The sequence below is a fragment of the Drosophila grimshawi genome, unplaced genomic scaffold (genome assembly GCF_018153295.1).
Source record: "Drosophila grimshawi isolate 15287-2541.00 unplaced genomic scaffold, ASM1815329v1 contig_1367, whole genome shotgun sequence".
Taxonomy (NCBI): domain Eukaryota; kingdom Metazoa; phylum Arthropoda; class Insecta; order Diptera; family Drosophilidae; genus Drosophila; species Drosophila grimshawi.
In genome coordinates, this window is record NW_025062889.1 from 12,189,913 (window position 1) to 12,258,220 (window position 68,308).

A 68,308-nucleotide genomic window follows, 5' to 3' on the forward strand; every position below is an offset into this window, starting at 1 on the left:
AATTTTGGACCTCTTTAGGTAATTTATGGCTATTACTTCTGCCTGAAAGACACTACAGTGTCGCGGTAGGCTGAAGGATAGCTGGATGTTACGCTGTGCAGAGGAAACACTTTCGAGCTTTGAGCCATCTGTGTAGAAAGCCACGCTTACTGGTGGACCGGGCGTTGCGTGAGTCCATTCCTCCCTCAGGGGGAAGTATGTTCTAAAGGGTGTATTGAGTTGTACTACTGGCACACTGTACTCCGTTTTTATCAGAATCGCTGCGTTTTTCAATAGAATAGAGGCATGGCCCGTGTTCTGAGTGACCCATACTGTGAATTCTGATTCCAGACGTGGAATATCTAAGATGGTGTCAGTGTCTAATTTATCGCGGTACCTTGTTAAGCTATTTCTGAGTGGTTTGCTTTTTTAAACAAGGCCACCATACTATAACCCCATATAAGAGAAGGGATCTAATGATTGACAGGTACAACCATCGGACAATATTAGTAGACACACCCCACTTAAGTCCAATGGATTTCCTACAAGTATATAATTTGTGTTGAAGAAGAGAACTAGTTTTGTTTTTGTGGGGCTTACACTTAGCCCGAAACTATTTACACAGGATGATACAATTTTTAGTTTATTTGTTATTAGGTCACATAGAGTTTGGGGGTACTTTCTCTTGAAGATAACCGCAACATCATCGGCATACGCAACAATCTGTCAACCGCATCCATCCATGTCCCGCAGCAGACTATTGAGGGCTATTTTCCATAAGATGGGTGACAGGACGCCCACTTGGAGTGTTCCTCTGCTGACGTACCTGGAAAGAGTTGACGATCCATGCGAAGACTTCACAATCCTGCAAGTGAGCAATTCAGGTCCAGCAGATCTCCAGTTATTGCATCTGGGATAACATTGTTGAAGGCATCCTCGATGTCTACGAAAGGTATTGAGGTAGACTTCTTGGAATATATATATTAAGTCATAGTGATCTGTAACTCCAGTTATCAAATTTTATAGCTTATGCTTTGACCGAGGGAAAGGAAATAGTTGAAGAAATTAATATATATAATATTATGGATCGATCGCTAGTTTGGGACCTCGTTACTCTGGGATCTCGCTAATATTGGAATTTTGTGATATCAACAACAAGTTATAAATTTACAATTTTATATTATAAGGAAATTAATGTGAAACTAAGAACTAATAAGGGATATAATTCTTTCGATTAAAAATATATTGTATCTTCTGTTATATATAATGATATTTTTATTGAATCAATCTATAGAACTAGGAAAGCATTGCAAATGGTATAATAAACTTCAATAGTGCTTAAGCGATTTCTTCAAACCATTTCTTCATCCCTTAATCAGATTCATCGTCGTTTGCATCATCTATAATAGTAGTTAGAGCAGAAGATGAGGCATTGGTGGGACCCAATGGTTCAAGACCCGAGATACACCTGTTGAAATCTTCATAGATGACAGCTTGTTTCTCCCTTAAAGCGCGCTCTGAAGCGTTGGTGCATATGTATCGATTGTGATCAATCAAACGTAATTCCTCTTGCACCGCAGTCAACAGCTCTCCAGAGTTAGCTGAAATCGAGTACATGGTCTTGGTAGTGTTGCCAGCCTGAAAATACAAGTAGTTCACGTAAAGTATTCGTAAATACGTAAGTTGCATGTGTGTCACGAAGAAGATGAGTAGAATAAAGAGGGTACTCAACTTACCGTATTCGCGTAGCATTCAAAGTAGTCAACGGATCCAGTATTGTTACTGCACGTAGAAAGAGCAGCGCAGGCGGCGGTCGCAGTGTTATCGATCTCAGTGCGGTTATCCTTCATGTTCTCTTCGAAGAGCTCATGGTTTTCATCGGCGGTGCTCAGGCACTGGGAAAATTCAGCCTTGTAGCCCTCGGCAACTTGATTCACCAGGAGTATGTAGGTGTTAAAGCAGTCGATCAAATGGTCTGAATTACTCTGGTTTATTGCTCGGGAGTTCTGCAAGAGCCCAATCTCCAGCTGGGGCAACGCTTGGCTAAGGCCAATGGCCAATAGCAGGATACTCAATTTTGTATACATATTGCAGATCTTTAACACTTTTAGATTTGAGTCGTTCGTTCGCTGTGAGTGTCGGATTCGTTATTGTGGAAATATGGAACCGACTCGATATTTAAGTGATCCTATCCTTAAAAAAAAGTGCAGTATTTGTTGTAAACTGGTCATATTATGACAGCAATCACTGTTGTATCAATGTTGACCGACGTTATCATTAGCTGACGCTCATAAAGTGTGGTGTAAACAATGTAAATTTAAATAATAGCCCCACACACAGCTTCTTAGCAATCTTTATAGAACTCATTTGATGCCAACACAAATGACTTGCACAATCTTGAACATTGGCGCAAGTTTTGTTATTTCACAAAATTTCCTTGAAAATGTAATGCAATTAAAAATTTTGACAAAACTGCGAGCAAATAGCAAATTGAATAATTTAGAAATATATCTAAAAAAAAAAGTATACAGAGACTATTATTTGACGGCAAATCGATCGACATTGCTAGAAATTAAATGAGATATGATAATTTGTCCCTAAGTAGTTCAGGAGCACTTCGGTAATGATATTGAATTGAGTAAATACCACAATGCAATTTAAATAAAATAAACTTTTTCGTAATTTATTGGTGGAATTAATTAAGAATTAGCTTGGTACACACTTTGATTTAAGCGCATATTAAAAATAACTATGTTCCGATATACTCCGCCACCAGCCAGGTTGAGTATCGACACGGGTCGCATTACACCTTAGTCCAGCCCTACTTCGAACCATGATATGCTCTTTGCAAAGAACATTTCTGTATGAAGACCATGTCCCAAATTCAGGGAACAGATCTTAGCTAGCATCAGTACCTTGCGAACCAAAGTGATGATATTACCAGTCGGCTCCCACGTGGAGGGTTTTGTTGAGAAATTTTTGTCAAACACACAGAAGCCTATATCTACCATGTAGATATATATAGGCTTATAGATAGATATGGGCTTTTGGGTCTACCGCAATTTTAAATGCATACTAAAAATCTGCTTCAAAGATCGGTATTTCTTGGCTACAGCCAAAGTATTTCGCAGTCGGTTACGCCCGACTGAAACGTTCTCTCTTGTTGTTATAATCGTTGATATCAAGGGGTTTAGTTTTGATTTTGTACAGTTCCAAGTACCTTATCAATGCGATTGTAGATTGATATTGTATCAAGTTTTAACAAATTGCAAGTCCATTGTTATCAAATATTATTTTTTAAATACGTTATTGGAGGCAAAACAAAAGGCAAAAGTAAATAATCTAAGTAAGTCAATTTCTTACCTAGCAAATTATTGGGATTTCCAGGTGTTCGAAGTAAATACATATATTAGATTGTAAGAAAAAGAAAAGATACTTTATCCCACTGTTATTAGTTATTTAAAACACAGTTAAATTATTTATTCGTGTTAAATTATGTCAATTTTATTGAATACCACATAATAAAAGATAGTTGAAGTATAATTACTGAAAGAATTTTAGTTGGTTTAGAAAAGTCAAGTTGTTTCAAATACTATGTTTAATTAAATTGTTACGTAGTGTTATATATGTATATTGGCACTTTGCTTATTTTGAGAGTCTAAGAGCTCCTGAACCATTTCTTCATGTTCTTGACAATTCGCTTGAGATCCTCCTCGGGCATGTTGTCTTCTGTTGCAGCAGTTGTCTCAGCGGTGGTTGGCGCAGCAGTTGTCTCAGCGGTGGTTGGCGCAGCAGTCGTCTCAGCGACGGTTGGAGCAGGAGTCGTCTCAGCGGTGGTTGGCGCAGCACTCGTCTCAGCGGCGGTTGGAGCGGGAGTCGTATCAGCAGTGGTAGGCGCAGTCGTTGGGGCATCGGTGGGACTTGGTGTGGTTAATGGTTCAAGACCCTTGTTACACCTGTCGAAATCTTCAAAGATGGCAGCTTGTTTCTCCACATAGACACGCTCTGATGCGTTGGTGCATTTGTATTGATTGTTATCAATTAAACGGAATTCCTCTTGCACCGCAGCCAACAGCTCTCCAGAGTTAGCTGAAATCGTGTACATGGTCTTGGCAGTGTCGCCAGCCTGAAAATACAAGTAGTTCACGTAAAGTATTCGTAATTACGTAAGTTGCATGTGTGTCACGAAGAAGATGAGTAGAATAAAGAGGGTACTCAACTTACCGTATTCGCGTAGCATTCAAAGTAGTCAACGGATCCAGTATTGTCACTGCACTTAGACAAAGCAGCGCAGGCGGTGGTCGCAGTGCTATCGATATCAGTGCGGTCACCCTTCGTGCTCTCATCGACGCCCTCACGGGATGCATCGGCGGTGTTCAGGCACTGGGTAAATTCAGCCTTGTAGTCCTCGGCAATTTGATTCATTAGGGGTATGTAGGTGTTAAAGCAGTCGATCGACCGGCCTGGATTACTCTGGCTTATTTCTCGGGAGTTCATTATGAACTTCATGAGCCCAATCTCTGGCATCACAAGCTGGGGCACCGCTTGGCTAAGGCCAATGGCCAAAAGCAGGACACACAATTTTGTATACATATTGTAGACTTTTAACACTTTTTGATTTGAGTTGTTCGTTCGCTGTGAGCGTCGGATTCGTTATTGTGGAAATATGGAACCGACACGATATTTATAAGTGAAAATAATGTGGTTGTAAATTTAGGCTTGGCCTTATCAATTGAAAATATCAGTCTTGTCGCTTATCGGACACTTTGCTTGGAAGCAATTTAATATTCGCCGACTAATCCCCACACCACGTCACAGAAATTTTTAAATCTCAAATGAATGATGATTATCAAAAATGTAATAGCTGGTACAAGTCTTATGATTTCCTAAATCTTAATCTAATTAAAAATAGTGTACTTTGTTAAATCGCACAACCTTTTTGAGTCTAAGTATTTCTGTAAATTGTTGACATTGATTGACGTTGAGTTGTACTATTTTTAACTTTTATCTGAAATCAATCAAGTGTTTATTTTCTGGGGAATTTGTTGCATACAAAGAATTGCTCATTTAAGTTTGTTGTTTTTCCTTAGTTCCTTATCAACACGTGAATGTCTTCAGTCTTTGCCATTGGTAAGCTCGCTTATCAGCGCTGATATTCGATAAGCGCTTTTGTGGATGATCACAATTGAAATACAAATATTCAGTAAAATGTTTCTAACTCTTGTGCAAACTCTTTATGCAATATTTAGACTTACACACTGTTTGCGCGATCAGCTTTTTGATAGCTTTATTTTCAATCAATAACACGATGTTATTTCAACGATATAAACTTTATTCAATATATTTAGACTAGAGGACAGAGCTTAGTCTTTTCAACAACAGATTGTTGATTAAAGGGTTGAATACACTCAGCTACGGTAGCAAAAAACGAATAATAAGCTGCAGACGCCGGCGGCTTAGCGAGTGCCCTTTTTCGAGAGAAAGAGAGAGAGAAGGAGAGAGCTAAGGGCCGGCTGCTGCAGCTAAACTACACTTTAGAGAGTGTGCATATGTAACAACAACTATTTATGCTAAGCCGCACAGGGGACAAATTAAATACATATAGATCATTAATGTGATTGTAGCTTCGTTGCTGCTGCCGCCAACGCACACAATAATAATTTTGTAATGGTGAGGGTCAATGATCAATCTCAAAATATTAAATCTTATCTATATGTGTGTCATCTTCAGTCGCTTATCATGCCGCGTGCAGGGGCCGTGCCCCAATTAAAAAACTAATACAATAAAGAAGTCAATGGTTATCAGATTGTAAATCACTTAAGCACTCGTTTCTACCAAATGACAAATTTAAAATAAAAAACACCGTTGCTTAGCAGTTCAGTATATGTGCTATTTTAATTGCGCCACATACATTTTTTTGGCTAAAGTAATTTAAAAAAGGCTTACGTTCACTAACGTCAACGAAAGCAACTCAAATTTGTTAAAGTTATTCAAGCAAACTTAACATTAGCACATAAACCCTAAGTAGACAAGTTAAAAACAAAACAGACAGAAAAAAGGCTTTCTATTTTTCGATCTGAGTTTGGACCTTAAGTCTGCTTTGAAGAACTAAAATTGAACTAGGGACGGTGTTGAATAAGTGTCTTCAATAAATTTCAGTTAAATTATTAATAAAGAGGATATTAAAATATTGTAGTCTCCTATCCTTTCTATATATATGTCTATATATATTCTTATTCAGCATCACTAGGCGATTCGATATAGCTTGCCGCTCTGAGCAAATCTTACAGTTGAGAAAAAATATTATCTACATGGGACTACTTTATACAATAGCTTCCAGAGAAACAAACAGTCGTTTTTTTTTAAATTTATAATTAAATTTATATGTCAGCAGGTATGCAAACTTATGTAATCTTCTGCGTTCCAAAGATGCCGTTCTTTCTTACTTTATTTTTTACCACAAGTGCTGCAAAATCAGTCTGCTTAACTCCAGCGGCTGATATGCGAAACAAAGAAGCGAGGGACGTGGCAGCTACTAATTTGCATATCTTAATTGCATTCTTTGTGTGAAGCTGAACCACCCAAACAGAACTCGAATTGCATTCACTTTTTACATACACACATATACACTGAAGAGTAAACCTTTGCAACGACTTAAATCAGCCGTTAGCTGCATCCTGCGGCAAGGACACGCACCTACACTCTCGACAGTCATTAGCTAGATTTTAGGGGTACAAGTGCGTGAGAGTGTGCAAAGGGCTGTGTGTGTGCATATATATGTGTGTGCAAATGAATGTGTGTGCGCCCACATTTCTAATTTGTTTTAATTGCAGTGACAACAATGCCGCAGGCAAGAAAAGCGACCATAATAACAATCAACACCAAAAGCAAAAACAAACGCAATTAAATTTTAATGACAAAAGATAGCAACGGTTTACTTAAATGTGTAGGTTATCGGACCTAAAGTAACCAAATAAATTTGGCAGGCCCAAAACGGAATTGGCAATTACAAAAAAATTGCAACTAACACAAACAAATTTTAACATTTGCAATCCTTTTAAAGATCTGTATGTATCTGTTACCATCAAAATAAAATATATTTACCTATGATTTCGGATATACATTTTTTTAAACATATTTTTGCTGATTATTCATAACAATCGGATAATAATAAACAAAAAAAGAAGACGCAGCTGCTTAGCTCATCAGACTACAGGGTAATTTTCAGTAAAGTTCCCGCATCGCGCCGACCTGATCACCCTGCAGCCGTTAATTATGTTACACTTACAAAAGTTCAATTGGTTTAGTTAAGTTTAATACAAAAGTTGTCAGTGAGCCTAATCTAGGTCAAACACTTTTGCACTAACGGCGACTAGATTACAAAACTTTTCCTCCCAATAATAACCAATGTCAGTCAGTTTATAATATATTTAATGATGACCTTGACCAGTACAATAAATTTAATCCAGGAAGCTAGTGATTCGATGAATTTAATAACTTCTTGAGGTCAGAGCTCAGGCTTCGTGCTGAAGAGGTTGTGAGCGTAACCGTAAGTCCAACGTCGTCGTAGGCACAGCTAGTGAAATATTGTCTGGAACTGCAGGACTTGTGATTAGATCATATGTGGTTGTATATGAAGCAGGTGTGGTTGCAACTGAAACTTCATAGCCACGTCAGTGCCTTCGCTGGCAGTTACAGTTGTTTTGGTCGATGTTGTCGAATCAGACAACAGTGGACATCAGACAATCAGTGGACATAGGCCTTGTCTTCAGTTCATAGTGGTCGTGCAATGCTCCTCTGTGAATGCTCCTCATTTCAATGCTATGCGAGAGCTGGCCATAATAACACCGGGTACTGCTGGAAATGTTATACATCACTGTCACATCATCGTTGCCCTATTATGAAAAAATAATAGATATATAATTATACTTGTTTTTCCCAATATGCAAATTATTAGGGTACAGAACAGCAAATGTAGGTCAAGTTGCTAACATTTATTTCGATTAGTTAAATTCAAATTCCAATTTATCTACAAATTGTATTTTTATTGAACTAAGCAACTCAATTCATTTGTCGGGCATTATCAATTGCGTGAATAATTGATCGACACCGGTGAACCGTCTATGCATTCAGTGGGTGACTAAGCAATCTGAACGAATTTTTATTTATAAAAAAAATTCTCAGAAATATCACTTCGTTTTTATGGAGAACAAATAAAATAACAATAGATTGCGAGACTATCGCCGGTTCTTGAACAATTTCGTAGAAATGATAATAAATATTCGATTCCACTGGCTAATTGGAAAATTTAATTGAGGGAATCAAAACAAGGTAGAATAAGTTAAGATAGATGGAGAGGCACTTGATATAATGCGTAGCTCATAAACAGCAGGCAAAATGCGCATACGAATTTCAATTGTGTCTCGTTCCTCATTTTCCTCCCCACAAATTGGAAAGATAAGCGTAATTCATTCCCATTTTTGCACAATGCCAGCAATTTTTCAGCAACGATTCTTCTCTTCACATCCCTTTTGGCCAGCAGCTGCCTGTACTTACAATGCATTTTCAATTTTCGAATTTTCAGCGCTCCGCGCTATTTGATGCATGTCGAGCTCCATCTCGTTTGCAGCAGCCGGTCTACCGGGCAAATGATTAATTTTATTTACTTAAAAGCAAACATCGCTGCATACTAAGATACAGCCGATGCTGAAGCTGGAACTGCATAACGATTGCGCCTGCAACCACAGTGGGCGCCCATGGCTGCCACTTGGAAGAGCTGTCAGCGGAAATGGAGTTGTGGCAAATGCATCACCGCTCTTTCGACATTGAGTTACGTTGAGTTAACTCTTGATGAATTCTCAGACATCAGGGCACTAAGCAACTGACAACTGAGTGCCAGAGCTTCGGGCGGTTTCACTCTCTTTAAGTAGTCCTCAAATTGTTATTTGGCACCCAAAATGGATAATCAAGCACTTTTGTCCTTTAGCTACACAATATTAACCTAAACTTTTAGTTAGCAAAGTGACTCACTAATTCACAGTTATGATGAAGTCTGATTAGAATTCAATTCACTTATGGCATTATTTTGTCAAGCCAATTTTAAAACAGCATATTTTGAATTAGTACTGTGAGGAACATGCGATTTGCGTTATCATGTACCGATAATAAGACTAGCACTTTAGCGATAAGTTCTACCATTTTATTTTCAAGGAACACTCAATGAAAATACGGTTTAATAACACTTTAAAACTGGACATCTAATGAAATTTACAACCTCAAGATTAGATTCCGTAGTAATTATTGTTTTTCTTTTCTGATCTCTTGCTTGCTCGCTCCAGTAACTAAAGAAACATTTGTAACAAAATTAAACTGCAGAGTTTAGGAATCCCCTTCTGACGATAACATTTAAGACTATTTTTTTAATTTATAACGTGTAGACTTTTTCAACTTCGTCATCACTTCCTCTTATCACGGTGTGATTTTATTTTCAACTGATTAAACTAATTTTCGTTTAAGCTCCATTCAAAATTATTTGTTTGAATAAACTGGTGTGATATGAAGTGATATTTATTATTAGAAAAAGTAAAGTACCTTTGAGAACTCGAACTCTGTGATTTGGAATTCACATTTTAAGGTATAATTAGTTTAGTAATTGTGAGTGTATTTTACGACTTTCCTGTTTTGATTTTTGATAAAAGCGATAGCTAAGTAGTAGTAAACAGCTAAGTAGCATGTTTTGCGCTGATTTGTTATTTACGATAATTATATAATTAATCTTATTATTTATAAATTCGCCTTGGTAAATTTTTAGCATGTACATAAACTGTTCAGATAAAATGCATTGCAATATTTCCTGATTTTAAATAATGAAAAAGGAAATTATCTTTTATAAATTAAGATACTTTATTAACAAAATTAGTTTGATTAATAATTTATGCCCAATATGTGTATAGAATTTAATCAATTTGCTTAACACCTCACATCTAGAATTTTCCACCTTTATAGCGGGTTTTGATTGTTATTACAAGATTCCTTAGTTCCTGATACCCAATTAATAGGTCTATAACTATCAGGTCATTATTAAAAAAGGCTATTATATGTCATAAAATTAGGTAAGAGCCGTCAGCTGACAAACGTGGTATAATTTCTAATGAACCAAGGGCAAGCCAATATAATTTGCGATAATTATTTTTACTACTCGCATTTCGTATACGCATTGATGTCACTCCTATTTTTATATAGTATTCTATGTGTAGTCAACTGCTATGCGGGCGGAAGCACAACAACGCAAATTGTTGTGTTGCAATAACAAAAGATTTTACGATTGCAATAACAAGAAGTGCCCGCAATTAAACAGGCCATCATGGTAACTGGATGGATATGGATAGAAGTAAATTGATGTGGATGAATGTGGCTAGCTTGTGGGCTGCTTGTCGCTGCTGTTTGGCTTGGCTGTTGTCCGACCATCAATAGGAGCCAACGACATAAATACATATAGAAATGAAGTTACAAGCAGACACATGGAAACTGAAATAGAATTAGAAATCGCAATTTTAGTTGGGTGGTGGTCATAAAACTTACCAGCGCTGTGGCACGCTTCGAGTTTATGAGTGCGCGTGAAATTCAATTAAAACGCGTGATCAATATTGGTGTGTCTGCTATGCAAGCCATAAAGCAGCTTATTGTGTATTATTGAAGGGCATCAGCAACCCAGCCACATCCAGCAACACATGCAGCAGCAGCAACAGCAACTGACACAGCAGCAACCGCAGCAGTCACTGATGATCGTTCAACTCCTGCTGGCGGTTTCACACAGTTTTCTATACCATGCAAAAAAAATATCTGAAATGGGAAGCTTTTTGCTCTATGTTACTCCTATTATTTGGTCGCCGTCGATCTAGAATTTAAAAGTTTAGATCTGGCCAAATTCATCCATTCGAATATCTTGTTTGATTTTAGTTTAAATTAAATTTGACCTTATGAGTAAACTCAATTAATCAATAGAGACTGTAACAGCAATAATGAGCTAAGTTCGATGTCTTCTTTTGTGTTAACCATGGAAATTCAACACCAAATTTAGTTAAGAGAAAATACAGATTTATGTTATTTAAGCCAGGTAAACCAATCTACACGGTATCTTCCACGTACACCAATTATTCAATTGCTTTGTATGTAAATGTCAAGCGCAACAGTCAACAGCCAATAGTTTTTTATGTGTTCTATGTCTTGTGGGCGTTGTTCACTAAAGTATGTGCGTCAATTTTCGCTGATTACCCGTCCCAGTCATGCTGTCTATAAAGATTATATGCTTGTTGAAATTAGATAACACATAAAAAAGATATGTATATATATATATATATAGCAGACATAGCCAGCAAGCGGAGCATTCAGTCAATTCGGCTGGCTTTGCGAAATTAATTAAGATAATGGCATGAAAAATATAATGAACTTGTCAACGCCCGACAAAGCGGAAAGTGTCCCTAAATGCAGCTTATTGTAAAAGCACTTCAAGTTTTATTCGCCAACCTGATATACTACCAACTTACCAAATAGAAACTGACTGCAGGCATCTGGTATAAAGTGCAGCTGCGGATGGAACGAATACAGACAGGTGCATTATAATGAAAACTTTCGCTTTGTTGCACATTAAGCACACAACATGACCAGCTGCCAAGTGGCTTACTGCCTGCTCCTTACTACAACTTAGCAACTAGCAGTCTGGACGTGAGTGTAAGAAATAGAATACTTTCTAATTACATTTTTAAGCTTTGGTGAAAAATTAGATGTGTTCCTGCCTCTGTTGCGTGTAATTGCTATTGTTATTAATCGTTCTTGTTTATATAAAAAAAATGCAATCTATATATGTATCAAAAATTTAAATTATCTTTAAAATTTCTGAAGACAACTTAAATCTTCTTTTAAGAAACTTCTAAATACAATAACATATTTTTAGGGGCTATACTCTGAATTAAAATATTTTCCATTTATAAAACATGTTATATTTATATTCATTCATATCAAAAGAAATAATTTTTAAATAATTTTAAACTTATTTGTTCAAAACAATAAAGCCAAAATACAAAAAAAAATAGAAACTGTCGAGAAAACGAGTCTCTAAGATGTCAACTGCATTTACTCAGGAGTAAACAAATAAGAAAAAAAATGGTAATGATGCGCGATGTGAAATGTCAAATGTTGCGGCTGCCATAGAGTAAGCCTGGTCATCAGCAAAAGCCGCAAAACAAAAGGAAATCAATTAAAAATATTGGTGGTAGGAAATATGTTATTGGCCCAAAAATATACAACTATAAAGGCAACAAAACAGAGCACAGAATACCGATATTTATGCATATGCTTTTAATTGGTTGTTGGTATGTCCGAGACTCACATTTAAATTAAAAAAAAGGTTAAGAATTTATAACTAGCTTATAGTCGGCTTCATCGACGTAAACTGTATATGCAATAAAAGTCAGCAAAATCAAATATTTATGTGCAACTCCAGCAGCAGCCAGTTAAATTCCCAGCTAGAAACTCGAAATACAAAATGAACTGAAACTCATACACAAATAACACACACTTCCAACAGCTCCAGCTGCGATAACTGTCAACTATTTAATATTCTTACCTAACTTATCACATCGGGAGGGCCCGGAATACCGCTCAAGAGGTGTAAACTATTTGCACTGTTGACAGATGGCTCAAGTGTGCGAGAATTCCTTTGAAATGAGCAATTCTCAAGTGAGTTGTCAATCAAATTAAATGCTGAAAGGTATGTCATATATTTTCATTTAGCAGCAATGGAAACTTACAGTTGCTAACTTTTCAGCGTTTCTCATAATTGCTTCTACTTGATGTATATGTTTGTTTTATGTGAGTGTATTGTGCTCTGACAATATATTTATCAAAACTGATTGTAGTCCGCAAGCCTTACCATATTAAAAACTTACCTAATTGAGTTACAGAATTTGAAAATGAGATAATGATACGAAATATTAAATAACACCGTTTCGATTCACGCCTGGTACTTAAAGATGAAAACATTTCTGTAGTCGATATTTGAATTGAATGGAATGTTAAGTACAATAAATAAACTTTAAATAAAGACTGCGTAAGTTCAGCTTTTGACTGTGAAGAAAAGAAACATAGATTTTTTCTAATGGATTTTGAAAACTTATTTGCAGACTGCAATACGCACTTTAAACAAAAGCTATGAATTCCCATGCATTCGATAAGCAAATTCGATTGGATTTGATTTGAATAATATATACAACAATTTTGTGAAACAAATCAAAATGCAACATAATTTGAATTCCTAATTATTATACGTATAACTATTTGTGTGGTATAATGCTTGAATTAAAGGTGGCAGTACAAAGGGTGCGGTGTATTGAAGTATTAGCACGGAAGTGATTAAATTTGCGTCGACGCTACGCGTCGTAGTTATGATAAACTCGCCACAGTGTTCCAAGCTATGCCTCATAAATCAAGCCAAAATTCAAATGTTATCAGCATGCGGAATATTTCCAAACTACGTAATAGGGGCAACGCAATGTATATTTATGAGTGTGCATGTGTGTTTTCCAGTGTGATAGATAAGCAAACGGGCTGCTGTCCAGTAAGCTGCTGCCACTGCAGCGGCAGCAGTCCCTCCTATATACTACAGTTTCCTTAATAAGGTTCGTCTGTGTCTGTGTGCTTATTCTGAAGTTAAATGAGTTGATTTGTTTTCTACTGCGCCTGCTCGCTGGATCAGCGCGTAGTCGATTTGCCATGGAAACTATGCAGATTCCTTGTATATTGGCTGACGTTTATATAGCCAGCGAGATAAGAGCAGCTGCTACTCGTGTATTGCATTAAATAATTGCGTGTTGGCAGCAACAAATTCGCATTTGGCTAAGGGCTTTTCCCACTAACAATGTGACGGGTTACCAGTGACAACTGCGCTATGCTATACCCACACACACACACAAACACACATACACAGCCGCAAACAGGTGGCATGGCTAACAATAGACGGCAGCACTTTTTTATATAAATATAAAAGTCGCTGCCTACTTTGAGGCGCTGCGCTGCGTCAACGAGCGCAGCATTATAAATGGCCATACTCGCACTTGTTGGCCACTCATTCGCGCCACTCCAAGCATACCGCAAAAAACTCGAGCGCGATTCCAACTCCATATTCAAATAAAGATCACACGACGCAAACGTGTGAGTGGAAATATAATTGTAAAAAGCATTAACTTAAACATTTGCAAAAAAAATAGTTACGGTTTTTTTTTGAACACGTTGCGTATACTCTAAAGCAAAGCTTTAGCAGAAGTTTCTTCATTTCGGACAAGGCAAATCGGTAACACACATACGTCATGGTATCCAAGACATTGGTAAGTACAGCCGTAGTGGCCAAAACACGTACAAAAGCTTCTTGCATAAAATTATGGAAATCAGAAATCAAATAAAAAACTGCATGAAGAAAATACGTTTTATTAAGTGAGAAAGAAAATAAGTAATTTTGATTTTTTGGCCAAATGAGCTAGAGAAACCTAGCTTAATTTTATTTAAATGTATACTGAATATAGACATAAAAAAAAGTGATAATTAAAGCTAAACTATACACAAGAAATCAATGAGCATTTATTAAATGGGTTAAAACAAAACTCTATTGAAGAAATAATTATTTAGCTAAATAAGTTAGGTTTAGTACAAAAAAAAATCATTTCAATAAGGGATGCATATTTTCGGCGCAATGGTACATGAAATGGCAGGTGCTGGCAGAATGCAAACAGAAATTGAATTAATGCCATGCATCAAGCGAATTGCTGACTAACAAAGCCGTCGGACATCTATCCACATGGACACACACACACACAAAAACCAGCAGCAGCTGCTGTGCACGCACAAACACATACATGGATATGGTTAGAAAATTGCAAATTAACAAAAAGGCGTTTAGCTTGAGTTGGCTAAAAATTAGCTGAAAATCCAACAAGAAGTGTGTGTCTGTGTATATGAGAGCATGCATGCATATACGCATTTATTGTTGGAATGGATACGAATTAGTGTTTCTACTCGACATTTTGTCCAACAAAAAGCAGGCCAGACTCAAACAAACAGCCAGCACATTTGGCCCAAATCAGAGTTGAGCTGAGAGCTGGAAGCCGACAACTGACAACAAAGTGTGTAGCGGCAAATGTCATTCATCTGGTAGAGAAGCAAGAAAAGCCAGCTGCTAACAACAATATGCAAAACTAGAAATCAAAAATGCTTTAATGAAAAAAGAGATTGCGAAAAAAGGAAAATAGATAGCAGCAAAGGGCTGTGCAGAACTGCACAATTTCACACCAGCTTTCCAGTAGTGAGTGCAATAAACGATGAATAAAAAAAATAATTAGACAGCAATTGGCACATGCACCACACAGTTGTTGCTTAGTTGCATGAATTCCACTGAATATTTCAGAGTTGTGCAAAAAAAAAAACAAACGGAAAAGTCTACTACACAAAATAAATAATATAAAAAATTGGTACTGTTATGCAATATGCATGTGTTTATGCGCATATTTTATGGCGTACTTTTTGGCACACACGCACACTCGCTCACACAAATAGTGCACCATTTCACCTGATCCACCGCAATTTGCGTTTGCTGCCAAAAAATGTTCAAACTAAACGCCACATTTTCCATTTCTCCATTTGGAGTGCTGGCAACATGAATTCCATTGCAGCTGCCAGAACAAACACACCAAATAAAAAAGCGGTCATGCTGAAAAGAACAGTGAACTGTGTGTCTGCCGCAGCAATTAAAATTGAATGCAACTCAAGACCGCAACATGTCAAAGGGAACAAATTAAAGTTCAATTAAAACACAACGTAAAAATCAACATTTACTCTTTTTATTGTTGACAGATAACGAAAAGTATGAATATTTTAGTTAATCTTTTCAGTGAAGTTTTGTTTCTAAATCATGGCTCATTTATTCAATCAGTTATCAAATTCAATGCAAAATATTACGATGAATTTCATGTTGAACTCTTTGGATATGGATGCCTTGATAGAAATGACGTAATATATATGCGTTATCTATTTACCGTCACCAAAAGAGCAAACAGACAGCATCCACCCAATGCACAGAGGGAGACGTTGGCAAATCAAATAAATTTTGCAATTAAAAGTTGCACTCCTTCGAAAACATTTGTCAACGTAAATAAACGTAAATTAAGTTTATTTTGCATCTCGTTGCGCAAATTTTCTTTACCTTGTTTCCCAATTTCCCCCAGTTGCCAGTTTTTGTTGGTGTTACTTTTCTGTTTTCTTCTGTTCTGTTTCTTTTTTTTTTTGGTTTATTTCTTTGGTGTTGTTAGTCCGCTGGTCGCATTTTCTGTTTTGTTTGCTAAATAGAAAGCGGAAGCTACGGAAACAAGTGTAGGGGTGTGTGTGTGTGTGTGTGTGTATGTGCTTTCGCGTATTGAGTCAGGTGTTGAGGTGTGCAAGGGATGGGGTTAGGCTGCCAAGTAAGGGGAGAAAGTCAGGGACGTTGCTTCCGCAAAAGGTGTAGCTCGCATTTCATGTTGTTTTAATTACTTTGTGATTTATTTAATATACCTACAATGGCACACACATACACATAAATATGCACAAATTGTGCTTGTTTTTGTTGCATGTTTTAGTCCATTGAATGGCTTAGTACATTGTGCACTGAAATTATTATTGTCATCTGGGCGAGTCCACCCCAAAAAACTAATGGCATAATAGACAAAAATGGCCACGCATGGAATGCATCCAAATATTTTGAAACTAAATCGTTGTCTAGCTGTAAAATTATATTTACATTATTTAAGTGCAATGTCAGAGACCCAAAAACGTGGCCTCATTCTAGCAACAACCAACAACAACAACAAATGCCAGCACGTTGTATGTGCGCAAATGAATTAGGCAGCTATTTTGCATCCAAAATGCTGTTGTGCAGGTAATTTTATAACAAGTCCAACCAACACTACCAACAACTCCCCGCCCACCACCTGCATCCACAGAAAATTGCCTAACCGAAACGCTGACCAAAATGTGCGCAACATTTTCGAATGTTTATTATTTCAAGCGTGCTTGTTAATTGGTATTATTGTTGCAGTAAGGCCCGCACGTGATAGGCGAAGTGCATCTCTTTAGGCTTTCATTTTAATTTCGGTTTGGCTGGCAGTCGTGGCCTTAACTCCAAACAAAACACTGTGTGTGGCTTCTGCAACACACAAAACAATTCAAAGCAACAAAAGCAAACGCAAATTGCATGCTTAAAATTCGACACATGTTTCCGTTAAAGCACTTTCCGGGAAAGGACACATGAATCATTTTTGAAACCCCGGGCATAGACAGATACAATTATATTTCAAACATTAATATTTGACATATGAATGATTATTAATGTTGAAGTATATGTATGAGAAATTGGCTCGATTTATAAAGAATGATAAAAAGATGCAATATTTTGAACAATTCTTAAATTGTATATCTGGTATTAATTTTTTCCAATTGATTTCGACTTTATCTAAAAACAGATCTTAACCTTATTATACTACATTTGTGTGAATATTTCCAACTGATTGGCAGAAACTACAGCTGCAAGCATACCTAAATATTATTCGTATATTTACATAAATTTCTTTTTATTCGGAATATTTCATTCGCTTAGAAAGCCCCATTAAGATGCAAGAAAAGTTTGTTGTGACTGCCATGACAATTATAATGTTAATTAAGTGCAGCTGGCAATTTTCAACTTTATGGGCACATTGTTAATTAAAGTAAAAGCGTAAACAGAATTATATAAAAACCTTTTATTCTTATTGTTGGTGGGGGTTAGGAGTCCCCGAATAAGCCACATCACATGAATGTATATTAATATTCGTAAAAACTGAAAACTGCATATTGCACGCATGCTCGAAAAAATAATTGCAATTCAAATCCGTTTGCATACAAAGTAATGCAATTAAATTGCAAAATTTTTGGTTGGCACTCGCATAACCAATTAAATAAATATACCTATACACACAAACTTTTATAGGTGTACGTGTGTGTGTGTGTGTGTATGTGTATGTGTGTAATTTGCCCGTCTGCACAATTACAAAACTAATGCCATTTAATTAAGTTCACACGTGCCACAATTAAATCTTCAGCACTAATTGATGAACGTGTGTAGAAACATGTCCTGCCAAGGCATTTTTAAGCGTAGCCACTCAACGCCCGCCACGAAAAAACTACAGCCAAATACAAAATATTTCTCACGTAGTCAGCAAAGCAAAACAAATAAACGAGCGCCAAAGGTATACCAAAAATTGTGAAAGCTACTGAAATCGTGTTAGGAAATCATAAACAGTTCTCTTTTTTTCCCACGTTGTATCCTTTCTGAATTAGGCACACATCCACACACTCAAGCACATCCAAACACAAACTCTCATCCATATATGGTGATGTGCTTTCTTTGGATGCCCCATATTTTGTTTGGTCCTTTAGCCCTTTCTACCCCAACTTCGTTTGTTTTGTTGCTGCTTGCATATTTGGCACGTTTGCGCCTCGGCCTTGTCCTGAACTGACCAGTTCCTGGCTAAGTGGGCGTGTCAACCTTCCGTTTGTGTGTGTCTGAGTGTTTTTCTTTCGGTGAGTTAGTGCCATTTGTTTTGTCCAGCCTCCGCCTTCGCTTCAGCAGAAATTCGAAAATTATTTAGCAAATTAACACGCTGACAAGTCAACTGTATTGAAGTGAACGTGCCCTGGGCCCCGGCCCTAAGTTATGTGACCAGATTGCCTAAATTTATGTATTCCATGCATTTGCCTTAACTAATAAACATAACACGCACACCATTTTCAAAGCCTGCCCACCTGAAGAGCCTGTCTTAAGTATGCGCAACATGCGAGACCATTAAAGTAAATTCTACCATTGTTTTCAAAACACACAAAGTTTTTGCCACACTTTCCGGTCTGGCCGAACACAGACTTTCATTTGCAATACACACACCAGCTGCAACGTGATGTATCCAAGTAATTGTTGCATGACTACAAAATAGTTTAAATAGCTCTTGTTCGGTGTAAGCAGATATTGTGCAAAGTGAGCAGGATAGCTGAAAAAGCTTCTTGACAGCTTTAACAGGTGAAAACAAAAGATTCAAATTTATGTAACTAAGCTTCCAATAGAAAGATAGTTTTATTGAGTTTGCAAATTACTTTTGATTAAATCTTACTAAAATAATAAATTGGACTTGCTTTGTTCATAGTCAATCTGTAGGATTTAATACCACATATAAAACAAATATCTTAATTGCCAGACTTAGGCTTTTCTAATAAAAGAAGTCCAACTATTATGTCAATTGCTACAAGCATTTTTATTGCTTTACTTTGTCAAATTTCTAATTTGCATACACGTATAGAATCTTTAGAATGTAGTACCACAATATAACATAATATCTTAATGCCCCGACTGTTGCTTTTCTAATAAAAGAAGTCCAACTAATTTGCCAATTGCTGCAAGCATTTTCATTGCCTTACTTTATCAAGGAAACCACAACATTGATTTCTAGATTCCAAGCGATTTAAGTACTTGATTGTTGTATAACAAATGAATTGTGTTGCTTCGAAGTTCATAGCATGCCCATAAACTTATTTTGTTTTCATGTGAGTTGTTGCGAGACCGCAGCATAGATGCCACAATTTGACTTGGATTGTTTTTGGGATCGGTTTTGTTGAACAACTTTTATAGTGTGTATGTGTCAGCTAAATGTCTTGTTAAGGCCAGGCTTAAAATCTTACTTGGCATGTGTAACAGTTGGGTAAATCCATTGTTGAGAGTTATCTTCATTAACTAATTAAGTTACCTCTTTGTATATCGGACATGTCCCGATCGAAAAAAATGATAATAACAAGAAAATGCAATTACAATGATTTCCGCAAATAATAAGAAGGTTAACAAACAAATGGTGGCATGCAGAATGCAAAAGAGTAATGTGATTTTATAGAGTTAATTAAAATTGGTGGCAGGCGCCATAGGTTCGTTGCGCTTGAAGTGTGGCATTATTAAGAGTTGATAACGTAGCCCAAAGAACAGCTGTGTGCGGTTGTGAATGCCACAGCTGCAGATGCTGCTGTTGCTGTGGCTGTCAGGCCACGCCTCAAGTATGCACTTGGCATAATTTGTGCAGCAGCCAGAAACTTGCCACACGCTCGTATATCAGACAGCAGGCGACGCTGACTTCGACAAGTGTACGAAAAAAAGAGAAAAAATATATATATATATATATATATATATATATATATATATATATGTATGCACGGATATATCTACAGGATATATGAGTAGCTGCAGAATGTGCCCAAAGTCAACGAGGTCAACGACAGCAGCGCCAAGAACTGGGCACTCAACTGAGTTGGGCTGTGCAGAAAGGGCGTTGTCTGTGTGCGCGATGGCCAGCGCTTTGTGGATAATAAAACAATTAAACGCAAACTCAAACATTGCCAAAAAAAATATATAGAAACGGGGGAAAAAAACATGGCTCGCAATGCATTGCATCGACTGCCAAATGAATTGGAATACGAAATTGAAATGAAAATGGAACTGGTGCTGATGCTGATGCTGATGCTACCACTAGATCTGTTGGTAAGCTAACCACATTGTGGATGCCTGCAGGCCAGAGTTGCCAAAGCGGGGCGTATACTTAATCAAAACCAAAACAGACGCGCCGGGGGGCGTAGAATCCATGGCTGCTGCTGCATTTCACTTACACAGCGTTTAATTGGAATTTATGGTTGACATTCGGCAGCCACATTTGCAGTTTGCGTCTTGCATTTAACACAGCCACTGCTTAAAATTTAACAACATTTTCTATTAGTTATGTAAATTTATCAGACCATTTGCGCTACGACGCCTTGACTAACCATATACATTACGTCATTTGTGATGCCCGAATGCGTACTTGAGTGACGTTATCCGTTGAAAGTTTTGCACGCGCCACACACACACACACACACATATATATTCGTTTGCGTTAAGGGTAAGGTTAGTTGGCGGCGGCTAACAGGCATGCTAAGGATGCTGCTGCCTGCTGTACATATTTCATAATCATTACACCCCTCCAAACACCTCCACATCCTGCTATGCCAATGCGATACGTGTCACGAGCTCCAGAGCACATCTTTCACCATTAATGCCAAGAAAATGTGAGTATATTAAAATACTTGAAAACTACATTTTAAAATTGCTCATAAAATTAAAAAAACAAGAAACATTTTAGAATCAAGGCATATTTCACGAATTTGACAAAGGGTTTATCTTCTTGTGTCAACCTTTTAAATATCAATTGTTTATTTTTTAATTAGCGTAATAACTTTAAAAAAAAATTTTAATTTTAATATTATCAGAAAATTGAAAGAAATATAAATAGAGTTGTCAATGAATCCTGAAGCCCACTTTCCGTTAAGTTGATCAAAATACTTGAAAATTGCTTATAAAAGAGCTTATCTTCTTGTGGAACTGTTGAAATTCCAATGAGTTTGTATAATTACATCATCTGAAATTTTATTATATATCAGAAATAACATTTTAAAATAGCTTATTTATGTTCCTTTACCTGGAATAAAATCGAACTCCTTTCATTTCCTTTATATTATCGAACAATAAATCTTACAAAGCATTTTCCTTCTACTTAATTTCCTTCGCACACTTTTCATCTTACTTCGGCTTTTAATTAGTTTTCTGTCAATAACTGTTACCTGCATGGTCAAAAATCCGTTTTTATGTGTAATTAATAACGTCAATAGTTTAACTAAATACCAACATGAATCATATTTCAGCGCTTCTACTAAATATCCAAACCAAAATATTTTACTTTAAAGCGTTTGAACATAATTAAGTCAAAAATATATCAAGTTAATAAACTTGACCTTAAGGCTGTTCTCTTACTTACTGTCAAATCTTTTGCTTGAAAATTATCTTGAAATAAACCTAAATTTTAGCCTATTTCCAGTCCAATTAGAGCATATCAAAAATAAATATTACCATTTCATTTCATTTAATTTTCTAATACTTTGCAATCGGCTTAAGTTCACTCCATTAACGGGAAGCAGCTTTGTCCTGACAAGTTCCACGCATTGTTGCCCTTTTGTTATGCAGACAGCTCATTGAATAAATCAAACGACAATAGCAACAACAAAAATTCAACAATATGCTGCATAATTAAGCAATCCTGAACAGCTATAAAGCCCGCATAGAGAAATGTTTTTATCAACCCAAATGAGGAATAGCTGTAGCAGCTAGTCAGCTTAATAAGTTGCTCAAGTGACTGAATGAATCAATGACTCTCGAGAGTCACTCACTTACACTCACTTACATGCCACATTTCTACACACACACACACATGCATTCATTCATTCAAATAGCTGTGTGCTTTGGGGCGTGGATTGCCAATCAATTTGTGGGCGGTTTGCTGCCCATTTACCACATAATTGTGGCTCTCACGTGTTTGAGAGACTCCGTCGTAAAATGGCTTTAAATATTTAGAAGCTTATGCGCTTTTACGACTCGCTTACCGCTTACAATAATATAACACAATGGCTTGCTATCCAGGAGGCAAAGCTACCAGCTCAACCATAAAATAAAAGATAATCATTATTTTTCTAAGATTGCACATAAATTTTTCGCGTGCGCGCTCGAGCGTTCGCCCAGGAAATGCATCAAAATTCGTTATAGTTCTGCGAATGAGTGTGTGAGTCGTGTATATTTTGTATGTGTGTGTGAGGAAATGCACCAGCGCACAGGAACAGCAGAAACAGGAATCAAGTATACGTTGCGTGGCATACATGCACGCCCGGATGCAGCGGTTGTCCGTACTTTGTAGTCCATAGTCCGTATACCATAGTCAGTCCACATTCTGCAGCCTGGTTTGAGGCTAAAAGTAGTCGGGCGTTAAGAATGCAACGCTTGCAATTGCAGTTGCAGTTGCAGTGTCCGTGGCCGTGGCCGGGACCCGGATGCAGCTCATTTCACTCGAGCAAGCGCAAAATGTTGCACCAGAAAAAGCAACAGGAGAGGCTACAGTATCACGCCAGCTCTTAGTTGATAAATACAGATGGATGAATGCAAAAAGCCGCTTGATTTAATAAATTTTCAAAAAATTTAACTTCTTGCAAAGTAATTTACAGGCAGTCAATTTAATAAAGTAGCGTCAAAGTGCCGCACAAATTTATATATGTATATATATATATATATATCTTGTGTGTGTGGATAGCTGGCTGTGCGTTCCATTATAACTTGATAAGTTGTGCTCTTAATTAAATGTTTCGTAAGCGAAATCTTGAAAATTTTTCAACCACACTTAAAAAATGTAAAAATACAAACAGTCGATGATTTAATACTCTTTACCGACTATTATTAGTTATCAATCTCAGTCTGTTATCTCTACAGCTAAAAAAAGACACATAATAAAGATTACCTTTTACTAGTGCATGTTAATCTATCAAGTACTTCTTAACAGTTATATAATAATAGAGTCAACCACATTAAACAAATATAACAAATTAAAAACTTAAACTATATACATGTTGACTTTGTTGAAATATTTATGAGCATATAACTTGGTATTGAGTTCGCTGCCATCCACCAAATAGCTGAGTTTTCACCTCTAAAATGTTGCATAATCAGTAAGAAACTTATAATACCCTATGTTAGGTTATTCAAAGTAAAAGTTGATGGCAACATCAAAACGTTGCGAAGCGTCGTCGGCTTTTGCTGCTCTTGCTGCTAAAGTGATTAAATTGAGCAACCATTAAAATAAATATGGCGACAAATGGCATAAGTGTTCGTCGAAGTCGACGGAAAAGCTCATTATAGCAAAGATGTGCACAAAAAAAAAAAATGGTAGAAGAGGAAGCAGAAAATTGACTGACACGGTGTATGAAAAATTATGTAAGTACGTCAGCAGCTGCTGGCAGGTATCCAGGCCATCAGGCTAGCAGGCTGTCTTCAGCTCCTGGCCTGACTTTTGATGTAAACCTTGATTTTTTTAATAATGTGCCTAATTGAATTCGAATTAGCTGTCTAATCGACTGGCCCTATGCAAATGATTGAGTCCGGCGCCACGTGCCGCATTTGTGACAGTCAAGGAGCCGGCAAACTGGCAACAACTATTTCAACACCAAGTAAGAGGACTCAGTGTGAGCGTAACAGGCTCGGAAATGCCCTGTAGTCAGCTCATTTAATTATTATTGATGGCATGCTCAAGCACACGTGTACCAAATTTTAAGTACACCATTTAGTAATTAACCTTGATAGGCTCAATGAGCGTTAACATTTTGTTTATTCTATTTTTGGAGAGTCTTTGCATACGACTTGTCCATTTGGCTTGTTCAAATAATTTGCCTTAATTTGTTCGACCCCACAACCGATTTGTGGTTACAGGGCACAGCAACTGCACTACTTTACGTGCTGCCTTAGAAATTGTCCGCTTGGCTCTAAGTGTTTTTTGGTGTTGGCCAAACCGTCATTGTGAGTGGTATGTGTTGTTGGTTTTCTTTTTTAGATGTCTGCTGCTGGTTGGCCTAGCAATCATACTAAAAGCACCACCTGACACTGTAGTAGTTGTTGCTGTCTGACTGCCTAGTGCGTTGCCTATTTGTTGTTTGTTATTACGGCACCAACCCCCGGCCTCCCACACGGCCCCTATCAACCCCAAACAGCCCCCAGCGCTGCCGTAGCCGCTGGTTCCGTTTCACTAGAGCATTGGGCGACCGTAAATCTTTCCGCACACTTTAGCAATTTATACATAACCGCCGGCATTTATTGTCACATTTAGCTTGGAGTTCACGGCGTCACGTCTGCTATTTACATTTTGCCATCACAACAACATCAACAACACCAACAACAACAATAGCAACCAATCTAAAACAGTAGCTGGGGCTGCAAAATGTCAGCCATTTCTCTAGCCTGATGCCCGCACTCGATAGAGTCATCTCATTTGCGGCCCGCGGCTATCCGTCCCAAGTTTTGCGACCAAGTGTCACGTTGCAGACTTATTAGCGTGTCTTCTATACATTTACTTTTTCTTTTTGCTCCACCTATTCTTATTCTTACGATTCTCCAAACATTTTTTTTTTTGGCTGCTGTTGCCTTTTGCATTTTACAAACTTGATAAAATGAGTGTGCCAGAAGTCGGCGCCAAAAAAAAGAAAAGAAATGAGATTAAGCAAGTTAGAAAGCTGCTTTGATTGTAAGCGGCACAACGTGGAATATACTCAGCAAAGTGCAAAGTCTGTCAGAGTCAGTCAATCAGTATGTTAGTAAACTAAAATAAGATAAGGCTGGGTAATGGGTTCATCAGGTTCAGTTAAGTAAGTCGAGATTTGGTACAAACGACTGATATAGTACAACACAGAATCGAATGAATTGTTTCTTCTTCAAAAAACATTATCATTTACCTTCAAATATTATGATTATTATTAATTTTCAAAATAATTAAATTCATTAATGTTCACTAATTCGTTTATATGTATTTTGTATTTATTTTTTCCACATTTTTTCAATAAATTTGTTCGGCTCAATAACTTTAATATAAGCAACCATCAAAGCCAAAATACCCCACACAAATCTATGTGACAGCGCATATTTATGTTTTGCTTTTATTTTCCTGTAGGTAATGTGAGAAATTCTTTCAAATAAATAAACGCCTGTAAGCCCCCCCCCCAAAAAATAGAACTTACCCGCTGCCTTCCACTCTAATTCACTGTTCACTATCTCGCTCGCACTTGTCATTCGCGTGTCGCATTTAAATTTGCATTTGTCAGCCACAAGCAGCACATGCAAAACTGTCGCCTTAGCTGATTATATATAGTACACATGCTAAGTGAGCGCCTTAAATATTTATCACATTGCGCATACGCACAGTGGGCATGTATTAGGCACAATGCCTTCTGGTATTGCCTTAAGTGTTGGCTTCATGATGATTTATGCTCATTAAAGCTGAACTAACAAACCAAATTCCGCCTAGTCGCTTGATGAATTACAGCTATAATGACGCATCATTATGCTCGACTAATTGTGGGCTGGCCGAGTCGTTTGTAAAAGTCAATTATCATTGGCATCGAATGCGCCAGCAGGAATCAGCGGGAATCGCCAGCATAGACGAGCAATCCGATAGCACGTCTGAAACAAAAGCTGAGTGTCATAAATTAGAGCTGCGGATCGCCAAAAGTAGCAACAAGAATTGATTATGCCACCCATGCACACGAAATATATATACATATATATAGATATATACATATATACATATGTCTTTATATACATATATTGATATCAAACATTTATCAAAATCACGCCACGCTCTGGTCAAAGGCAGATGTCACATTTAATTGGGTTTTCACAGGCGTTTGCACCGTAATAAGCTATTAAATAAACGAAAAGCCAAAAGCTGAAATCAAACGCATTGAAATATAATTGAGCTGACGCGCACCAATACAAACCAATATACACCAACACAAACACACACCCACATATGTATATATATATATATATATATATATATATATTTATATATATAGCCATAAATAACGCAAGGACTTCCGTTTGCCATAAAACTGATGCGCGCGACAAAGCGAAATGGCGCCCAGCAGTGGCAGGCGCTGTTTCCGCTTAAGGGCGACGACAGACGACAAGGCGATCAGCTACATAAGCAATAATAACAACATTAACAAAAGCAGCAACAAAAACTACAACAAACAATTGCGAGTCCTAAAGATGCCAGCCTCCAAAATCGTAAATTTCAATCAACACCGTCCAACTGAAACCTATACCCAAAAACTCAATGACAAACAGTCCTATTGCCTTTACTACCCCCTCCCGGCCAATACATACTCCTACTCAGTCCCTACAATATGACAGCCTTCTAGTATTTATGCGCCTGCCACGCCCCAAAACGGCGGCTGCGACTTAACTCATGTTTTATTGCTGCAAATCCTATTTTTGAGCATGAATGCTGACAATAAAAGTCATAGAGACTCCTACAACTTCCAATAACACTTCCACACCCACCGTCAACAGCCAGACTCATTTTTCACATTGTTATGTGTGCTGATTGCCTGCCTCATTGGCAACTGACAATTTGTTGTTGTGGTTGTGCACTCGCCATCAATAGGTTATACGGGCTGAAAGTGCTATTGGGAGCTGTATATTAAAAGAATTCAGCTTTCTACTATTTCTAGTTTTCTGACTTATTTTATAGCTGTAACATTTTTTAAGCATTTAAAATTTAAATTTAACATATTGCACCTGATACATATTGGCATTGAAAATTTTGACAAAAAGTTTAGCTCTAAGTTATATAAAATATATAAATTTAAAAATTTGTTAAGGCTATCAATTGCCGCCAATCATTTACTCAAGCTACTGTCATTACAAATTGTTAGCTGAAATTAAAGAATTCGTTTTTTTTTTTATATTTTCGGTTGGCAACCCCTTAACAAGTTGTTGCAACAGCAAAGTACTGGTAGCTGGGGCAGAGTGCCGGCAAGGAATGTAACCCAATATACTCGTAAATCATTAAAAGTTCACTCGTAAAAAGTCAGCCACAAGAGCGACCAACAAAATTTGAGCCACAAATTTCAGAGCTGGCCAAGTAAACTCAATAAGCCCATCTGCCCTTGTATGTGTAAATGTGCTTGTTTTGGCTCGTGTATGCTTGTGTGTGTGTGTCTGTGTGTGCGTGTATCTTTGTGTGTTTATAGCAATGGCATTGTGCTCTTGGCTCTTAGCAGTCATCTTCATGGCTGCCGTCTGTTTGCCATAATAGTTGTTGTCCTTGTTTGCTGCCACGGCTGAGCAGGTTAATCGAAAAACTTTTGGCAAATAATTTGAAAATGCTCAAATTGGTATTTAAATAGAAAAGCAACCGCAGGACAGACCACAGACTCAGACGCTCGATAGCCTCGAATGAAAAGCTTAATTTCAGTTTGAGTTGGTTATTTTTGACTAATTATTGTTTGCTTCGATTTTGGGCTTTTTTTTATTGTTGCGTGTAAGCTTATTTCGGTCGAAAATTAAATCATAATCAAATGCAATCAAAGAATTTTAATGATTATGCTCTGTAGAAATATCCTAAAGAATTCTTGTAAAGAGCTTTATTATTTGATTTGATCTGTCAATTTGCCAGCTTATTTGTGAGCAACAGCCAAAAATTATATTAGCCGAATTATCGCACATCAATCATGAGTGCCTTAATTGGAAATTAGTTTTATCCACAATACCGTTGCTCTACACGATTGCTGATTTAATGTATACGAATAATGATGGGTTCATCCCAAATTTCGTAAATGATAAGCGCAAAATGCCCAACATTTAATTGCATTAAAATACAACAAATAATATAGATTTGTAAATGTTGTTATTTCAATCATTATCCAATATTAATGCTCATGTTATCCATTGCTCGTTTATTATGTTTAATAATAAAATATAAAATGTATTACAAAAATAAATGACAAACATTTTGGCAACCACACATTATTTATTTTTATATAAATTAATTATGAAATGGGTTTTAATTTAAATTTTCAATTAGCTATAATTTCGTTCAATGGCATTATTTAATTTTAAATTCATCTACTTACTTAAGCCATTTAATGCACATTTACTGAAATTATATTCACGACAAGTATATCATCGGCTAGTTTATTATTAATCAACAGAAATGTGCTTATTGAAATTACTGCAATTTTCGCACATTTAATCAATCAACTGTAATTATAATTATTACAATTTGTAATTACAAAATGAAAGCCGTTTATGTAAACAATACTGGAGAAAATAAAACAAATCTGTAATTTCGCAATTGATTTTGAATTATCCATTAGAATGCACAAAACTTTAGTTTTTACGCAGTTATCGTCCAAATTTTTTTAATTATTATTCATAATTTGAATAATAAATACAATTTTTTTTTACTTGACTGTTTATTCAACTCATTAAAAATCTGTAAAATAAATATTAAAAAAAAGTACTGGGCTCAAAAATGGCCAGAATATTAAAAATTGGGCACGTCAATGTTGCTTAATTATTGTTTATGCATATTGAAAAATCTACACAGTATATACAAAATAAATACGTATTTCCATAAGCTAAGATATCAAATGACTAAGTGCCTACACAGTTCTTAGCACACACTCTTAAATAATTTGTGTGCGTTTAAATTCATAAAAATTTATATTGTACAGTTCATACACATATAGTACTGCCATATTTATGTTTGGCCTCCACTTGACCCTTTTCTATATATTTTTATTGGCAAACAAAAATTTTTAGCTGCCACTAAAATGAGTTAGGATACTACCAAGCCAGAGAGGCCGAAAAAAAATCTGCCTTATTGTTTGCGACGCAGGCAGACAGTAAAGGTTTTTATAGATGCCAACACGAGTTGGCAGAGCCCCACTAACTGTGGGACAGTTTGACATAAAATGCTAAATATAAAAGGCACGACGACCCAGCTTCAAGCCGAACAGCAGAATGCACTATTAACTAACCGTACGGCAATTGATTTTATACATTATACACGCCAAATTTTATAGCGCATGGACTTTGGTTACTCTCTGGTCGCATATCAACAATTTGCAGCAATGGCAGCTCACAAATATTTTTACGAATTCCGTTTGTAACCCTTGCCAAACGAGCAGCACATAAAAATGTTCGGAGTATACTTCTATTATATTATTTATAAATCAAAATCACGCACCGCAATTTCGTATGCGCCGCTTTGTGAGCTAAGCTATATAATCTGACATAACACTAATACATTCACGCACACAACTACACACTCACGCACACGAATTCACATATGTATGTGTGCAGTGCGTTTGTGCTCTTCATTTGCAGATAAATTCATTCATTTTCATTTGAGTCAAATTTCCGTTTGCTTAGCCGCACGTGCTATGCCTCATATTTTGGTTCTGATTGATATTATATATTATATATGCTAGCATTTGCCCGGAAATTTTTGCTTTTATTATTAAGCAGCAATGGAAAGATGCCTTGGGCCACATTGCGTATGCGCAATTTTGCCACATATAAACGCACATGAATACTTCTAAAAATATTGTTGTAGTTTGCGCTCGAATATGGTAAACAACTTTATAGTTGGCGGCAGTCGGTCATTTTGTGCTGATTAAGGCTTTAAGCTGTAATTAATTATCAAACAATGACAATGCAGTTAACAAGCGCTGCACAATGCGCGTCATACAAATAGAAACATATAAATTATAATAAAATCCAAATATATGAATATGAAATATATGAAAAATTGTAATTGCTGACGCCGGAAACACAAATGCTCATATTTTTTCATTCTTATATTTAATAGTAGTCATCGCTGTTGAGATGATAATATGCTAATGTCACGCAGTGTAAGCTTCTCAACTTTCGCTACTCTCAAAATCGAATAATGAAAGCTAAAATTAAAAAACCTTATCAATCACACTTCTTTGTACAGGATATCTTATAGTCAACTACTAGGCGGTGCAACATCTTTTGACATTTTGTTTTTGTTTTTTTTTTTTAACGTACCATTACAGCACTGAGTAAAGTATATATGCAAATATTTCCAGCGGCGCGTATGTAAATCAAAATAAATTGCACAATCACTAAACTAATTTAAATGTCATGCAGCTTCCCAGTGCTGACAGGCATTGTGAGCACATAAAGGACACAGAATACACTCAGGACGTGCGTGTGCTAATGAAATTACACAAAGCATCTACACAAGTCTATGTGTATATGTATTTGTACTTACACGTGTATATTTGTATATTTGACAGTTGATATTTCATGTAAATATCGCACAGGGGCTATTGCACATAAGTCGCCTCGATTGCCGTGCCATATCCGTAATGTCCTGCTCAGCGCAATTTACGTATACTTTCTGGCCTGCGTCTGCATGTATTGCGCGTTCTCGCTTTCGTTTCGGTAATTCACAATCCTCGATTCCGAAATGGTCATTTTTCATTTGGCACGGAGCACGCGCCATTTTCGCAGCCATTGGCTTAAAGGGAAATCGAAATTAAACTGTCCAAAGGCTGCAGCTGAAATTTATGACCTTTTCGTGCTAAGCGACCAGACAATCCCCTTTCCCCGATCCCTCTCTCTCTATCTATCTACATCTCTCTCTCTCTCTCTCTCTCTCTCTCTGCCTTTTTTCTGTCTCTTTCCCTGTCTCAACCGGACAGCCGTTTGTGCTTCCTTTCATTTGCCCGCAAGCATCCGACCCAGTGAAATGACTTTGTGGCTGACTTTACATAACGTGCTGGTAAAAGAAAGCATCCAGCACTGGGAAACAGTCCGGGGAACAGGGTTTCGGTGGTCGAGTTGTCCAGCGCTTAATCCTTACCAGGATTTGCATTGTTGCATTGGTTTGGCCTCTTGATTTTTGGCCACTCATCCTTGTGCCCGCATGAATTTTAAATGCGCATTTGTTTTCTGGCACACAAAAAGCTATGATTATTTTATTGAGCAGCTGCTGCACAGTATACGGTTATCTAATCCACAGCTTTTAGATTTGTATGTATGGTTTTTATTTTTTTTTTTTGCAGATTTTGATTACGAGTTAGCAATGACGTATTTGTACGCAAATACCACAAAACTGTTCGCTAAAAAGTTTCGCGTAAAGCAAGATAATCCCACCACCGCCTCTGTTATGTTGCCTCTTCTACGAACTGAGAAATTAGGCAGAGAGTAGACTGCAGAAATACTTCCCTTCGAACGCAGTCAAAAAAATCAACTTGCTGCAGTTATCCGCTCAACTATGCAGTTTTTGTATGCACATACGAATTTATATGTTTGCTTGACTCAAGGTATGCGAGGTGAGCATTAGAAAAACTGACCTGGATATACAGAAATGCATAGCGAAGTTTTTTATTTTATGTCTAATATAATCTCGATTAATTTTCAAGATATCTTACTGGTCTAATCTAAACTTTAACCTGTGTTTATTCGGCTAGCACATTAAGAACATAATATGAAGATAAGAAATCAATTATGTGAATAGCTAAAATACATAAGTATTAATTTTAGCAAAAATTATTAATCCAGAGGTCCCACTAAAAAGATCATGATTTATTTTTACCAAGAAATAGTAGAGGAAAATTAAAAATCATGCCTATGTGTGTGTGTTTTATGTTTATAAATTGTTCTATTCGATATTAAATCTATCTAAATACTCATCCATAACCAAAAATGGATTGCTTCTGAAAATCAATATAGTCACAACTGCATGGAAATTCTTTATTGCAGAATGTTACAATTATTTACCAAAGTTCGCTGAAGTAAAAATAAGGCAGCCTCACATTTCTCTCATTCATTACTAAATCAATTGTTCGTAGTTGGTGTGGGAATTGAATATATGTATGTTCTTTGGATGTCAGAGATATCTTATCTTTTCTTTATTTCTTATTTTCTTATTTTTTAATTGTACAACCCAAATATCTTCTATGAATATGATAACCAGCATCTCTCAAATCTCCCCGTAAGTATTCGATTAAATTTTCGAGCAGCCCCTTCAAACTGCATTCGTCGGAATTGCATAGACAAAAAATGTATAAAAAAAAAACTCAGTACCCCGTTCTGATGTTGCGCCTCCCTTTCTGTGTCTCTCGAGTGTTTGCTGGCAACTATTCGCTTCGGTGCACGCACAAATTGCCACTCGAACGTATTGCGGCCGAGTTACTGTTGTCTACACACACACACACACACACACACATGAGTCTGGCAGAACTGTATCTGTGCAATATGGTTGGCATTGCATGTAAATAATGCTAAGCACAATACTATACTATAGATACTTGGTCCACTTGGAAGTCATGCATAATGCCAAAGTAAGCCAAATTTGAATTGTGAAAAGGGTTTTTTCTCATCTTAATGCCAAAGAAAGTTATTTGTTAGAACTTAAGTATGACACACACAAGCACACACGCCAACACACACACTTATTGGACTTTTCAACTTTGGGCAGTGTATTTATGTATGTATCAGTTTGTTGAGAGGCAAAGCAAATAAAATAAATTTGAAATTCCAGTCAGATAACAATTGAAGAGCAACTTAAATGGAAAAAGCTTCCCAAAAATACAAAATAATATATCAAAAAATCCTCGTTTTCAGCAGCATTTACATAACAAGAGCTTCAGACATCTGCATTTATAATAAGGCTCTTAGCATTTGTTTTGGTCACTAATAAATTTCGATGCTGATGCTTGGATCTGTAAGCCATGTAGCCCATTAAATGTCAGGCAACTCCTAATTGTGATTTAATCCTCTTATGATTTTCTTCAAAAATAAAAACTGTTCCACAAAAGTTGTTTATACTTAATGAAAATAGTTATCAAATTGCAATTTCAGCAGCAAACGTTAGTTAGTCATTGCCAAGCAGAGAGAGAGAGAAACATAGGAAATTAGCACAACTCGATGCATTTGTGGTCTACAATTGTTTAACAATTGGCAATTGGAATGTGGTTTGCTTCAGACAATAACAAATTGTGCAAAATACTCTGAACAAACTACAAAACTTTTCATCCCATATACATATATATATCGCAAACAAAAGATGGGCGATTCTTATAAAAGCAAAAGAACCAAACAAAAGAAAGAATCGCTATTAATTTGTATTTAGAATTGTTTTTTTTAATTTCATTATATATGGACGTGTTTTGAGGAGATATGTAGGCACATGTGCAACACATTGAAGTAGATGTCTCAGACCCCATATACATATTATTAATCAGCAGTTGATATAGTCATAACCATATAACTACTCAAATGTAGATATTGAAGCCCAGTAAATAAAATTTATTAAACCGTTGCATATAATCATCGGTGTACCTAAGATAACCATATTACCTCTTTTATACATACATTTAGAATATCTATATATTAGAATATAATAATATAATTTTATTTAAAAGAAAGGAAATATATTATAAGATTCATTGAATGATAATAAAGATTGCCACGAGCTATGTTGAATCACGAACGTTGGTGTCACGTTTCCATCTCCATTAGAAACAACATGGGTCCAGCAACTGCTCAAATACACAAGCAAGCTAAGAATTTCAATTGCAATTTGTGTTTTTGTTAGAAGACAGAGAGCTGGGCCATTAAGTGTAGAAGAAGTGAAACATCCATAAATATAGCCAACGGAAGTGAAATGCACATGATATTTATTACTGTTAAAGCCTGTAATAAAACTTTTGACCATCAAAACGAAGACGTAGACGTTACAAGACAATTCTGAAAGTATAATAAAAATAAAACCAGCAAAAAGAACAAAGAAACAGGATAGGGCTCACACTTGTGTTGTTTCTCTCGGCCCAAACTAAAAATTGTTTGTAAGCTGTAAGAGTGTAATTGCAAAATTTGTTGTCACATTGCGACAGCTGTGCAACAAAGTTCCGGAAACTCTCGGCCGGAATTATGGCCATTTCCTATGGTCGGCTGATTGAAATGTTGTCATATATGTGCCAACTGTAAATTCACAGAAATAAGTGAGAAATTGTTGCAAAACAAGAGCTGCATAATGCCCAAAGGCAATAAGTGTAAATGCGACAGTTTTATAAAAAAAACACCTCACAAGTAGATAAAAGTTGTACACTTCAAGAAATAAAATATACATTTTTACTGTGCTAAGGACATATTGATAGTTCAACGCTGTTTAAGTTATGTAAATAAACTATTTACATATAAAACAATAATTTGTTAATTATTATAGATAAAAAAACAGATATCAAACATAGAATTCGCTTTATTTAAATAGGATAACCGATGCTAAACGATATTGTTTATTTTAAAACAATTCAGGAATTATAAATTTTAGATCTTGGAATTTCAGATTTGCCAAAGAACTTTAAATTTGTACTGCAAGTGTATTTGTATCCAATGCTTTCGTAGGCACTTGACAAACTGAAAGGACCCAAGCTTAATCAATGAGGGACTAAGCTTTTGCATTGAGCCAGTGTCAAAGCATCAATTTGTCGCAGAACCAGTCAAGCTGGGGTAAAAGCAATCACAGTGCCAAAAACAACAACAACAACAGCTCAATTGTATTGTGTGCACAAATTATGAAAATCCACAACCAACCAATTCGCTCAGAGGCAGAAGACAGGAGCAAGGAATAGGAAAATAACCAAAGGCGGCAACGTTGAGGGACTTTTGTCATTTTGACATATTTTAATGCGAATTTATAACACAGCAACCGTCTCAAACCCTCTGACCCTCCGATCCTCTCCGAACCCTGCCAACGTTTGAGCTCGTCAGCACTTGAGTTGCTGCCTGGCGGCCGTTGACAGTTGGTCAACTTTATTTTGGTATGTGGGTAAATTGTTAGCCCTTTTACTTAGCTGCCTTTAACGAAATTTACTGTTGCCTGCTTTCCGGCGCCGTTTCCCAAGCGACCAAACGACGCAGTAAATTTAATAAATAAGTGAAGATTCCAGACTTGTTTCGCATTGTTGTCGTTGTTCGTGTTGTTGTGGTATACCTCAATCAAAACATGTCGCTTACAATCGCAGAGCGGCCCCAATGCGGCGTCTATCAACAGTGACTTCAATAATTTTTCACGTTGAACGAAAAACAGGCAAACTCTACTGTCACACTGTCATGTTATATTCCCGTTAGGCACAAAGGAGAAAAATGGCAACAAGAAAGAAATTCACGCATATCACGAATAAAATAAAAAATAACTGCTCTACGTAAATAAAGTGGATAAGCGAAAATGGCTTGAAGATCGAAAAACTTATACGCTTTCAATTAATAATTGTAAAGATACGTTAATTCAAATTAAAACAATTATTTATCTATATAACAAGTAATTTCGTGCCCTGCACCCAATTTCCCAATTAAGTTACAATTTTTATTTGAAAAAACTTACACTTAATTTATGGTATATAAAAAAGTTATTACACATAATGAACATTTTCCACTTTACTTGGTAATTAAACTAAGAATTGCTGGTAACTAAGATAGTAAATTATAACCATAACGGAATTACCATAACAAAACATATTTTGCCTAAGCTAACAGCATTGACACTGTCTACGCTAACAAGTTCTACTTTTGACAAATCATAGATAGTCCCATTGGGAGAGTGTATGGCCCAAGAATGGCTTCAAGTGTCATTTGTTTGTCGACGTAACCCTAAAAACTTTTACCCATGCGTCGCTCAACAAAAGTGCTATGCGAGTGTATGTGTAGATGTTGATGGGGGGAAGGTTGGGGGAGGAGTGTTCGAGTGTGTTGCTTGTGTGTGCCAAACGCAAAATAATGCATAAAAAATGGGAAATCAGCAAAAGATCCTAACCTTAACTGCTGCACACAGCTAGCCGCTCTTAACTTATTCAACTTTTATTCTTTATTTTCTGATTATGCCCTACACCCTTTAAAATTCAGAAAAGTGTGTATAATGTATGTAATAGTGAGAAGGAGGCATGTCCGTGCCCATAGGGTATAATATTATTGATCAGCATCAAAAGCCGTGTCGATTTAGCCATACACAGATCATATTGAGTTAGCCTTCCTATTAATGTATGATATACTCTACCATATTATTGATCAACTATAAATATTTCATTAAGATCGGAAAAGAAACATAGATTTTGTTAACCGTATATCATTTTAAGCAAACCAATATCAGTCGGCTAGTTGTAAAATATGAATATATCTATTAGCTAGTTGCGGGATATCTTCTAGTCGAGTTCGCTCATCGAGAGCATTCTAACATGTTTTTTATGTGTCCTTGATACAAACACTAGACTACATTGAAATTGAAATTGATTTGACAAATATTTGGCTTGGCGTTTATTACATTTTTGTTATCAGCAGGCGGCCGCTGACTCTTTGGCCTTTTCAAGTTTTGAATCGAGAACACTGGCAAGGATTACGATTGCTAGGGCAACAATTTCAATATGTTGTGACACCAGCACACACACACACTCAACCAGTCAGACACACGCATACAGATGCAACGGCATGCCAATAATCTGACTTGAATGGCACCAGCCGAGTGTAGTTGGTGTAGAGTAATCGTAAATAAGTACGGTGCTGCAGCATGCCACACTTGCCCCGAGGCAAGTACTCAATATATACATATCTGTATAAAAGTACATATAGACAGATGCATTTAACACATTGACACTTGTTGCATATTACACGCACGCACATCCATTCAGGCACACACCCACACAATGCCATTATGTGCATCATATAATTCAATATGGAAAGCACGCGCCAAGTGGTGGCCACATTTTTTTCTTTTTTTTTTTGTGAGTGCTTGTGGGTTTGTGTAAGTTCCCTCACAACAAAAGGTAAACAACCAGAAAGATTTTAACTCACTATAACTGAGAAAAATAACCTATATATAGTTGAGAAACTTAAGAATTAAATTAAATTAAATTAATTATAGCAAATTAAGTTGTGGCAAGTAAGTAAGCAATAATAAAAACTAGATCATGTTTGAAGTCAATACCTAAACTCTGTTTGTCCAACTGGAATTAGGCATTTAAAATCAGTGGCCACTTTTCACTTTTCGCTAAATGGTATTAAAGTGCAGCTATATAATCTGATTAAAATGCGCTTGATGTAATCGCCTCTTTGGCTTTTATAATATGTACATTTGAGCTTTAGTGCATTAAGCGCTGTCAAGGATAATCAGGACTATAGTATAAGCCAATGTTGTTTTTGTGGCCAATATTGACATGTCAGTGTGTGTGTGCCTGTGTGTGGATGTGTGTATATGTGAGTGTGTGTGCATTAGCTGACTGCCATATACAATTGTTAAATAGCATTTCAATGAAGTGACTAAGTGGAAAACTCCTGTGAAGGAACATCAAGTGGCAAATGGCAATATAGTACAGAGTAAATCCTGATCATAAAAAGAGCATCAACTGGGCCAACTACAAAACCAAAGTCATCCACTAATTGTTGCTTTAAAGCTTCAACTTCCAACAACAAGCTTAAAATCTTACCACGAAAACATTGAGCTCCCCGTCTCTCTCTCTCTCTCTCTCTCTCTCTCTATCTCTCTCTCTCTCTCTCTGTGTGTGTGTGTTGTGGCAAAATGGTGATACACGTGCGGCTGTGGCAAGGTGATTAAAAAGCTTTGCTAAGCAGAGCAGCCAGCAAGTAAGTACGTAAGTAAATAAACACACTGAGTTTCTGCTACGTGACATTCAACAGACTCCCAAAATAGTCTGTAGATGAGGAAAAATAACTGGCAATACGTATATATATGTGCAGACCCGACCTAGTAAGCTTAACTTAATGAGCCAAATAACTTCAACGCTCTAAGCACTCAATGAATGCAACCACGGAGTTGGAAAGTATTTGAAAAACTTAGCAAGAACTTTAAGTTTTTAATGTATCGAAGAAGAAAATACACTTTAACCCTTAAGCCTTAAACTGATAAGTTTGTTTGGAATATACCAGCAAAATAAAAAAAAGAGTCATACAACAAACCAATACACTGGCACATAGTGACTATAGTTGACAAAGTCTTAAGACGATGCCTTAAAAATGAAAAGATTAATTCAAATAGATGTTCATGATTATATATAATTGCACCCTAATATGCAATACAATGGCATCAAAGCACCAGCTCATTGCCAATTTTTGAGGGTCAGCAGCATTTAAATGTTCACGAACAGCAGCCAAATTGGCAAACTGACCTATCAACGTCTAAAATTTAAACATAACTAACAAAAAGGCAACTCATAGGCAACTTTTGAAATTGGCAAACTTTGAAATTAATTAAATTCGCCATCAATGCCGATGAAACCATAACAAAAACTAATATTTGACAATTGGCAATAATCGCACGAGCAGCCGCATGTATTGCCAAAACACAAACAACAGCCAAAGCCAAAGAATTGCAGGGTAAACAAAAACAACAACAACAACAACAATAGCAGCAACAATGGACGATCGCAACAATTAAAACAATTCGAAAAAAGCAATGTAAAATTTTCATGTTCAACATTTTTTTTAATTCTTTTTGGTTACGAGTGGCAGCATGCAAACTAGACCGCCTGCCTCTCCAGGCAACACTGCATGCAAATTGCTGCTGAGTGTGACCCAATGTATGTGGGTGTGTATGTATTTTGTTGCCTTTTTTACGCTTTTGGTGAAAGGACAAAGTTTTGTCGAACAATTGCTACCGTGCACAAAATTCAATTGAAAACTCAAAGGTCCCCCGTTTATTCAATATAGAATATAATATATGTATATATCCGAATTCGACATATGCTTGTGGTACCTGTGTGTGGGCGAATGTTTTTCGACAGTTGAACATTGCCCGGTGGATTGTTGTTTGATTGAAAATGTTATTGAATATCAGCTGCAAAAACTCTTCACAAAACAAAAACTATAACTTAATAAGCGCACGACTTTTAAACACTCTGTAACAAACATTAGTAGAAAACTTACTACAAACATTGATATATTAGGTTTAAGTCTCTTAGAAGTTTTAATAGAAGATAGGCTTTGGATTTGTTGGTAGCGCTTTTCGGTATACACAAAAGTCGTTTATCTCAGTTTTTAAGTAAAAACAACTGTCTTGAAAAAATCTATTTTTTAATAAAATAAATGTTAGTTATAAAAAATGAAATGGATGGCAATTGAATTTAGTAAGTTACAGGATTCAACTAGGGTATTATAATGGCAAAAGTACATATATATATGTATATACACTAATACAAACATGTAGTCATTAGTTATGAAATTATAAATTCAATTGTCCTTGACACGTTCGCATTCATGCTTACAAATTCAAAGCCCACACACACAACTGTTGGGTAATTATTTATTTAATTAATGTTTATTAAAAACGGCATGAAAACGACAGAAAAAAACTATGAAATGGGCTTAAAAAAAACTAATACATTTTTTGTTGCAAGAGCTTTAATGCAAATAAATGAAAATAAAAACCATATTTCAATTTATTGCCGTTACAAAAATTTAAATTCGCTTAAAAAAAAAAACAAGAATAAAACCACTTCCATAAGCGTGTGGCAGGGATTTGTTCGGTCCTAAACATCCGCATTGGATTAGACGACCCTTTTATTTTTGTTGGCCAGCTTGACCCAAGGTCAAAATCGGCTTATGCTGACAACTTTAAATCAAAAGAAGATACCTTAAACTAAAACAAAGCCACCTGTAAGACTATCAGGCAGTAAAAACAAACACCTCCTCCCACCACAACTGGCTGTCCTGCTTCGCCCCCATTCTCTAAGTATTCAATTCCATAAACACTTGTACACGCAGATCACGAGGCCATCGTAAGCCAGAGAGCGGCTTGGGGGAAACTTCATCAACAGAAATTGTGAATTCCATACAAATAGTTTGACAAACTTGCCCTAAACTTGGTCTACTTGGGGAAAACGGGCGGCTGGGGCAAAAGGCACAAATGAAAGAAGTTCTGCGGAAGGCACTGAGCCAGGCGACGATAGGCAGGAAATGCCACAACAGCAGACATAAAAAGAAATCTTATAAAGCCACAGCAACAAGAAACTTATAGTCCTGTATGTATATACGATTTAGATATGTATGTATGTATGTATGTGTATCGCATGCATGCAAAACTAGCCTGAGATAAAAGAACTTGTGGTCCACTTGTGGACTTATTGTATTTTTGCTATGTGTTGCAGGTTATTCCTTAAATTTTAAGTTAATTTAAGTCCATTCCATTTGTAAAACACTCAGAGATGTATGATATGTGCTCATGTGACTGTTATATATTAGATTAGAAGCATATTACTTATTTGTTGCAAGCCAAGTTAACCTAAACTAACCAATTTCTAGGGTATTCAATAAGAACATCATATGGCCCCTTCCCACTTGGCATAGTTTTTGAGCATTTTCTTTTTAGGCGCCAACTATTTGGTCACGTATCGTGTGCTTATTATGAATGTGGTGAAATATACGATTACATACCTATAAAGTACATAATATACATATGTTCCATATAACTATGAACAACGCGTGCGGCATATTATCGCATGCGTTGCACGGTGGCCTCAAAAGCATCCAGGCAGCCTCCGGGCAGCCTCCCAGCCTGTCAGCCTGGGACAGGACTCAAAGCAACACCCGAAATGCGATGACGCGTCGCAATGGCTATATTCGAAGGAGTATAAGAGCCAGAGAAAGAGAGAGAGAGAGATAGCCATAGAGAGAGAGAGAGAGATAGTGAGCGAGGGACAAGGAGAGTAAGTCAGTAAGAGTACCAGGACCACATAATCAAAGTCATCAGGCAAACACAGTTACGGGAAAAGTTACAGACATGGGGCATGTCCAAATGGTGGCTGCTGAAAGTTTTCGATGTCCGAACGAAGCCAAAATAGGCCCACAACCAGACAGCCTGCTCGACACTGTTCGAGGCTCGAAAGTTTCAGACAACTTGTTTGGGCTCGGTTTTGGTTTTTGGGGTTTTTGGTTTTGACATTATTCCGGCGCATTGATTGTCAACTTTCCAAAGGGGAATTGAACTTTGCGTATACATCTCTTTTATGTTTTATTTTCGCATCAATCAAATGCCTGTGAGATTTTAACTTGAATTAGTGGTTAGGTTTAAGCCAGTTACGGAACTTGGCGTCCATATTAAATGTTATATGCTAATCAAATCAAATTACGCAGTTAACAACTATTTTTGAGCATCTTAATTACATTAACAAAAAATAACATTTGTGTCTGCTTATTATTATGCCATTGCAAACATAAAGCGAAAAAAAAGAATCGAAATTAAGACTATTCGGTGAAGAAAGTCCGAATGACGAACGGATTTATTAGGACTATTAAAACAGCAGTAAGAACTTTAAAACCAAACAGTTCAGTAAGAAATAGTTTTTTATGTCAGTATGTTATAGCTCTCATAGTGTATATGTGTATATAACTTGTAACTATTTGTTATTGTGTACCATTACAGCTGTTGCTAGTGGCCATTGCTGCGGCCCGATTTGGTTGCCCGACGACGCGCACATCGCTCGCATTGGCCTGCGATGAGTCCACGCCAGCGCTTCAGAACAATAGATACAGCAGCTACTATAGCAAGAGCCGCAATAGCAACAACAACAATGATTATAGCTACAACAACATTGATGGCATGGTAGATAGGAGCGAGAACAACGCTGATGGCAACAATGACAACTATAACTACAACAAAGCGTCGGCCAAATGGCTACCGTCGCAGCAAAAACTATACGGAAATTCCCAGGAGCAACAACAGCAGCAACAACAACAACTACAACAGCAGCAGCAGCAACACCAACGCCAACAGCAGCAACAGCAATTTGTTGATGATCCTGAGGCAGCTCGCAATGACTTCCTTTTGCAATTGTCTGACTTAAATGCGGCTGTGCAAGGTGTAGGCATGTTTGCTGCCACACATAGCAGTAACAGAAAGAACGACAACAGCAACAGCGACAATAGCAACAAGAGCAACAACAATGGCAACGACAACAATGTGTGGCAAGCTGATGCTGAATACGAAACAGAAGAGGAGCAATTGCCGCTGGATCGTCGTAGTCGTAGTAACAGCTACATGTCCAGGTACATAGACACTCTATAATACCACTCCCCCTCACCACCTCCCTCCACAAACCCCTGTAAAGAAGTCAGAACACAAACGAAAATTAGCCGTAGCAAGTTTTTGGCAAAATGTGGCCGGCCCGAAGCAAGGGCAGCTAGACGAATTTGACACATTCCTCAATGTGCCCCAAATATGATAGCAGCTTGACAATAAGTAAGCTCCAAGCTCTAGCTTTTGGATTTGCCTGCAGCTTTGTTCTGCATATCAACTAAATCCCAGACCTACAACATTGACGCAAGCAGTTAAGCTGATTCACTTTATGCTGCACTGACGTTACCCTCGCACCCTCGCACCCCCTCTCCTTATCGTTCTGTCGCATTTTGGCTTTTTTGCTTGCGAGATCAGGCTTAGGAGGATCAGGCGATTGCGATGGCTATGCCAAAGATTACGTAATGCGACGCCAAGCAGAAATCGAGCAACAATAAAACGTCGAAGACAAAAGACCAAATGCAAAAAATCGTTTCTGCTCAAGTTAAGTCAACAGCTGAATGCGCTATAAACAGGTTCATAGGGAAAAAGAAATTTTAACAGACTTACAGCTATCTAATAAAATCAATATATAGATTGATATATGTATCTAATAGTATAGATAGTATTAATTCGTAGCAGCAGCTTAACTTATAAATTAAAGCTCAGACCTCTTTTATTGAATACGAGGGATAAATAAATATTGAGAAGAAACAATATTTGTATAAGCCAAAATCTGAGGAATAGTAAAACAAATAAAAAAAGAGGAAAATACTACAATTTAGTAAATGTTGCATACCAACCAACAAAAAAAGCAGAAGAAATACATTTTGTCTAAAAAATATTTAAGAAAATAACGCAACTAAATTTAAAATTCAAATGCAAAAGGCAAATAAAAACCTCGTTATTTTTTATTTATTTTTTTTTCGCAACAGTAAGTATTAAGTAGCTTTAATTTTCTGCTGTTTTGCTTTGGCTCTCCACAGTCCCTGAACGCAACAATTCCAAAACGCATCCATTCGTTGCTAAACATTTTCGCAAACTTTGCGACATAACTATCAAAGCCGTTGTGTTTGCCTGAAGTGCGCTTCAAAAAAAAAAGCAAGCGACCCCTGCGGTGAGTGGTTGCACTTGGACGGTCGGTGGGTGGTGGATGGGTGATGTGAGTGTCGCTGGTGGGTTTACCGCTCAGCGTAAAGCATTGACAACGAAAAAGGAAATCCGCTGGCAGTCAACGACAGTCGCGTTACGAAAGGGAGCTTTGTGTCCACAACCAGATCCAGCACCACCCACATCCCAAGCCGCATCCCCTCCATCTTCTACTTCTTCACCGCACCAAATAGGCGGACAAAGCGCGCAAACGCCGCAAAATGAAAGCTAAAAAATTCATTGGCATTTGCTGCAGTTGAATGCAAAATGATGCGCTTTTGTTGGCCAGCTGCAAACAAAAAAATGTAGAGAAAAAAATGTTGCGAGACAAAACGAGATAAAAACTATCTAACGCCATGCAAATAGCCAACGTGAAAAGCATTTCTTTTTCTCTTTGTTTTTCCCTGCTGAGCGCATTTTACGGGCGACCGCCGCCGTTTCCGGCAGCGTTTGGCGTTAGATGCACGAGCAGCGCTAATTCATTGCCAAAGCGTAAATTCCAATATATACATGTATGCAATTGCAGGAATTCAGGACAGCCGGAGCAGTACGGCAATGACGATCCGACAACAGAAAGTGACATAGATGTTGAGGGCGAGGAGGACTATGCCGTATCATCCAACAATGATGCCGACGAGCTAAGCGATCAACTGCCTTATGGTATACAAAATGTGCGCAAGCGACGCGTGCGCAGTGTTATGCCACCAGCAGCACCACAACCACACGGCGGCGATGGTGTAAGCTGATCATCATATTCGATTGTTAAAATTGACACTCAAAAAAAAAAAACAATTTACAGGTCATCTACCAATCGCTGTGCCCCACGAACCGAGTCACTGTTAAGTTGGACAATGGCGAATATCGGCCCAATCACTATGTGGAGGTCACCTGTGCCAATAACTATGCCCCATTGCCAGCCAGGATGCACAACTATGACTTCAACTATCGCAGCAATGAGCTGCCTCTGCTGCGTGCCCTTCTCAACGAACGGGTCGGTGAGAAGCGTGAGGTGCGTATTTCTTTCGCCAGTTCTCTTCGCAGTGAAATACTTTTTAAACAGGCTTGCCTTGGCTTTTTGTAACCAATCCAATTTACTTACCAAATTCTACTTCATAGATCTGTTCGGCAACTGGGTTCTCGTGCATTCAGCTTAATCGCACCATACACCTGATACGCTTGAACGAAGGCAGCGGCTGCTGGGAATCGGAGACGCGTACAGTGCCTTCGGGCTGTGAGTGTATGTGGCCGAAGCACAGCTATGGCGACATTGCCTCATATCATCAGGCACAGAAGCGTTTTAAGACGACATTGACCAATCTGCAGGGACACGGCGGTGCCATTGGCAACATCGATTATAAGCCAGGTGTGGGTTATCGCCAACTAGCGCTGCGCTCCCGTGCCCCCAAAGTTGCACATGGCATCGGAGGTGGTGTTAGAGTTGGAAGTGGAGCTGGAGGTACACGCAGTCGGCGTGCGGATGCTGACTATGATATCTATGAATTGAATTGAATTGAATTGCATTTGTTTAACGCGCAAATTCGGACCAAGTGCCAAGCACAATGGGTAGCACATCAAATTTGGATTATTTAGCAACTAAGTTGAAGGCGGTAATTTATTTTTCTTGCTGTGGTTTTAGCCGTAATACACTCTTTTTGTATGTTCAAATAATTGTAAAAATCAAAAATGTATAATTAAGACAAATTAAATACAATGGAGCAACCAACAGATGCGAGCACTTATTATATGTGTGTGTATATAGCCACGGATGCAGACGTATCGTGGTCATAAATCAATTGGCTTCAATGCTTCAAACCAATACGCAACACGTTAACAAATCTATATTTATTTATTTGCCAGATTTGACTTTACACATACAATCGAAACCAATTTACAACCATTTCAATTCATAATCCTAGAGATAATTTGGTTTTGCGTCGGTCGTTGACGCATTTATGTACATTATAAATCATTACTGATTCGTCTGCCGAACGTAAATCAGTTGAAAGCCAACGTTATTTGATTGTCGACAGCGGCTGCTCTGCCGCCTGCTGTAACACTCCGTCAGCAACTGCGGCAATTTGGTCCTGCAGCTCCTGGAGTGATTTGCTCGCATCGAGCAGATGCCAATAGCTCGACCGTTGTGCGTATAAGCGATCAAATTGCTCTCCAACCTTGCGCTGAAAGTCCAGTTTCTCATAGCTGTAGCAGAAAAATAAACAAGTCAGAGTATGCAAATTAACAAAATATGCAGATTACCTACCGCTCCTCTCCGTAGCTGCCGCGGGATGTGAGCTCATCGAGATTGGCTTTAAGATAGAAGACAGCATCGGGCTCGAGGAGACCACGGTCAGGTGCACAACACCAATCGAAATCCACTCCCTTTGCCGCTGAATACGCCGCTCCAGAGTAAGAATAACGATCACAAATCACCGTCGTGCCGGCCAGCAGATCTTTTTTAATACTGTCCACGCATTCCCAGCGATTAGCTGAGAAGAGCAGATGGATAACTTCATCCTTCAGATCCTGGGTGTTTGTCAAATATGCGTTTATCATCCCGCCAATTGTTGTAGTGCGATCCGGGAAATTAATTTGTTTGATGTCAACACCTTTACTCGTCAACACACTGGCTGGAAATGCATTAATTATCTTCAATGATCCAAAATGGATTTTACCAAAAGGCTTTTACTTCTTGCGAAGTCAGCTGTATTTATTAACAGTTTTACTCACACAAATGTCGGCTTTGTGTTGTTTTGCCGCTTCGATCACATCCTTCAAATACTATAAATGCGCCACGTTTCCCAACATGCATATTGTTGTGTCTATTTGTTCTATCAGCGCGAGATATCAAAAAAAACCGGGAAAACAATTTTACCATTGAAATTCCAGGGCCAATGAAATGTACCAATGATGTACCAATGAAATTCCAGGGCTGCAGAGGCGCTGAAATGCGCGAGTGCGTAACAAAAAGCTGATTGCTTTGCCCGCGAACGGTAATATGCGGCATTTGGCCAACATATCGTTCAATTCGTAATTAAAAATTAAAAATGATTTTAGATGCGAGCGAAATATCATTTATTATAAAATTGATATTCATCAATTTCGCGTTTTAATAAATATATGTGTGACGCATGAACTCGCAATGTTGCACTTCAAGCGGAAGCGGAACTAGAACGATAGTTCTCTAGCTCCACTCATTAGCCAAGAAACACAGTCACACGCACACACACACACACACACATGCATACGCATACAATCACACACACTCATAACACAGAAGCAGAAGCACACGTAAATTACATTTTGTTTTAAACAAATTAAAGCACGCATAAAAAACGCGTACGTCTATGCGGCATTTGTTAAATAAGTGACAATTTGATTGAGCAAACGCAACAATGTGTTAACAACAGAGTGCGTGCATTTGTGCAATTTTGGCAAAGGCTTGGTTTGCTTTTGGCCTGCCTTTTCGGCCCAAAACAAGTAATTCGCAAAAACAGTCGCACCGAATCTGCAATGCGCTGCACTTGCGAGTGAGTGAGAAGGCGCGACAGAGGTACTTGTGCAAACAGTGCTAATTAACAGCAAAACTTCCAACTAATACTCACCTGCCAGTCACATTCCGCTAACCACATTTAAACAACAAACAAAGAAATGGGATTTCGTAAACCATATTAATCAAAACACTAAACATTCATTCATACATGCAAAGACCGCGTGTTTCTCGCGTAGCGCCCTGCACAAGCACAAGTAGCAGCAGCAGCATAAACCAGGGACGGGCATGCAAAACAACGCTGCCGACGACAGTCGATAATTAATCGACTGTCTACGTTATCGCTCAAGGACCGCTCGCTGAAAAGTTTTGCAAGTGGGTGGATGTGGTCGTTGGTTGGTGTGAAAAAAAGTGCGTGCGAAATTTGTTTGTGCTGCAAACTAACGTCAGCTGCAATAATTGAATAACTCTCTCTCCCCTTCTTTCTCTCTCACTATCTCTCTCTTTCTGTCTCTCTTCCTCTATCTCTATCGGTTTAATGCCGCATCGTTTAACGTAAACAAATGGGCGACAGGACATTGTTGTAGCACATGCCGTATGGCCCCATAGACAGAGTGCTTTCAGTGCTTCCCCCAATTCCAAATTTAGTTATGTGTTCGTTAATAATACGCTCGAAGTGTTGAAGCTGACACATCCTGCGATCCTCCTGACAACAACTGTGTGTGTGCCTATCATTGTTTTTGATTTCCGCCCAGGCTCGCCCCTGGCCACGATTGTCGGCAATCAAGTTACTTAGAATCTAATTTCAATTTGTAGCTGTTCTCCATGCAGGATCTCAGTTAGTTTTGAGCATTTACGCCGCGGGTTCACCATGTCCAACAATAATCATCCGCACGGTCATTTGAGTCAAGCGGCACAGAATCCCTCATGGAATCCCCTGCAAGTAAGTATCTGCTGTTGTTCATCTGCCGCCGACGAGCATCAGAGACAAACACACGAAACTGAACCTCATCTCTGCAGATACCTTCGTATATACCGCGACAGCCGCAATTGGCGCACATGTCCAACGAACGGCCGCTGGTGCGATCCCCTCTCGCCTGGCATGCGTCCGCTCAGCCGCCGCCGCCGCCACCTCCAGATGCAATTTACAATTTTATGTCGGCCAATCATAAAAACGTAATTAGCGTAGTTTTCATTCGTCGTATCCCACAAAAAGAAAAATTAAAAAGCATGCCACCAAAATCCAACATCCACCCGTAGTTAACTCCTCGCTCCAATGTCTCTCTTTATTTCTCCCGTTTGTATTTTCAATTGTTGACATGCCTTGGTTGATGTTGGTAAATCGGATCTAATCTTTTGTATTATCTTGCAGCTGGATCATCATCATCAAATGAATCCGTTGCTGGCGCCGCCATATACTGGAACATTGCCCTTTGACTCCATGGATTTGTCGCTGCAGTCGAGTCGCAGTGCTGCGCCAGCGCTAAGTAAAACTGGCCAACAACAACAACAGCAGCAATCACAGCAGCAGCAGCAACAACAACAGTCGTCACATTTACATGCTCCGCATAATTACCCAACGATGTAAGCAACATTTACTATATGCTTAGCCTTAGCCTCAAAATCTGATAACAACATCTTTGCATTTGTAGATATTCAAAAATTAGAATAATTTATGTATATAAACTCTTTCGTTGGGTATTATAATTTTGTCACACTTAATAAATTACTATGCAAAATATTCTCAGTCAGTCAATCATTTTTATCGTATTTTTATATAATTATAAATTTTATAAATTCTAAAATTGTTGCAACAATACATGTACTTAACAATATTTGTGTGTAAAGCAAGTTTTGCAACTTGGAATATGTGCTCTTTACAAATGAACACTCCATATTAACTTTATATTTATGTTTTTTTTTTTAATTCGCATACAGTCACAATCTGACCACAAATACGCCCGCAGGAGCGCAGCAAGGACATTTGCCGGGCATGCCTGCGTCGGCATCGCCTGCAAGTGCTGCCAGTAAATATTTGAATGCGAATGGCGCTGCCGATTGCGAGTCGCTGTTGCCGCCGCCGCCGAGTACCCCGCCCAACAACAACAACCACAACAATAACAACAACAGCAGCAGTAGTGTCAACACCAACAGTAGCAGCAGCAACAACAATGTGCCGCCATCGCACTACATGCAGAACCGTGACGAGAACTTTAAGCTGACGCAGCTGAAGAGCATGCAAAAGAACACTGAACTGAGCAGCAAGGAGTGCAGCTATGCGGCTGGCGCGGCAGGCAAACTGGCCGCCCATAGCATGCAACAGCAGCAGCAGCAGCATGCCAAGAAGCGTAAGTGTTTGAACAGAATGTAATTGCGTTTATATTTCTTTGTTAGGATAACCCGTTCTTACTATCTTAATATATAACCGATTATTATTTATATGCTTAAAATCGAATTGTGCTAAATCCTTTGCTTTCCATTTATAGCCTCACCGCTGCGCAACTATCATCAGCAGCAGCAACAGCAGCAGCCATATAATATGACGCCGCCAAAATATAATGGACCACAGACGCCGCCAACGCCGCAGTCGCCGCTGGACTATAATCAGTTGCACTTGCATCATCAGCTGCATGCAAGTGTTGGCAGTTATGCACCACATCAGCCGCAGCAGCAGCAGCAACATCAGCAGCTCATGCAGCAGGAGCAACAACAACAGCAGCAACAGCATCAGCAACATTTGCATTATGCACCACCACCACCAACGCATCATAATCAGCATCTAGCACCACCACCGCCGCCACCGTCTCACATGACCAGCGCACAATTTCAGCAGCAGCAGCAACAGCAGCTGAGGCAGCACCAACCACCACCACCACCACAGCAACAGCAGCAGCGGCAGACATCGCCACAGCAAACACATACAGCACAAATGCATTCCCGCAATACGCAATTGACGAATCTCGATATGCTGTCGAAGCACAAGCCAGACGAGGAGCAGCCCCAGTCGACGCACGAGGAGCCACAGCCGATCATTACAGATCTATCCACATCTGCCGCATATCGTAGCACGAATGCTGAGGATAAACAGCTGGTCGAGGCGCCCGAATCGCCGTACATGACCACCTCGAACGAAGAGTCGCTAGAGTCCAACAGCAACAGCAGCAATAGTCGCAAGCGGCGCAAACGCAAAGCAAGTCAAGTGATGCGCCTGACGCCCAGCGATAATGTGAAAAGACAACGCACTCCAAGCCCGCTTAGCAACAGCTGCAGTCCCAAGCATTCGCCAAAGAATGGCGAGTTCCAGCCATTTGCAGCCAGGAAGGAGCAGCAGCAGCAGCCGCAGCCGCAGCAGCAACCACAACAGGAGCACGAGCACGAACTGCCACAGGAAAATGGACGCGCAGCAACCCCGACAATTTCTGCTGCTGCAACCGAGAATAGTAACAGTTCCACGCTGTACAACGACACAACGACGGACAATCCCAAGACAAAGAAGCAGCGACAGGCACTACTCCAACGCAATCTTACTGAACAGCAGCATCTGCAATGTCAACAGATTGCAGATGAACAGCTGCCCGCCGCCACAAATGCATCAAATGAACCGACGCTGCCACCGCCCAGTCCGCAGAGCAACAGCAGTAGCAGCAGCTCGAGCAGTTCAAGCGCTGCGACGCACAGCAGTCATGCGAGTGAGCCGCCATCCGGCAAAGTGGAACAGCAGGAGCAGCAGCAGCAACAGCAGGTGGACAATAATAAGGCTATAACAGATACGCCCGCCTCGCCGGCATTGGTAGAGCAGGGCGACATTGATGCCAGGCCGGCGGTCAGTGTGCACGATGATGAGGATGAAACAGCATCGCCAGCGGACAAACAGTCACCGTTGCCAGCAGCAACAGCACCAAAAATAACAGCACCTACAGCTGCTGCTACTGCAGCTGATGCTGTTGATGCTGCCACTGTAGATCCGTGTCACTTTAATGAGGTGGAAGATAAGCTGGAGAAAATGTTTGCCGGCATTGAAGATGAGCCCGCCGAGCAGGCAGCAGATACAGCTCGCGCCGAGCACGACTTGAGTGCTCATTTGTTACTGGACAATGAAAAAGCTGTGGAGCAGACTAAAGCAGCGGCGGCCAGCACACCACCCGCGCCCAGCACGCCACCAATGGCGCCAACGCCTGAGGTGCGGCCCATTGCCACCAAAGCGGCAATGAAGTCAACGCTGCCAAGTCCCATACACAGTCCCACGCCAACAGCAGCAGCAGAGACGCCCATTAAGTTGCAGCAATCACCAATTCCAACAGTAGCACCTGCATCTGCAATTGTAGCATCAACGGCAGCGAGTGCCAAAGTAGTGCCACGAACGCCGCCAACGCGTTGCCTGCCGCCGCGTCGACTCTCGATGGGCATGGATCCGTCGCTGTTACGTTTTACCATCGAGGACCAACAGAAAGCGAAGAAAACGCCACAACGCAAGAGGCAGCCGCCGCCACCGCCGACCGAAGTGGAGATTGTGCAGCTGGACAGCGATGATGACAAACCAAGCACATCGGCAGCTGCAGCAGCTGCACTTGCGGCGCGCAAACTTAGCGAAACAGCAGCGGCAGCAGCAGCAGTGGCAGCATCTGTTGCAGTCAAAACGCAGCCAAGTTCAAAGGCGAACACTAAGAAGCCGAAAAATAAAAAGAACGCGCCCAAGGGCAAAAAGCCAGCGGGGAAGAACGGCGCCAAACAAAATGGGAACAAAAAAGGTGGCGCTGGTGGCGCACGCAAGAATTTCAGCACGGACGAGGACAGCACACCGGCGCCCAATGGCGTCGCTGCCCCTCCAGATCTCAGGTTCAAATCACCATTCATACTGATCAAGCCCGATGGCACCATTAGCATTAAGAACACGCACAGCGCCGAGGATGTCAACGAGAAACAGACGAAGAAGAAGCAAACAAAGGCGCCGCACGAGCGCAAGAATCTGCGCGGAATGCATAGCTCGACACTGAGCAATCGCTACGATGCCGACACCACCGATTCGAGTTGGATTTGTGTGTTCTGCAAGTGTGGTCCACACAAGCTCGGACTGGGCGATCTCTTCGGACCCTATCTGGTGTCCATCGATTGCGAGGAGTATCGCACGGCCGTGCAGGTGCCGGCTGGCAGCAACGATATCGACGGTCTGTTTGTGAGCAAACGCAAGCGCGCCGACATGGTCAAGCTGCAGGAACGCAATCTGCCCGTGGTGCCAGCGACGCTGGCAAACATTATGCAGGCACCCAAAATCACCATGGTAAGTAGCCCTAACACAAAAGCATCTGTAAGTTCCACAAAAACTGACTTTTCGAGCCGAGACCATGATTTTGTCCATTCCATGCAAACTAATTAATAGCTTTCTCTGACTTGATTCAAAACTTTTCCAATCTTCGACAGCACAAGCGGAAGCGCAAGCAAACCCATGACAGCGTCTATTCCTGCAGCGATGATCCGAATGAATCGCAGTGCTCTTCACAGGATCCGCTGGATTGCAGTCACGAGACAAAGTTCGTGGAAACGTTTCGAGGAATGTCGAAGACCTCGGAGCATGGCTACGAGATTTGGATGCACGAGGATTGCGCTGTGTGGGCGAACGATATTCAGCTCATTGGTGCTCATGTGAATGGCCTGGATGCAGCGGTATGGGATAGCACGCGGTATCAGTGCGTACACTGTGCCCAGTCGGGAGCCAATGTATGTTGCTTTCAGCGCGCCTGCAAGGCGGCCGCACATGTGCCATGCGCGCGGGTCGCCAGCTGGAGCCTAAGCGAACAGGATCGTAAGGTCTACTGTCAGCTGCATGCGCCACAGAAGGCAAAGGAGGAAACAGCTCCAATAGCAGGTGCAGTAGCAACAGCAACGACCACGATGTCGGCCATTTCTGTCGAGCAAACGGCTGTGCCACCGCCCGTATTCAACATCAATTCGCTTCCCTGAGTACGCGTGCGTGTGCAGAAATATCGTATGGCCGTCACGCGTTGAGCGCACGTTCGGATACACAAATCCAGGTCCGAACAGCATCCTAACCCACTGTTGGATCCAGCTGGCTGCTCTGTATATAATCAATAAATGGCTAAAACGAGACTTTTACCTAGCTGGACTACAAGGCGGTCGCTGGTGCTGCTGTTCATGTTGCTTTTAATGCCGATTTCTGATCCATTGTAATCATTTTAAAACTTTTGTAAAAATCGAACTGCTGTACATTTTATGTAGGCTCTGTTACAACTGGGCGACTTTGATATATATATATATATATATATATATATATATATATATATATATATATTATGATTGTTTATATATTATACGTAATTTAAATTATTTCGATTATATTTAGTACTTAGCATATGTTTGTACCTTTTTAGTTGTAATTATTTTTATATGCGAATACTTTACATTTCCTATATTACTTCGCACTTACATCGGGAAGGATCTTGCTATTCCTCCACATCACAAATTGTTTTATCTTCATTCGATATATTTAATTTATGCATATGCCAATTGATAATTTAGTTCAATTTTGTATGTATAAACAAATACTCCATGCCATACCGTTTAATTATATTTATAATGATAATAATTATAATAATGATATTGATAATGATAATGATGATGATAAATGCATTGTGCACAGCATTAATTAACGTAAGCCTGTAACCGTAAATAGAAAATGTTTGACACCAATTAAAGCAACAAAACAAACCATAATAAAAACCACATTCGAAAACTATTCAAAATGGATTATATTGTTAAACAATATAAATAATAAAAATAATAAATACGATAGCGACATGTACAAGTAAAACATTGTATTGTATTTGTATTCATTATAATAAGAAAGAATTCTAAACACTTAAACAATAAAACTTAATCTCACAATGAAGAAATGCAAAAACAACAACAAACAAAACACACCAAAGATTCGTTTTCAACAAATTTGTCGTTTTATTTGTCAATAAATATTTGCAAAAGAATCGAATATAATAATAATATACAATTGAATTAACTTAATCTAAGCACTTAGCAACATAAATAATAACTTAATAGCTTTGTAGTAGTAGTAATCTCAAAGATCCTGATGTTGCTCTCAATAGCGTTGCTGGCGTATTCGTCTCAGATGCGTTATATCATTGGGCAGACGACCAACGCTGCTTTGCGGCACCTCGTAGGATGTGCGGCCCGCATAGAAGGCAACCTCCTGGCCCTGATCCTTCTTACTGCTGGTCAATTTCAGCTGGTTGCTGTTGACATCGCTGCGCTTTTGCGCCACCTGCAATGTGGGCGCTGGTATCAAACCATTAGGTAGTGCCGGCAATGGCACATTTAAATGATCCACCTGCTGGCCACGCCCAGCTGTAACATGTGTCGTTGCTGCTAATGATGCTCCAGCCAGTGGTGGAAAAAGCGGCAAATGTTGCTGTTGCTGCTGATAGGGCACAAAAATGTTGGCCGTTAGATAGGGCTGTTGAATGGATTGTATGGAAGGACGTTGCAACTCTTGCTGTGCTTGGAAGTGATTTTGCTGCTGATAAGGTTGTTGCTGGAATTGTGTTTGGTAATTGATTTGCTGTGGATGCGATTGTTGCTGATGGTGCTGCTGGATATGTGGTTGTTGCTGATGGTGTTGCTGATGGTGTTGCTGATGGTTTTGCTGTTGGTGCTGCTGATGGTGTTGCTGATGGCGTGGCTGATCTTGATGCTGCAGCTGCTGTGTATGGAAGTGTTGCTGCTCTTGTGGTTGCTGTTGGTAACGCTGGGTTATGTAGCTCAGCTGCTGCTGTTGCTGTTTATTTGGCTGATGATGCTGTTGCTGCTGCTGTTGATGATGTTGCTGATGTTGCTGCTGCTGTTGATGATGTTGCTGATGTTGCGAATGTTGCTGTTGTTGCAATATCTGATGCTGTTGCTTCTGAGGCACAGGTTGTGCCTGTTGTTCCTGATGCTGTTGGACTATCTGATGTGGATGTTGTTGAACGGACTGTTCCTGCCGCTGTTGCTGCAATGTCACTGGACTTGCAACATTCTCTTTTTCTGTGGTTGCCTGTCCAAATTTATTATTGAGAAAATCGTCAAGCGCCACATAGGAGTTGGCTTGAGTGCTCTTCGTTTGTGGCTTATTGATCAAAGATGAGATGATGCTGCTGGCTGAATTTGGCGCAATACGTTGTCCCTCTGCACGAGCAATTACAATGCCTGGTATATTGGAAAGCTCTATAGAGGGCAACTGTTGCTGTTGAGGGCGTTGTGGTTGCTGCTGCTGTTGCTGAGGACGTTGTGGTATGCTCAGACTGGCAAGAGCTGCAAAATGAGATATATTTTTCTTACTAGCTGGAATTAACAAAATTTGGCTGGAACTATGATAAAATTTAGCAGTTTCCTATTTTTGTCGTTTATATATAAATGTTAAATAAATAATGTTATTACCTGGTGCTGCTGTTACTGCTGGCTTAGGATAGTGATAGCTGTTGCTTGTTGTTGGCTTCGTGGAGCGTTGTGGTTGCTGGGAATTTCTGCTGTAGCCATTAGCATTTGTTGTTCTGTGGGCGTGGCTGCTCTTAAAGTTCTGTAAAATGGAGTCATCAACAATAGCACGCGTTAACTTATCAAATGGCAGGAAAGCAGAGGAAGGATTTAGACTTGAAGTGGTTTGTGACAGCTGTATTTGCTGTTGTTGCTGTTGTGGTGAGGCGCTTGCAGTATGTGTTTCAGCGGTTGTGGGTGCATTATTGTGGTTGTGTGTTTGAATGTGTATATTAAGTGGGTTAAGTGGCGGAGTATAACTATAGCCGCTGGCTAAAGCAGAGATTTGCTGTGATAGTGTAGACAATGCAGCGGCGGCAGTGGTGCGTTGTGTTGTTGTGGTGCTACGTGGCGTGGTTGTGGCTCGTGTTCGCTGCTGCTGTGGTTGAGTTCGGTAATTGGAATGACGACTGCGGCTACGTTGAACGGATGTCGTAATAGTGGGTCTGCTGGTGGTTGGTCTGGCTGTGTTTCTGCTGCTGCTACTGCTTGTGGAGCGTGTGGCTGGAGTGTAGACACGATTGCCTCGCTGCACTTGAAAGCGCTGCAAATTGCTCTGAACACTGTCCCAGCTTGGCTGCGACTGAGCCGTTTCCTTATCAATATCGCGCACGGAAATCTTCTTATTGGGACCCTGATCGCCGCTAGAGCCTACAAAGGACAAGGGCGAGCCCGTAGGGGTTGTTGTTGTGGTCGGGATAGGTGTGGTTGCTGATGTTGTTGCTTTTGTTGTTGGCTTAGTAGCAAGTGATAGACGCGATAGACGCAATCGACTTGCAGCCAGTCGTTCTAAGTAGCTGCGCGTAGCAGCTGTTGAGCGTTGTGTGGTGCTTTTACTTGTGGTGGGCGTTGTGCTGCGTGGAGTATTCACTTGTCGCCGTAATGCACCACCCGGGCCAACAACTCGCTTTTGTGCAAATCGTCGATAGCTGCGAATGCGCTCCTGAGTGCTGCTAATCTCCGTCACGGTTTCTGTGGAGGTGAGCATGGCTGGTGTGGTTATTGGTGTAGCTGTGGTGCTGCTAGTGGTGCTTTCTGGCTTCTGCTGCGTTTGTTGATTGATACGCAATGCTGACTCCTCGTCGTGTGAGGTCTGTTTGACGCCCGCAAGCAGCAGTTTCTCCGCCTGCACATCCACATCCGTCTTATCAGCCTCGGCGGCACTTTGTGGCTCATTCTGCAGCTGCTGTAGATTCTCGCCCAACGTTATGCTGGCGGTCAGTGCAGCTGCTTGGCCTATGGATTCTATAAGTGGGAGCTCACTGATGTAGCTAGGAGCAACTGGAGCTTCCTCAGTTGTGGTGTCAATTGTGGAACTAGTGGTGTCTTCTTCAAACTCTGGCGGCAGGTCAGGTGCTATTAGCAAACCTTCGATCTCGTCAGTTGTGGGGATTTCAGTGGTTGTGGTGGTACTTGTGGTTTTATCATTATTGTTGAAATTATGCTTGTGTTCTTTGTGAGCATCAATGGGTATCTCATTGGGCTTTAGTGGTAATTGTTGTTGATGGTTTTGTGTGGTTTAGGATATGTGCGTGATAGACGAAATTGTAGGCGATAGTTGGATAGGATAGCGAAAGTGTTATAAATAGAGAGAGAAAGAGAAATAAATGGAGATAGGAATTAAGGAGTAAAAGAGAGAAGACTCATCTTCGGTGTGCCGAAGATTTAATACCGTTGAAGTAATAGTATTTTGTTCAGTATCGCACTAAAAACCAGAATAACTTCAAAATTTACAAATAAATGTCCAAAATACTCTCTTCGAGGGTATGTAAAAGATAGCATAGATAGATTGTTATAATCTTTAGATACAACAGAAGTAGAGTTATTTGGGGGGCTTTTCATTTGACCTACCGTAAATCTGACTGTGCCCGGTGTTTGCTTGGGTTTATTGTATAAATAGGATGAGCTCCCGTCCTTATCATCATCAGTTTTCGCTTGCATGGAAAAACCTCGACTTAGAAATCGAAATGGCTGCTTCACCTTGTGCGGAGTCATTAATTGATAGCCGGAGATACTGGGATCCAAATCGGTGACTACATCCTCCAGCAGATTGTTAATGTTGGACACCAAATCCAGCTGTGTGGCTTCATCGTTGGTGTTGCGTATCTGCTTGATGTAGTCGGGGGCCATTTGCTCATTGGATGCAGCTGAGGTGTCGCTAGGCAGCTCCAAGCCGGTATTGACACGCTCCGCAAAGTTCTTCTGCTTCATGTAGTGATACTCACGTGGATATTCGGCAATGATGTGCGCATTTGTGTGATCGAACTGAATGCCCGGATCGGACGAAAGCTCACCCAGACTATTCACATAGATGTCGTCGCCATCTGCAGGTGTTGCTTCTTCAGTTGCTGCTGGTGCCGGCAGAGCTTCGCTCTTGATGTCCTCACCACGCAGTATATGATCTTCGGCGCTGACGTCAGTGGACTGGGTCAAGACGCCACTAGCACTGCTCAGATCCTTGCTGAGCGTATGATGGGTAATGTGCTGATCCTGCTCCTGCAGCGCCTTCGTTACGGTCTGGGTGGGATACTCCATCATTTGACGTACCCGCTCCATCATTTGCTGCGTGCTTCCAACGCTATTGTCACGATTCATGTCATAGTAGCGCTCCGATTGATCGCAGTCCACATTGCGATACCAATCGCACACAAAATTCTGCTGGCTAAAAATGGTGCCATTGGGACACAGAAACCCAAAACCCTGGGCACTGCGTGCCGTGTGAGCGCAAATGCGAAACGCTTGACAGCGACTTTCCACATCCGCATAGTAACCTGAAAGGAGAAAATAATTATGTACATAAATAAAATTAAGAAATACAAATTTGAATATGTATTATATATGAATGTCATTCACAATAGTTGATGTAACACTTTTGAAACTCGGTGTGAAACATATAATGCAAGACAGGAGACTTAAATTTACAAATATCACACAGATAAAAGGCAATCTATAATATACATTATAGAACAGCTCAACCGAATTGGAAGAAAAACTGTACAGTTGAATTGCTCAGCCTTTCCCCTTCTTCTATTACTTATTCTTAGCTTTTAACACGTTCGCTGCAGTTTATTTTGTTTAAGTTTAAGCACCACAAAATCACTTGTATCAATTTGCATTTATAATGATTTAAAAATCATTATTGAATCGTACTAACTGAAAAGTATTGCTTGCAAGAATTCCATATTCGCCAACCTTGTGGAAGGCTCAAAGTCGCCTTAGAAATCGCTGAAGGTCTCACAAGATTCGCAATATCATGAACAAAACATGTGCTTTTAAGATACTGATTGATACTATTGCTGGTGAATTTAATTATAAGAGAGCGATACATAGATCAATCAAACTTCAGAGAAGATTAGCATTTTAAGGTTTATCTTAATAGTAATTCATCACTAAAATAATTTGAAAGTGTGAGTGAAGCGAACTTAATTCCAGTTGAATAATTTGTTTTGGCTCGAAAAAAAAGAAACACAAATTGTTAAGTGGTCTATTTTATTTATGTTTTAGATTAACAACCACACACGAAGGTAGCTCAATAGTTTCCTTGGAATTTTTTTGCTTAGTTATGAAAACTAAGCACAATTCACAAATTTAACATAGAAAAGTACAAATTTGAATTCAAATTACAACCAAAAACTAATATAAATTAGCTAATAGCTTCACAGCATAAAATGTTACATAATTTAACTGATAATTTAATTGATAACTTTGTCTCTTACCTTCATGACGGCCCTTGCAGACGAAGCTCGTCTTGGGCACCTCGCTCAGTATGGGATAGTCCACGCCGGGCTCTCCTGGTATGGTGTGACGCAAATCAAACTGTTGATCGGTGTAATCACTCGCTTTGTCCGCATCCTCAAAGTTACCTTGTGCTTTCGTGCCGCCAATCAACAGCAGCAGCAGCAGTGGCAGCAACAGTGGCAGTGGCAGCAATCGTAATCGTAACCGGGGCATGCTATAATCAATAGTTAAACAATATGTAAATGGCACACTTACAAAACATTATGCATTAGACTGATTGATAAATTATGAATCAATAAACATTCATTGATTAAAACGAACATGCTGTTGAAAACATTTGAATATAAAACGACGTAAGAGCCAAGCGAGCCACTTAATTAGCATAAACACAAACACATTGAGGTGTGCCGCAGCTCTAACGCACACACGTAACCATATTAAGCGGTGTGTTAGACGTGTTCCAATGCTAATTTATTAAATCAAAACAAATGCCATATAACATTTGTGTATGAACTTATTAACGGCACTGTCGGCGATTTGAACGGCAACTGCGTGGGTTCAGCAAACATTCAAATTCGATTCGCCAGTTAGCCATATATTTGTGATGCATGGCGTACAAATGCCCAAAGAGCTTATCTCTCAGAAAACCAGCGACACAATAAAAGGAAACCACTGTCCAAATTTCAGTTGGTTACTGACCTTCAAATAACTATCACAATTTGCGTTTAATCTACACATGTTTAATACTCTAAAATGCACTTTCTGGCTAATCAAAACAGAGACGACTGTAGCAAAAGCTTTGCAGTTTTCTGCTGGTTTTATTAAGGTTAACATCAGATCTTGCAATCTATTATAATTTAAAAAATATAGCAGAGTAGTCCTTATGTTGAATATAAATAGCTGGTGCAAGTAATCAATAGTTTCCCTCAACGTTAAGTTATTGCAAAATAAATTACGGAATTAATTCGTTTTTGGCTAATGTCATTGGCTCATTCCAATTTGCCACGTGCTTCCAATCGTTTAATTAATCAAGAGCCTAAGTTGACGTGTCAAGTTATCTTAGTAGAATGCGACTAATTGATAATCATTCAAAGACAAAATAAATATTAAAGCTATTAAATTGAAAGTGTTGTCTGTGGAGCTGCCAAGAGCAACATATATCTGAGGTCAAGTTACTGACAGCCCATTATAATTTTTGGAAATAATATATAAGTGCTCAAGCTGTCTGTCTGCATATTAGAGTCTAGCTAGAGTATACTACTGGACGCTTTTTTCTGCGGCATTATTTGGTGAATTTTGCAGAGTGAAAACAAAAGACTTAGGCAACGAACTTGCCAGCTACACACTTGAAGTGTTTTGTATGTGCAGTCAGTCTAGGGTTTTTGCCATGAAAAGTGCCTGCAATCGTTTTGATTGTTGTGTAAGGAAGCCATAACAATCAAAAACCAAACGGCAAAACACTTGTGTGTCGCACAGTGGCCCATTGTGAAGATCATGTCAAATGAAGGGCCCAAAATTATATTGAAGACCTGAATGAATGAATTGTACTACACTCCAATAATAAACCTACATGCTGAATACATATGCACATATACACATAAAAATATAATATATATAATGTATATATAATAAACAACAGTAGTTGCCCACAATTTGCCAAACCAAATAGCGATGAATTTTTGTCTTTGTTTGGTCAACAAAAAGCTAAAGAAAAAATATCACAAAAAAGAAGCAGATGAAAAAATCAGTATTTAATTAGTTTCCAATTTTAACTGTCTGCGGCAAGCATTTGATAACTTAATCGATTATATAAGTTGCCTTGGTTTCAACTGATGATGTAAAAATTATTCAATAATATATAAATCTATGCAAAACTAATTTGTTGACAATTAAGCATATTTTATTTTAAGGCAGGGCTCATATGATACAATTTACGGGGGGTATTTAAGATAAAATAACAATTTGAAAGATAAAATAATAAACTTGCATTTTGTCAGGCAGTCAATAACCTCAGCGTATGTCAATAAACTGTAAGCCAACTAGTGCTATATAATTTTTATAATGACTATCTAAGCAACATCTAATTGTATTTTAATGACTGCCAAAAACACAACCCAAATGCCAAAGGCACAGATCAATTCAGCTATATGAAATAGCTATAAGTAAGAAGAAAAACACAATTACAATTACATTATGCAAATGCAATACAATTCATGTTGTACTACTTATTGTAAGCAAGTCCAAGAGCAAATCGTAACGAACGATACTTGTACATTCGACAGATTCAGGGTCATTATCAAGAGCAGTTAGAGTCAAAACAATGCGCCGTAATACCCGCTGACAATGAGGAAGCATTCCCGCATTCGAATTCAGCCGCATCATCTTCATCATATTTCACGTATTTTGACTGGAAACTGTTTTACTTCTCATTGTTTTCAATGATCCATCAACAAAAAAGTGAGACAAGCTAGCTAAGAAGAAGAAAAAGAAGCCATAAAAAATATTTAGATAGATAACAGCTTTGCATTGCGGCCTAAAAAGTGAATGGATAAATCCATTAAATCGCTATTGAACAATTTCTTGAACTTCAAACGCTGACAAATGAAGATGTTTTGTTTAGCTTTTGAATTTGCTATGCTGTAATCACATTGATTCCGCATTGTGTAATCTGTAATTACTATAATTTGAATTCTAGAAATTGACTTAAGACATATACTGAAATGGTTAATCATTTTTTTCTGTACTTCTTGGCTAGGGTGCCAATATAGCAGCAACTTTAAGCTTACCAAAACCATATATTTTTAATGATGTCAAATGACCGCAGTCAGTTAAATGGCTTCGTCTGCTTAGGAACTGGTTTCGTTTTACTCTAGAATTTAATTATAGCAATCCAATTTTGATATGTTCAAATAAAATAAAAATACGCGCCAAATAAGAGAAACCCACTCCACAGTCATTTAAGTGGAATTTATAAAATTAATGAGGATGAGAAAAAGGATCTGCATAAAACTTAACTTCAGATTTCGTGTATCAACCTTAAATAAACATACTCGCACTTATAAATAGATAGTTCGGGGCTTTTCTCAGACATTCAGTACCGGCATTGACTGGAATTTGGCATTTACCCCAAGTGCCTGTCAATATGGTCTGACTTCAATTGAGTGCGTAACACAAGTTGAAGAATGTGTCTCACTTCAAAATGTGCTGATCGCATCGTGTCTGTGCCTCAACTTAAAGTTTAGGAACCATCGGATCTGAATCCGCATTCCTTTTATGTTGTGGATATATTGCGAACGGAGTTTGGCTCATTTTGGAAGATTAACAGAATTTCAAATATCATTGAAGGGTTTACCTGAAGTATAAGCGATATTCAAAGTGTGAAGAGTTAATACTACAAGTTTCCCGACTTTCTGGTTGACTGTCAGGCTTTTGTCAGGGAAAATAAATTGAATATCCATAAATGGGATAATTTTGTGTTGATAGACTGTGTTTTGTTTAAGAAGATTAATGTTATCTACATTTTCGGTTTGCAGTTACCTGAATGATAAATGAATTGACAGTAGAATATGCATTTATTTAATTAATTCAGAGATTTTTACATAAATCAAATCTTGTTCGAGAAAGAATTCAACAGGGATTTGCGTGGGAATCCCGTGGGAGAAATATAATTTAATAAATTAAAAAAATAAAATAGAAAATGTTAAAAATTTTATTTGGTCATAATAATGTCTTTAAATTTTGATTCTTTTATATTCTACATTAATATTTTAAAATTTTTTATATTTGTCTGACTTATGTATTAAATTGCCATTTCAGATCAATTGAAACTTAATTTTCTCGTTGAGTTAAGTCGTTTAATTGTCCTTAACGATGTATAAGCTGCATTTTGTTGCACAATTCACATTTTTAACATAAATAATATTATTTATCTTGTATTACACAAATATTGTTAGTCCATACACAATTTTAATTTACCTTCGATTTGTTTAATGATTTTACGCTTTTTTATTAATAAATTGTAATTTAGTTTCTTTTTGGTTTCGTTAACAAATACACTTTTAGTATACAACTTCACAATAGTCGAAGTAACACAATATCATTATCCTTTCAGTGCAATATGTAATATCCTTTTAGTCCTCCAGCTAATGCGTTTAGCTGGCCGACGCGTGTATTCCAAACTTAACCGCTCGAAACGCGAACTTGAACTGAACTGAACTGAAAACTCAAAGATATCGAAATATTTGGCCACAATAAGATGAAGCAGCCGCAGCAGCGGCAACAACAACATCACCCAAAACTGTCTTATAATATGCGTAAAAGAAGAAGATACAAAAACAAAAGCACGACAAAAAAATACAATCGATTGCGTATTATGTGAAATGATGATAATGATGTTGTTGTTGCTGGATTGCTGCTGTTACTCCGGTTGAAAACCGGTGACAACCTGATGCTGCTACTTCTGCTGCTGATGATGTTGTTGTTGTTACTTCAGCTGCTGCTGCTGCTGCAACATATTCAAAATGCATTTTGGCCCTTTGGCTTGTGGGAAATGGCATGAGTGGACTTTCATTTTCATTGGAGAGCATCTTTCTCACGACTTGGCCAATATGAAGAATGTGACACATGAATGCTTAACCCTGCATATTCATTTTGCTTATATATAAGCTTAAGTACATAAATACGAGCAAATGTATATAAATAGTTTATGACGCTCTTTGTTTTCAAGGCTTTCTGGGAAGTGTTTTGGGTGTCTATCGTAGTGGAGCTGACAATTTCCGCATCTAAAATGCTATGAGCATCGTGTGACCCAAATCTTAAATTTTATAATTAAACAAAAGCTCATGCGATCAATTAAATCATCTTAAGAGGTAATTTAACGGCTGCTTACGAGCTGCAGTTGATGATTTTGAGGTTTTTGGCCAAAATGATTAATGAAGTAGGTGGCGTTGGCGTTTATCGTTTAGCTTTTAATTTTGTTATGTGATGCCTATCCACGCCAAAATAAGAACCACGCATATCAAATGCAAATCATCAGATTTGCGGTGGTGCTCTTCGTGAGCAGATGAGTTGGAGGCATCTCTTAACAAGCGTTAACTATGCTACTTAAACATTTTTGTCCATGATCCGCTTTTGGCCAAGCTGTGTTTAACCCGCGTATCAACAAAATATTTGCCATATCTATTCAGTTTTATTTGCCTTGCCATAACACAATGCAACTTGCACGCCAACTGTGGCAACATGCAAATTGTCTCCGACAGCAATTTGCCTATAAAAGCAGCAGCATTATTCGTATTAATTATTTTAAATTGTGGCAATCATGGGGCGTGTACATGTCTACTTGATGCTTGTCTCAGCGGCAGCAATCCTATTGCTCGGCTTACAGCTAACTGAAGCCCAGAATTCCAAGGAGTTGGAGGATAAACCGCAAATTAATTTTGATATCCTCTTCAAGGCTTACCTCTCCATGGGCGAAGCGATTTTTGGCAATTGGACGCCAGCAAATTTTGGTTTGGAACTGCAGCTTGAAAGAACTGACAAGGATTAGATCAGAGACAACAGCAACAATAGTAATGACATAAGTTAATAAATACCAATGTTTTGTGCATGCCTTGCAAAATAAATCCGATTATTCAATAAAATTCTTTGGAGTCATTAATTAAACAGTGGGAATTATTTATATATTCACGCTTCAGTTCTGATTACCATCATCATTGCTTTGACTTGATGATTTGGTCATTTTATTTGTTTATGTGTTGAGTTTCTTTTATATTTTGATTAGCTGCGTAGATCTTTTGTATTTTTAAATATTCATCTATACTCACAAATCTATAAAAACAGCAATATACATACATTAGAAAAGAAATCTGCAAGTGTGTTTTAGCTAAAACTATTTGACTAAAAGGCTTCGTGTTTCATGTTTATTGTTTCTCCTAAAATACTCAAAACAAACGATTAAGTACATTTTAATTCCTTATAACTAATACTAATATTCATAAATAGCCTTTGAACTTATCTTCGAGTTAGGTATTCGTAAACCAAATATCAATACATAATATCAAATAACTTGATATACATTTAGCTCGCCTCTATTATATTTTGCTGCACCACCTATGGAGACCTGCTTTACCCACTAAGCAGCGTGTTCCGGTACAAAGAAAAAATAATCACGTGCTGCTTTAAAATAAATGAGCCTTTTATTGTTATTTTGCTTGGCGTCAAAAAGCTCTAAACATAATAATGGATAGATGTTTGTATTTATGCAAAATACCATAATATGAGTATCTCATCATCAATGATATATTAATAGTTATTATGCAAGCACTTGTACAAATATATATATATATATATTTTTTTTTGATACCTTGTATAAGATCAATAAATATTAATGATATTGCTGATTTGCAATGAAAAATCATTGTACAAAGTTCTACAATTATTTTTCATTATAAATGAGCCGCCTGCCAAGTGCTGTGTATGTGCTTGGCTCAAGTCAAGTGTTTTCTGTACTTCATTTCGAAGTAATCCAATTGTTAGCACCTGAATAGGTGCACGTTCTTTAGGCATAATTTATGTGTTATTTTTGTATTTCTCTTCTTTTTTTTTGTTACCACCTGCGGCCAGTTGTTGATTTTTATAATGTGGGCGCTTAAATTATATATGCTTTGTATATTTTGCTTCCTGCACGTGTCTCATCATTATAGCGTTTATTATATGTTTGACCACACTAATTATGGGTTTTCTGTGTCAAATTGTTATTATATTAAAATCAAATTAAAACAAAATGATAGGTTATTATTGCAAACGATTGTAGTTAGTATTTGGAAAAGACTTCGAGTTCAGTTGGCTTACTCTTATCGAAAAAGTAGAAAAATTAATTGTTGTTAAGGAGAAATATATTAGATGTATATGATTGTATTCAACAATGAAATACATGACCTTTAAAAGTATATTGCAGAAACAAGGAAAATAAGAAACCTGCGCTCAATTTAGAGACATGTAAAAAGTCAATGTGAGGGTCGTTTTAAACACTAAATTTAAAACAAGCAAGAACAGATTTCTGCGGTACACCGAAGGTAAGATACCCTTGTTTCTAAATTTAATTAGTTATTCAACAAACCAAAACAATTTTCTCGGAGGTATTTTTAAGTTTCGCCAATGTATAGAGATTTAGAGACAATACAGTCAAACACTCATCGACTCGAGTATTAATGTTCATTAATAATATTTATTTACTTTACAGATCAAAGATGACTACGTCAGATCTATATACACCTCACGACGAAATTATAGGTATAATAATAATTAGGTAAACATACATATATTTAATCATTACCCAAACTAAAAAACACGAATAGCAGCCAAATGACCAATATAAATGCAAATATAAACACATTAAACAATGCTATTGGCAAAATAAAACAATACCTATTCTATGGGCTTGCGAAGTAACAAATCACTGATCATTAAAATATGATTAAAAGAAATTTAAAAGCATGCAAGTTTTTTTTGGATTAGGGCGTTGTATGCCCCAAATCAATCTACGCCCATTCGAAATTGCAGCTGCAGCACGCACCTTAACTTATTGTTGTAAGCAAAATAGTTTAAGTTAAGTTTAAATATTTTGTACCCACCATTAATTTATTTAGTTTGTAACAATGAGCTTATTCGAAAGAAAATATTTAAAGATTGCCACAGCACGACACAGACGGATGGCGCTTGCTTCTAAATGCTTGTCAAATTCCAAATTACCGATGAGCTTTCAAAAAACATTTAAGCCAGACATGTAGATAAATCAAAATCAGCCAAAGTCAATGGCAGACCGCACCACAAAATTTTATAATCAAAAAGAAAAAACAAAGTTTCACTTTCATTTAACTAACCGCCTCAAATTTTGAGGGCAGCAGCATATGTGTTCAAAAAAAAAATTCCAATTTGGCATAATAATTTTGGGCAGAGCCCGACCGAATGCGGCATTTGCTATAAATTATTTAGAAATGAATATAGGAGCTTATATAAGTAAATAAAAGCGACGCATACCTCAATAACAATCAATATAAAATTGCTTAACTTAATACTTAGGGTTTTCTTTTAATTGCTCGATAATCGACTTGAAGTTCCATTTCCTCCGCAAGACCGAGAAATTCCAAACAACAAAGAAATGCCATTACATCATTTGTGACAGATATGTATATACATATACATATATACATATGTAGATGGATGGGGTTACTAATGTCTTTGCCGGCGCTGACAAACACATGTTAATTTCGTCTCGTAGGTTCAGCTTGTCTTTCACTCCTCCGCCGTAATGTTATTGATTTCTTTTGGCAAAAACCACAAAAACACAAATTTCATAATCACATGGCGATGCCGGTGCCGGATTATTATCAGCGTCATAAATTAATCAACATACACACACCACACACACGCACACTCGCACAAATTGCGCCGGCTGCGCATCTCCAGCAAAGCTACGGTTGTTGTCGTTGTTGTATTAGTGGTGGGGTAAGCTCCAAAAGAAATGCAAATGCAAATGTGGGCAACGCTTTGATTTTGCCGGGTCCGATGCCGAAATTTAAGCTGGAGCGGGAACGGGATCGGGCGCCGGAGCGGACAGCGGCAATGTGCAAGTTGAGGCATTTATTTAGTTTTATGTATTTATTATGCATTTGCCACTAAAAGTTGTATTTTAATCGCTAGCCAAATACCAGGAGAGAAAGTGAAACAACGTTGCAACAGGCGCGCCTACTTATAGGTACATAAACATATATTACATATCTATATACATGTATATACGTATTTATGTATATATATATATACATGTATA

The 68,308-nt window shown here is 38.5% G+C and overlaps 6 protein-coding genes and 1 long non-coding RNA gene across 7 annotated transcripts; 2 read left to right on the forward strand and 5 right to left on the reverse strand.

The window, feature by feature from the left end:
* Positions 1–1,231: 1,231 nt before the first annotated feature.
* Positions 1,232–2,100, reverse strand: LOC6560755. Its single transcript, XM_001986542.2, has 2 exons — positions 1,716–2,100; positions 1,232–1,617 (listed from the first exon to the last, which is right to left on the reverse strand). Exons 1-2 carry the CDS (start codon positions 2,064–2,066, stop codon positions 1,351–1,353), a joined length of 618 nt encoding a protein of 205 aa, XP_001986578.1. The 5' UTR covers positions 2,067–2,100; the 3' UTR covers positions 1,232–1,350.
* Positions 2,101–3,454: 1,354 nt separating this feature from the next.
* On the reverse strand, positions 3,455–4,677 carry LOC6560756 (protein TsetseEP). Its single transcript, XM_001986543.2, has 2 exons — positions 4,204–4,677; positions 3,455–4,105 (listed from the first exon to the last, which is right to left on the reverse strand). Exons 1-2 carry the CDS (start codon positions 4,570–4,572, stop codon positions 3,638–3,640), a joined length of 837 nt encoding a protein of 278 aa, XP_001986579.1. The 5' UTR covers positions 4,573–4,677; the 3' UTR covers positions 3,455–3,637.
* Positions 4,678–7,393: 2,716 nt separating this feature from the next.
* Positions 7,394–9,055, reverse strand: LOC116805032. Its single transcript, XR_004364984.2, has 2 exons — positions 8,536–9,055; positions 7,394–7,874 (listed from the first exon to the last, which is right to left on the reverse strand). It is a non-coding gene; the product is annotated as an uncharacterized LOC116805032 (long non-coding RNA).
* Positions 9,056–14,043: 4,988 nt separating this feature from the next.
* Positions 14,044–45,438, forward strand: LOC6561225 (GATA zinc finger domain-containing protein 7). The gene is made up of 5 exons (XM_032734341.1): positions 14,044–14,360; positions 41,937–42,559; positions 44,242–44,452; positions 44,515–44,724; positions 44,832–45,438. The coding sequence occupies exons 1-5, from the start codon at positions 14,343–14,345 to the stop codon at positions 45,222–45,224; spliced, it is 1,455 nt and encodes a 484-aa protein (XP_032590232.1). The 5' UTR covers positions 14,044–14,342; the 3' UTR covers positions 45,225–45,438.
* A 104-nt stretch (positions 45,439–45,542) lies between these two features.
* Positions 45,543–46,604, reverse strand: LOC6561226 (thymidylate kinase). Its single transcript, XM_001986545.2, has 3 exons — positions 46,443–46,604; positions 45,976–46,342; positions 45,543–45,914 (listed from the first exon to the last, which is right to left on the reverse strand). Exons 1-3 carry the CDS (start codon positions 46,588–46,590, stop codon positions 45,728–45,730), a joined length of 702 nt encoding a protein of 233 aa, XP_001986581.2. The 5' UTR covers positions 46,591–46,604; the 3' UTR covers positions 45,543–45,727.
* Positions 46,605–46,996: 392 nt separating this feature from the next.
* LOC6561032 (uncharacterized protein CG5098) lies at positions 46,997–53,455 on the forward strand. Its single transcript, XM_001986546.3, has 6 exons — positions 46,997–48,145; positions 48,223–48,378; positions 48,575–48,786; positions 49,141–49,550; positions 49,689–52,480; positions 52,621–53,455. Exons 1-6 carry the CDS (start codon positions 48,074–48,076, stop codon positions 53,158–53,160), a joined length of 4,182 nt encoding a protein of 1,393 aa, XP_001986582.1. The 5' UTR covers positions 46,997–48,073; the 3' UTR covers positions 53,161–53,455.
* An 832-nt stretch (positions 53,456–54,287) lies between these two features.
* LOC6561174 (RNA polymerase II degradation factor 1) lies at positions 54,288–59,743 on the reverse strand. The gene is made up of 6 exons (XM_032735663.2): positions 59,737–59,743; positions 59,460–59,612; positions 57,595–58,514; positions 55,648–57,226; positions 54,991–55,521; positions 54,288–54,729 (listed from the first exon to the last, which is right to left on the reverse strand). The coding sequence occupies exons 1-6, from the start codon at positions 59,741–59,743 to the stop codon at positions 54,311–54,313; spliced, it is 3,609 nt and encodes a 1,202-aa protein (XP_032591554.1). The 3' UTR covers positions 54,288–54,310.
* Between the last annotated feature and the right edge of the window lie 8,565 nt (positions 59,744–68,308).

What these genes read in the sequence shown, in the direction of transcription:
- LOC6560755 (XM_001986542.2), bottom strand. Translation starts at nt 2,066, where the DNA reads ATGTATACAAAATTGAGTATCCTGCTATTGGCCATTGGCCTTAGCCAA. An exon ending in TTGAATGCTACGCGAATACG is followed by an intron (nt 1,618 to 1,715) that starts GTAAGTTGAGTA and finishes TTGTATTTTCAG; the next exon opens with GCTGGCAACACTACCAAGAC.
- LOC6560756 (XM_001986543.2), bottom strand. Translation starts at nt 4,572, where the DNA reads ATGTATACAAAATTGTGTGTCCTGCTTTTGGCCATTGGCCTTAGCCAA. An exon ending in TTGAATGCTACGCGAATACG is followed by an intron (nt 4,106 to 4,203) that starts GTAAGTTGAGTA and finishes TTGTATTTTCAG; the next exon opens with GCTGGCGACACTGCCAAGAC.
- LOC6561225 (XM_032734341.1), top strand. An exon ending in AGTAACAGCTACATGTCCAG is followed by an intron (nt 42,560 to 44,241) that starts GTACATAGACAC and finishes ATGCAATTGCAG; the next exon opens with GAATTCAGGACAGCCGGAGC. An exon ending in AACCACACGGCGGCGATGGT is followed by an intron (nt 44,453 to 44,514) that starts GTAAGCTGATCA and finishes AACAATTTACAG; the next exon opens with GTCATCTACCAATCGCTGTG.
- LOC6561226 (XM_001986545.2), bottom strand. Translation starts at nt 46,590, where the DNA reads ATGGTAAAATTGTTTTCCCGGTTTTTTTTGATATCTCGCGCTGATAGA. An exon ending in AACACAAAGCCGACATTTGT is followed by an intron (nt 46,343 to 46,442) that starts GTGAGTAAAACT and finishes ATGCATTTCCAG; the next exon opens with CCAGTGTGTTGACGAGTAAA. An exon ending in GGCAGCTACGGAGAGGAGCG is followed by an intron (nt 45,915 to 45,975) that starts GTAGGTAATCTG and finishes TTTCTGCTACAG; the next exon opens with CTATGAGAAACTGGACTTTC.
- LOC6561032 (XM_001986546.3), top strand. Translation starts at nt 48,074, where the DNA reads ATGTCCAACAATAATCATCCGCACGGTCATTTGAGTCAAGCGGCACAG. An exon ending in CCTCATGGAATCCCCTGCAA is followed by an intron (nt 48,146 to 48,222) that starts GTAAGTATCTGC and finishes TCATCTCTGCAG; the next exon opens with ATACCTTCGTATATACCGCG. An exon ending in GCAGCAGCATGCCAAGAAGC is followed by an intron (nt 49,551 to 49,688) that starts GTAAGTGTTTGA and finishes TTCCATTTATAG; the next exon opens with CCTCACCGCTGCGCAACTAT.
- LOC6561174 (XM_032735663.2), bottom strand. An exon ending in CGGGCACAGTCAGATTTACG is followed by an intron (nt 57,227 to 57,594) that starts GTAGGTCAAATG and finishes TTACCACTAAAG; the next exon opens with CCCAATGAGATACCCATTGA. An exon ending in ACAGCAACAGCAGCAGCTGA is followed by an intron (nt 54,730 to 54,990) that starts GCTACATAACCC and finishes ATCACTTCCAAG; the next exon opens with CACAGCAAGAGTTGCAACGT.